Source organism: Vombatus ursinus, unplaced genomic scaffold (assembly GCF_900497805.2).
Source record: "Vombatus ursinus unplaced genomic scaffold, bare-nosed wombat genome assembly UNPS02000580.1, whole genome shotgun sequence".
NCBI classification, from domain to species: domain Eukaryota; kingdom Metazoa; phylum Chordata; class Mammalia; order Diprotodontia; family Vombatidae; genus Vombatus; species Vombatus ursinus.
The window spans coordinates 15,499,964-15,572,052 of record NW_020940358.1 but is presented as its reverse complement, the minus strand read 5'-3'; the positions used below and the strand labels follow the sequence as shown (position 1 = coordinate 15,572,052).

Below are 72,089 nucleotides of genomic sequence, written 5' to 3'. Positions count from 1 at the left end.
TATTTAAGGCCCCCCACAATCTAAATCTATTCTACCTTTCAAGCCCTAATTTACACTGTTCATTTTCATTACTCTCTTTACAACCATACTGCTATGTCTAAATATTGTCTTTCTTCTTCCTTTATGCATTCACATAGAGTGCTTCCCATCCCCCCCTCCCCATGTCTGGAATATACTTACTTCTTATCTGTACCTATTGAAATCTCTTCTCATCTTCAGGACCCAGCTTAGATATTACCTTCCCCATGGATCCTTCTCTTACCCTCCTGCCAAGTCATCTATGAAAGTGATCTCACTCTTCTCAATTTCCTAGAGCACTTCATCTGGCTCTCTTCTTTGCCCTATCACATTCTCATTGCATCACAATTATTTGAGTACTTGGCACAGCTCCCAAATTCAAATGTAGACTGCACACTAGGACTACATTATTTTTCATATTTGTATTCCCATTACCTAGGAGAGGGTCTTGAACATAGTAAATGCTTAACAAATCTCTGTTGACTTGAATGTGGCAATTCTTTGAAACATTACAACAAAGGAGAGGCAGAATGGTATATAGGAATGAATACTAGATTTGCAATCTGAGGTGTTTTGGTTTGGAAGTCCCTTTCATTGATCATAGATTAGACCTGAAAGGAACCTTAGAGATCTTCTAGTCAAACTCTCATTTTACATGGAACCCATTTCCTAGTCCTTCCCTATTCTCCTGACCCCCCCACCAAAATTCAACAACTCAAACCTTGGACTCACATGGATTAGGTCCAAACCTAAGGGTTGACCCCAAGAAGGTCATTGTTTCCCCTTTATTCAGTGCATTGCCTCCAATCCAAGAAATTCAAGAAAATCTCCAAAATAAAGCTAAAGTACAATTTGTATTTAGGTATCCCTAAATGTAGACAACAGGATCCCCAACTCCTACACTGTCACCATGTGTACAATAAGGATATTGGTTATGGTATAGCTTATTTCATCTAAATGCACGAGATGCTAAATGTAACCTAGGCTCATCTGAGCATGCCCAGTTCAGGTAACGTGGAAGCTCTCTTGAGGGGTCTTTGGTGCATGTCCAGATTGGAGCATGTCCTAACATGGAGCCATCTGCATTCTGCACCACGTGGGTGGGTGTAACCTCCTTCGATTGGTTGCCTTCATCTTGAAAACTGGCAAGACTGAGCTGGCCACTCTCTTTCTTGCTGCACTCTTTTGTGGCCACCCAGATGTCAAATCCAAAGAGTGAAGATCATAGCTCATCCAAAGCATAGGATCCATGGATTGAACCCGTGAGAGGGGAAGGATGTTCCTTCTCCTGTTCCCTCTCTTTTGTCCTGGCTCTGACAAATGGGCCTGAGTTTTTAAATTTTTATTTCTGTTCTGTGTTGTTTGTCTTCCTCAGTTTCAGGTGCTAGAGGTGATCTTCATGGACCAGAGTTTGAGCGATGGTGACCTTAGAGCTGGGATTACAGGCTAGATGGTGCAGCCAGTCAGCTAGCCTGGCATAGAAACTCTGAGAAGTCAATGTGCTTGGGACTGGAACCTGAGGGGGTTTGGGCCTCGGAACTAGGACTGTGCTCTACAGCAACAGAGTTAATCCTCTTCTCCCCAGAGACTGAGGTGGCATAGAGGAAGAGGATTAGGCCTCCCATGTGTTGGGAGGAGCAAATTTGTATATTTATGACTATACCTTTGGAAGTAAATATTCCTTTGTAAAAACGAATCTGATTGTAGGGGGCCACCCCTTACAACTGAGGAAACTTCATTGGTGAGGGGCGGAACCATTTGCAGAGAACCTAGACACCTCAAACCCCTTTGAGGGCACCAGGAGCCCTGGTGGTGGAGTGAAATCTAACCTACTTGGCCTTCCGTGCAGTGAGGCCATGGTAGTCGTGTTACATGAGAATTCACAAGAACCTGTGAAGAGACACACAAGCATAAAATACTCAGATAACCCATCGTCTCCACCTAGAAGGGCACTGAGTATATACTTGCTTGGCCACAGACTTGACCAAGTCATTTAACTCATTTGCTTCTGTTTCCTCAACTGTAAAATGGGGATAATAATAGCACCTACCTCCAAGGGTTGTTTTGAGGATCAAATGAGATAATTATAAAGCGCTTAGCACAGTGCCCAGCACATAGAAATTTCTATGTAAATGTTAGTTATTATTATTGTTTGTGGCATCATCTTGAACATAAGATCACTTAACATGCAATTTCCTCATCTGCATGCAAGGGGGATGGATCAGGGACCCACTAGATTACTTTATCTGTGAATTAAGGGATTAGATGATCTCTATGGTCCCTTTTAACTCCTAACCATATGATAGTATGAAATTTTGAAACCTTTTGTGGGGAAACTTTAGTTGGGAATTTTGCTCACTTTGCTTTTCCATTGGAGCACACCTCCTTCTTCACCATCAAATAAGAGGCAAGGCAAAAGTGTCATCAAAACTTCAATCTTGCATCTCCGTTTTCTATCTAAAAGCAAAGGAAGGACTGATACCTAAATCAAAAGACGAGCTTTCCATCGATCCCCCCCCAGCAATTTCATATCGTGCCACAAGGTGGCACTAGCAACAAATTCTGGCCCCAAAGTTGGCACAAGGAGTCCAAAGTTTCTCAGCCCAGTTTATTAGGTGCCTTTAAAAGTGCGATGTTTTTTCTGGTGTTGTCACTAAGCGCTTAATATGTTAACGGGAGGTGAATTTGAAGCTTTTCTCTAGTCTGATGGAAAACGTGCTATGGAAATAAATGTGCTTTTTCTTTTAATGAGATTAGAGATCTGTGTGGAGAATGTTTCAATCTGTCTGGATCAGGCCCTTTGTTTCTCTATTTAAAACTTAAATTCCAGGTTTTTTTTGTGTAAGTCAGTGTATGCTCAGGTCGCTAAAGTTTATGTTTGCTTATTTTTACACATACTGGAATTCCAGACACGTCTTTATGGAACAGGGCCACTAACGCTTGTGCATCAGGCCTCTCTCCTCAATGGACCCCAGCTTCCTGAGCTAGACAACATAATCAGGAAGGTTTCTTCTGCTCAAATTAGGCAAACCAGAGTGGGGGGGGAGGGCATGGAAGAGGGGTGACCTGTTCTTGGATAGGGACCTGAGAAAAGGTGATAAAGATGAGTGAGGAAGGGAGGGAAGAAGGAAGGAAGGGAGGGAAGAAGGAAGGAAAGAAGGAAGGAAGTAAAGAATAGGTAGAGGAAGAGAGGGAAGGAAGGGAGGGAGGGAAGGGGGGAAGAAGGAAGGCAAGATGGAAGGAAGAAAGGAAGGAAAGAATGGATAGAGGAAAGGAGAGAAGGAGGAAGAAAGAAGGGAAGGAAGGAAGGGAGGGAGGGAAGAAGGAAGGGAAAAAGGAAGGAAAGAAGGAAAGAAAAGATAGAGGAGAGAGGGAAGAAGGAAGGAAGGAATGGAGGGAGAGAGGAAGAAGGAAAGGATGGATAAAGGAAGAGAGGTAAGGAGGAAGGAAGGAGAGAAGGAAGGGAGGGAAGAAATGGATAAAGGAAGAGGGGGAAGGAGGAAGGAAGGAAGGAAGGAAGAAAGGAAGGAAGGAAAAAAGAAGAAAGTATAAAGCATTTATTAAGTGTCCGTTCTATGCCAGGCACTAAGCTAATTACCTTACAAATATCTCATGTGATGCTTACAATAACCCTGGAAGACAGATGCTTTTATGATCCCCATTTTACAGTTGAGCAAACTGAAGCCTACAGAAATAAAATGACTTGTCCAGGGTCACACAGCTAGTAAGTATCTGAAGTTGGATTTTAATTCAGGTCTTTCTGACTCAAGGCTCAGGGCTCTATCCAAGAGCCCTAGACTTGAAGTCAAGAGACCTATGTTTACGTATCAATTCTGCCACTTATCTGTGTTACTCCCATCAAGGCACTAAACTTATCTGAGTGTCAGTTCCTCATTTATAAATGAGGATAGTAATATTTGCACTGATTACCTCACATGTCAGATGAGGCTATGTCTAGAAACCACTTTGTAAGAGATTGTTGTTCAATCATTTTGGTCATGTCTGACTCTTCATGATGCCATTTGGGGTTTTCTTGGCAAAGATACTGGAGTGGTTTGCCATTTCCTTCTCCAGCTCATTTTATAGATGAGGAAACTGAGGCAAACAGGGTTAAGTGACTTGACCAGGGTCACACAGCTAGTAAGTATCTAAGGCCAGATTTGAATTTAGGTCCTCCTGACTCCAGGCCAAGTGTTCTATCCACTTTGCCGCCCAGCCGCCCTTTGTAAGTGATTAAGTACTTTGTAATATTAGTTATTGGGCAGCTAGGTGGTACTTGGCCTCAAGTCAGGAAAACCTGAGTTCAAATCTGGCCTCAGATACTTGCTAGCTGTGTGACCTTGGGCAAGTCACTTAACCTTGTTTACCTCAGTTTCCTCAGCTGTAAAATGAGCTGGAGAAGGAAATGGCAAACCACTTCAGTATCTTTGCCAAGAAACCCCCAAATGGGGTTATGAAGAGTCAGATACAACTGAAACAATTGAATAACAACAACACAGCAAAATTAGTTATTATCATGAAGCATTTCTATAATAATGAAAAGCAGTGTGATATAATGGGCAGAATATTGGACTGGGAATCAGGAGAGATCTGGGTTCAAATTTAGACTCTGGTACTTGTCAGACCTTAAGCAAATCATTTCCCCTTGCTGAGACTCAGTTTTCTCATCTATAAAATAGGATTAAAATTTGTGCTACCAGCCTCATAGGATGGTTGTGAGGAAAACATTCTGTAAACCTTGAAGTAGTAAAAATAGGTGACCTATTCCTGTTATTTTAGGGTTATTTCTTGGTTCAGATAAGACTATGTCTAGAAGGCACTTTGTAAGAGATTGTTGTTGTTCAATCATTTTAGTCACGTCCAACTCTTCATGATGCCATTTGGGGTTTTCTTGGCAAAGATACTGGAGTGGTTTGAATAACACTAGTAATTTTTGGTAATGTTATTGCTAGGAGGGCTATATTTTTGTATTCACCCTCTAGAAAAACCGTACCACAAAAGTATACAAGGAAAAGGCTCATCTGAGATCCTTGCTGCAAAATTTCTGGAGAGATAGTCAAAATGCCAGGGCTAAATTGGCTCACTGAAGTTAACAATATTTCAGATTTGTGCTAGGGTTCACTTACAATATACCCTGGGCCTATAGAGTCCGTCTAAAGAGGAAGAAAAGCACCAAGCTAGAGAATTTATAGCCTTAGGTCATAGCATTTTTGAAAGTGTCCCATTTTATTCCAATATCTCTGAGATCTCCTTGATATGGTTGCTCTCTCCAACTGAAGATCTAAACTTATCCATACCTGCTTCTGCTATATAAGCCCTGTCCATGACATCCTACAAATCTCCCATTGCAGGTACCACCAATGTGCAAGGACTTTGTTTTTGTTATCTTGACACAGAATGGAAACCAATGGCTTTTCATCCTTTATCTCTTTACCTAATCTCTTCTTCTTTGTTTTCCATTTATCTATTGGCATCCTTAATACCACTTCTCCAGAATAATTCCTAATCTCTCCATTGCCATTTGGGGGATCTTAAACTCCAGTTCTTCAGAGCTTCCATGATATATAGTATCACTGGAAGAATATTTGGTTTAGAAAGATAAGCCTTGGTTATATGAACAACTAGAGCTGTTAGGGTTATAACAGCTTAATCAATCAATCAACAAGCATGAAAACTAGCAGGTAGGATAGGATCAAGTGAGGGTTTTTCAAGCATGGAGGAAACTTGGACAACAAGGAAGGATCCAATAGATAGGGAATAAATGAATATTAGAGATAATGAGGAGATGGTTTAGGGGAAAATCTTTTGGAGAGGATGGGAGGGGATGAGATCAAGGATATATGTAGATGGATAGCCCTTGGCAAAGAGAAGAGCCACTTCTTCACCTATTAGAGATGATATCAAGGAGCTATGAGATGAGAAGGGGGAAAGAGGGAGCTCAAAGCAAATGGCCTCTATTTTTTCAGTAAAATATGGTCCTTAGCTGAAAGGTCAGGAGAGAAGGTGTTGAGGGAGGATAATGGAGAGAAGAGAAAGTTTGGAACCATTGATATAGTGACTGGGATAGGAAATCAACTAGAGAAGAATAAAAGATTGCCTTGTGGAAGTCCTGGAGTAGCTGAAATTAGATAACACAGTTTAGAGTGGATCAGTAACCACAACTGTACGCTGAGAATAAAGAATAATAAAGACAAATGGACCTAAGGGGCTAATGATATAAAGCAGATAAAAGAATCAGAAGATGGGAAACAGGGATAATTAAATTAATAATCTGTGACTTAAAACACACGTTACCTCTCTAGGGTGGGGGGGTAGGGAAGAAAAACACTTATGTGATAACTTTATTTATATTTGGAGGGAATAGCAAGTTGTACATGGTAGATTTGCAGTTTCACGTGTAATCGTCTTTTTTATTGTACTATGTTATGGAAATGCTTGTTTTGTTCCATGAATTGAAAATAAAATACATTTTTAAAAAAATAAATCTTTTTTTATTCAGGGATGGGGAAGGTAGATAAGGTAGATACTAAGAGGGTAATCAGTCAGGTAGGAAGAAGAGACATAAATGATAGGAAGAAGCTGGAGATGTACTTCAAGCCTGGCTTTCATAGAAGAGGGGAGAAATGGACTCTCTGGTCCCTTAAGCCTACCTGAAAATAAGAGTAAGAGCAGGCCCTACCATTCAAGAAACTATAATACTCTACTGGCTTTTTCATAAACTGAGATCTCAAAGAATGAGACTCCTCAGCCAAGAAACAAAACCAAACAAATAAATGTAGGAAGTATGCTCTGGCCTCACTCATCTTGAGACATACTGCCTAGGGGAGAGATCTCCCTTTCTGGGTTCTTGGAAGTTCCCCTGAGAGGTTGAGCTGTCTTTCTCTAATTCCATCTGCTCAAGCCCCTATTTTAGCTGCTCCCTCTCCTGACCTTTCAAAGCTCATAAGGCTGTAACCTCAAACTTCCTTCAGCTGAAATGAAAGAGCAAATGTTGGGGCAAAGGACTGAGACTCATATTCATGGGGCCACAGGGCAGGTTTGGAGGAAGAGGGCCTGAAACCCCTCCCCTTAAAGTATAGTCTCTCCCTGGATACCATCTGGCAGGAAATCAGACTAAAAGAAGGTCAATCCAAGGGAGAAGAGGCTGAGGCTCTGCTGGGCTAGACCTTTGGAATTCATCTCCAGTCAATCAAAAAAAACTCATCCTTACCATGTGGTTAGCAGACGGGAATCAGTTACAGAATGTCTCCACATGCCGAACAGTCTCCCCAAGGCACTTCCATTATACATCATCACAACTTCCCCAGAAGTAGGTTCCCTATCTTCATCTACAAAGGGAATTGCACTAGCAGCTACTCCCCACATGCTTATAAAAGCTAGATTCATTGGCCAGTCCCCCATTAAGTAAAAAAAGGTGAGAAAGGGAAGCGTGGACAAAATTTTGGTTGCCCTAACAGACAAATAGTAAAGGGAATTAATTAATCAATACTTTTATTCTCTAGAAGTTCTACCATAAATGAGCTAAAAACACAACATTTAAATGGATAGCCCATGAATGGGGCACTAAATTTCAGAATAGGCTAAATAGGGAAAAAATATTAAGGAGACAGAAAAAGTAAGTTAGTTATTCTTGAAAATGGTTCCATAGATGAATGTTGCTCAAGTTAAGAAGATGGAAGGAGGTTTTGGAGATGAAACCAGAAAGATTCTGAACCACTCTTTTATCTGCACTGGGGAAAAGTGAAAAATAAATAAATAAGAAGTAAGAGAAAAATAATAATTTAACTAAGTTCAAGAAACTTGTGATAGCTTAGAGAAATAGGAGGAAATAGGAGAGCCCATGAGAGGAAACTGGGATCAAATTAGTATAAGAAAAGCTAATTGTAGAAATCAAGTGCTGACTTAAAATAGAAGGGAAAATAAATACAAAATAATTAAATGGAAAATAAAAATGTAAAAATCAAAACCTTAAATGTGAATGGATTAAACTGTCAATAAAATGAGAGAATGAAAGAATTCATTTTTAAAAATCCAACAACTTGCTGCATGCAAGGAAAACACTTTAAAACTGCACTTCAAAATGAAAATGAGAGATTGAAATAAAATTTTTTATGCAGCAGACAATTCCAAAAAAGTAAGAGCTACAATGAAGACCTCAGACAAGGCAATAATAAAAATTCAAGATGTCAAGAGGGTAAGGCAGGGAAAATACATTATGCTTAAAGTCACCATAGACTATGAAACAATAAAAGTATATGTGCACCAAAAGGTATAACATCTAATCTCAAAAAAGAAAAGCTAACTAGTTAAAAAAAAAAACCTATAGAAAACACATCAGTTGTAAGAACATTCAATGTTCCTCTTTCAGAGTTAAATATATAATAGAAAGATAAACAAAAGGGAAACCATAGAATATTATGGACTATTGAAAAAAAGACATGCTTATGTTATATTCTGAGTGAAGATATTGAACAATAATATATTTTTGGCATCCTAGCCAAGAAACTACAGTTACCCCTTCTACACTGTGACTTTCCCTATTGTGGTTTTGATATATTGCAGGTTGGCATAAAAAATTAAATGGGAATTTTTTGAGAGTTTTGCAGAAGTCACAGACAACACGGTACATGCCACAGAAAAGTTTAGAAAATCAGAAATGTATAAATTATATGTACAGTATTGTATAACATCAACATATTTTATCTTTCAATATCATAATAATTGACTTCTTCTCTGGTGTGAAGAGAGGGCCAATTATTATGCAGATTTTCCAGATCGTGGGGGCACTGTGCCCCTAACCCTTGAGATGTGGGAGGGATAACTGTTAAGACCTACCCAAGCATCTTGCCATATGACCTGTTGCTATACTCCTGCTTACCTGGAACAATGACCCTCTGGACCAGAACCTGATCATTCCTGCCCTCCATCCCCTTGATAATACACTTAGCTTTGAAACTCTGCACCAGGGCCAATTTGTCCTGATAGGTGGGTGAATTAGGGAAAACTCGTCTAACTCATAATATCTAGCTGGTCTCAGACATGCTTCACAACCTATCTAGCCAGCCACCAGTAAATTAAGGCCTTTCAGGATATCCTACCCTGACATGGCACACATTCCCAGATTCCCCACCTTCTATCTCTTGCTCTGGGAACATTAATCCAATCCCTACTATCATGGCTACTGGCGTGACAACTAACTGCCCTATAGTTCCATTCTATGTCCCTGTGACTCCCCAGACTAAAACTTCCTTCTCTGACCATCAGTCTCCTAGTGTGTTATCTTCCTCTATTAAAATATAAACTCCTTGAAGGGAAAGACTATTTTACTTTTGTATCAGTAATCCAAGGACCTAGCATTGTGCCTGGAATACAGTAGGTACCTAATAAATGCTTCATCATTCATTCACTTTTTCATTCATCCCATGATGCCGTTATGAAATTGATCATGTGGCAGAGCACAAGGTAGTATAAAGATGGCACCTGTTATTTCACTGGCATAGGGAACCCTTAGGTGAGGAAACTCTCTCCTAATGGAGGTCAGTACCTTCTCTGCATCTTATAGTCAGAAGATCAAAATTTTAAAGTTGAAAGGAACCTTTAAAGTCATCTAGCCCAATTTTACAGTCACCTAGAACACTAAGAGTCTGAGTGATTTGCCCAAGGTCATACAGCCAATATGTATCATAGGTGGGACTTGAACCCAGGTCTTCTGCTTGGGCACAAAGAAATAATAAATAAATGCAAAAGGATAATCACATTGTAAACTGTAAGACAGTAAAAATAGTGCCTATTATTGGGAAAAGAAGCAAAAGATGTGAACCTATATGGAAATAAAGTAACGACATCTTGAAAAATAAACAGATCATAGAACAAATCATGGAAATAATTAATAACTATATAAAAGGGAATGACACAAGCTGACTACATACTAAAATTTTTAGAATATTGCTAAGGCAGTACTCAGAGGGAAAATTTTATAATTATAATAGCCAGCATTTATATAGCACTAATATTTACAAAGCTTTTTGAAGGTGTTACCTTATTTGATCCTCACAATAACCCTGTGAGCTAGCTTCTATTATTACCCCTATTTACAGATGAGGAAACTGAAATTGAGAGAGGTTAAGTGATTGCCAGGTTACATAGCTAGTCAATGTCCAAGACAGGATTTGAATTCAGGTCTTCTTGACTCCAAGACCAGCACTCTTATTCAGTATTCCAAGTAGCTGCCCTGAAAATATCAGAAAAAGAGAAAACCAATGAACTCAACATGCAATTAAAAAAAAAACCTAGAAAATCAACAAATAAACAAGCCTCCAAAAAGCATAAAAGTAGAAATCATAAAAATCAAAGGAGAAATAGAAGTGAAAACAAAAAAGACTTTAGAAGTGATAAACAAATATCAGTAGCTATTTCAAAAAAAAAAAAACTAACAAAATGGATGACCAATTGGGTAACTTGATCCAAAAAGAAAGGAAAATCAAATGGTCAAAATAAGAAATAAACAAGATAAATTCACATTGGAGATGCAATAAAACAAATGATCAAAAACTACTTCATCAAATTACATGACAAAACAAACAAAAAAAAACACCATGCAAACATAAAGGAAATGGATGATTACCTACAAAAATACATAAAATACTCAAATGAACAAAATACAAAATAAAGTCTTTCTTTAACAACTCAAATCACAGGAAGAGGAATAGAATAAACCATAAGTAAACTACTAAAGAAGAGAGGGAGAGAACACTGAACCAGATGGATTCATTAAAGCAACAATAACAACAATTGCTAACACAGCATCGTCGCCAACATAATAACTAGCATTTGCACAACACTTTAAGGTTTGCAAAGCACTTTAAGTTATTATTTCATTTGATCCTCACAATCTAGCTCACATTGTGAGCTAGATGTTGTTATTACTCTCATTTTCCAGATGAGGAAACTAAGATTGAGAGGTGAAATATCTTGCTCAGGCTCACACAGCTAGTAATCTGAGATGGGATTTGAAACCAGGTATTCCTGACCCCCAAATCCAGTTCTTTATTCACTGTGCCATTCTATCAAATATTCAAAGAAGAATCCATATGTACATTTAGAAATATATGAAAAAGGACACTAATCTCTTCCTATCCTTTGACCTAGGAATCACATTATTGGACATAAGAATGAAAGAAATGAAAGAAATTGTCCATAATAGAATATTCATAACAGCATTTCTTCTGGGAGTGAAAAGAAAAAAAAACCTTAGAAATAAAATGGGTGGCCATATATCGGGAGATGGCTGAACAAACTGTGGTAAATGAATGAATGTAAAGAAATACCATTGCCCAATTAGAAATGGTAGTTTGAGTAATTTAGAGAAATGTGGGAAGATCTGCCTGAAATGATGAGGAATATCAGAAGAGAACCCAGAGAACCACACACACCTAATGTTGAAAATGATAAATGATAACAATGCATTAAAAGTAATTGAGCTGATGGTGATGGTCTTGGACTCTGAGAACTGATCATTAGATAGACCTTTTTAGTAGAGAGGTGGGTCCTTGTAGATGCAGAAAGTGCCTCATGCATTGTGAGACAGGGTCAGTGGCAGCTGGTTTGCATGAACGTTTTTCTTTGTTAGGGGAAAGGGTTCACTGTAGGAGTTGGAAAGTCTTAAGTGAAATGTGATGCAAAAATAAAAGGCAGAAATAAAACTTGAAGGGAAAAAAAAAGCCTAAAGAAGCCACCAGTGTGGCTACCTCACCATCATCATCATCATCATTATTTTTTTTTTTTTGGCATCTTTAACTTTTATTCTTTAGTGCTGATCTAAATGGCATATTTCTCCTTCCACATATCAACGTCACTTTTAAAATGCAGTATGGCATCCTTTTTTAATGCATTGTCAGTATTACTCCAGATTACTTTGCAAGTTTAGTGTTAATGAAATTTCACAAGGTTAACTGAAGATTCGTAATCTGAGCAGTTATACTATATTAATTACGACTTGCAGTCAGTGGTTAAAGGAACAGATTGAGTTTACTATTTGAACTCTGCACCTGATACTGATCTTGGAAATAGAATTGTATACCTCATTATAGAGTAGATTAAAAAGTAATTTCTAGGGTGCTGGTGTCTTTGTGGTTAAAGTGATTAGAATCACATTTCTAGTCTTCTCCATGTCATTGGTATTTGGCACACTGGTGGAATAGTGTCTTTGTTTTCAAAAGAATAGAATTTTTCAAAGGAATTGTGCTTTTTATCTGCCCTTTAATATGTCTGTTTTGTTTTTTTACCATTACTTGAAAACCCAGAGTTCCATTTCATAGTCTACATTCCCTTAGTTTCTAATCCATATTTAAACCAAAAATGTTTGCATAGAAGGAAGTTGCTGTGATGTGCGTGCGTGTGTGTGTGTGTGTGTGTGTGTGTGTGCGTGTGTATGACAGAGAGAAAGAGAGAATTTAAAGTATACTCTCAATTGTGGAGGTAAGGATAGGAGTGTTGACATGACATTGCCAGGATGAAGCAGACAAAAGACCTTGAACAACTAGCATGAAGTCATTGGAAAGGGCCGGATGAGCTATCAGCTAGCTTGCCATTTTAACTAATTATTCTTACTAATTAGGTGCAAAACTTTGTTGTTTCTGCCTACTGAAAGACTGCAAGTGTTTTGCCCTGGGGCAAAACTCCATTTGTGGACTCTTGCTCTATGTCTGCCCCTTAAAGAATCCATTATTCATCTGTCTCTGTGTCTTCCCTCAACCAATGTAAGTCATAACCCTTCCATCAAGCTGATGATTTCCATGAGTTTTGGCAGAAAAAAAATTATCTCATTGCCAGCTCTCTGGTGATGAGCCTGTTTGGGACTAGTTGAGCTGGTCCTTGGTGGACAGACACAGGCCCACCATCACCAGGCCCACACAGGAAGCCCTTCCAACTTGGTGACAAAGCCTCTGGGAACTAGGCAGACCTCTGAGAACTTCCAAGGCATTAGGAGACATTTGAGAATGACCTTAATGAAAGCCATAGTTTCTTTTTTTAGATTTATTTTAATTTATCAATAATCACTTCTATAAGCTTTTGAGTTTTAAGTTTTTCTACCCCTCCGTCCCTGCCTCCCTCCCCAAGACGACACGCAATCTGATAGAGGCTATACATATTCATTCCTATTAAACGTATTTTCACATTAGTGATGTTGTAAGGAAGAATTAGAACCAATAGGAGGAACCACAAGAAAGAGAAAACAAAACAAAACAGAAGAAAAAAAATAGCAAATAGTATGCTTCGATCTGCATTCAAACTCCACAGTTCTTTCCTTGGATGTGGATAGTATTTTCCATCATAAGACCTTTGGAAATTTTTTAGATCCTTGCATTGCTGAGAAGGGCTAAGTCTATCAATACTAGTCATTGCTCAACATGGCTGTTACTATGTACAACGTTCTCCTGGTTCTGCTCACTTCACTCATTATCAGTCTATATGAGTCTTTTCAAAGGAGTTAGTTTCTAATGTCTTCATGTAAGAGAAACCCATTCCTCCAACTCAGTGAAAGAGAAGGTGATGGGGAAATAAAATAAAGCCACAAGGGTCTAGGGAACCAGCATGATATAGTAAAAAGAGAGCTGAACTTGTCATTGTGGGACTTGAGTTCACAGTCCTGACTCTTTCACTCACTATTTGTGTGATCCTGGGTAAGTCATGTAATCTCTGTGGGACTCAGTTTCCTCATCTTTAAAATGATGGAGCTGGATTAGATCAAAGGTGTCAGACTTAAATAGAAATGGAGGCAAGTAACCATATATAAGGACATATATCAACTTAGAAAACCATACATGTTTATATATCTTTTTTATTAACACATCCACACATTAAAATCTGATAGGAGTGAAATTTTGATCTGGTTTGAGCTGTATTTGGGAGTATTGTGAGTCACTTGTATGATACCTCTGGATTAGGAGATCCCTAAATTGCCTTCTAGTTCTAGATTTAAGATCCTATGATTAAGACCAAAGCCAGTCAATCAATAAACATTTATTTATTAAGTGCCAGATGTATACAAGGCCCCATATTCCTATAAAGAATTGCTCATAATAAAAATAAATGAGATCTGAAATGTTGTGAATAACCTTGTTTTCTAGAAAGGAAAATGAACCAACCAGCTCCCAAAGAGACACGATCAGGGAGTCTATTTCACATGAGTGTTTTGACTCATCCCAGGTCCAGATCTTCTGCACCCTACATGGAATTATTGAAATATACTCAAGCTAAGCCTAGACATTCAGGATGAGAAAAAGCTTGTCAAGAAAGACTGTTAAATTTGCCTTTCTTAAGCTTTTTCTTCAAGGCTTTAGGAAGTGTTTTCATAGTAACTATATATTTAGCCATATAGCTTACAAGAGAATACATGGCTGTTTTTAGTGAACCTCCTAGCTAACCTGTAAATAGCCTTCTGCCCTTTGATCCCAACCCTTTCTCCTCCCCACCCCCCTAAAAAAATTTAACTTTGTATGCGTTGAATTTTAAAAACTCACTGTACTTTTTTTTCCCCCACAACAAAGTGTCAGAAGCAAAGTAGATAGATATCCATTGACTGGGGAATGGTTGAACAAATTGTTATCTACTAACACAATGGAATGTTATTACATTATAAGAAATAATGACTATGAGGAATATGAGAAACCTGGTAAGCCTGATATGAATTGACATAGGGAAGAGGAAGCATAACCAGGAAGAAAATATATACAATTACCATAATGACATAAAAGACCCCAGCATTCTGATGAATGCAATTTTTAGTACAGATTAGAGGACTGACAATGAAACATCTTTCTCACTGGAGAGTTGGCAAACTATGGATATGGTTCTGTTTATACTATATATGGTTGCCATTTTAGTTTTGCTTATCTGATTCCCTTCCTTACTAGGAAAAGTTCTGCAGTTGAGGGTCTCTATTGATAAGTGATAGTAATGTAACAAAAAAAAAACTCAACCTCAAAACATCAATAAAACATTAAAAAACAAACAAATACTGCAATGTTTCTATTTGATGACTTCATCCATATGGTCCTAGGGTTCTATTCAATCCAGAGCTAAAAGTCAAACTTAACCAGATCCTCCCAGCCTAGGTAGAGTGGAAAGAGCTGGATTTGGAGTCAGGAGACACATTGATTTGAATTCTGATTGGGACACTTGCCATCTGTGATGGAGATCAAGTCAGTAGACATGACAGTGCTTGTAGAATGACTGCCTCTGGGATAAAAGACAAGCTCCCCAGAAGGGTGTTTAAAGTGCCCTATGCCTGTGGCTTTGACTCACGTTGCCTGATTTTTCACCATATTACCCTCCTTCATTCACTGTACGATGCAGCAAGATGACTTAATTGATGTTTCCCAAACTCAGCATTTCATTTCCCATCTTTTCAACATCCTTTGTGCAGGATATTTCTCACATCTGAAATAGACTTCCTTCTTGACCCTGGCTCTTAGAATCTTTAGGTTTCTTCAAGGCTCAACTCAGGTGCCATCTCCTTCAAGAATCCTTTTTGGATGTTCCCTTTTTTTTAGTCATCTCTCCCTCTTGAAATTAACTAGTATTGACTTACCTGGGCAGATGTTGTATCTCTTAATAACACATAAGCTCTTTGAGGGCAGGCATTATTGTGTGTGTGTGTGTGTGTGCCTAGCACAGGGCCCAACATATAGCAGGCACTTAATAAATGTTCATTGAATCCAGTTGAGAAGCACCTACCTATTTGTCAGTATCAAATAAGACTATATATATATATATATATATATATATATAATATATATATACAAACACATATACATACATATGTATGTGTGTGTATATATATATATATATACATAAATTTTAGTTAAATTTAAAGTGCCATATAAATATTAACTTTATCTTGAATTTGGATTTTTCTTTCTGTCTTTGAACTCCTTGAGAACACGGACTGTCTTTTGCCTTTGACTGCATCTCTTTGCTTAGTACAGTGCCTGGCATGTAGTGGGTGCTTAATAAATGCTTTTTTGGCTGTTTCACTTAATTTATCATTATTTCAGAGGAGAAGAGTTAGAGTCAGAAGTGACCTAAGAGATTATCTTGTATAGTTCCCTCATTATCTTTATAGATAAGGAAACCAGGTCCAAAATAAGGGAATGATTTACCTGAGGTCACACAGATAGTATGTAGTAGAACCTGGATATAAAACCAGATGCTCTGGTTATCCGGATATGCGGTGCCCTTTACTTGAGATAAAAAAATTATTTTTTTTCTCACAACCATCACCATGAAGCTGTATGATCATAAACCAAAAGAGAGAGACCCGTCAAATAAAAGTGATTTTCCTAAAGCATAATTCTGATCATGGTAACTGCTTCATCTTCCCTTCCTCCTTTTCCCCACCACATATACATACTCCACAAACTCCCATAGCTCCCTATTACTTCCAGGATCAAATATAAAGTCCTCTGCTTGATTGTTGAAGCCTTTGCCCACCTGGCCCTTTCCTACCTTTCTAGTCTTCTTATACTTGACACTCTGTTTACCTGGCTATACTGACATTTGTTTTTCCTCATACACAACACTCCATCTCCTGCCTCTGGGCCTCCCCCCTCCCCCACAGCTGGCTTTCTTCAAGTCTGAAATACTCTGCCTGCTCACCTCTGCTCTCCTGGCTTTCTTTAAGGCAGCTCTAAATGCCACTTTTTTTTTCCCAAATGGCCTTTCCTAGTCTCTCCCCCACTGCAATTTTTTTTCTATTGAAGATTGGTTTCCATTTACTCTGTACCCATCTTGTACATAGATAGTTATTTGCATGTTGATGATGTTGTCTCCCTCATTAGATGGCAAGTTCCTTGAGGGCAGGTTCTGCATTTTTGCCTTTCTTTGAACCCATAAATCCCATACTTAGTAAGTTCTTAGTAAAAGCAAGTTGACTAACTGATGAAGAGTGCCTGGGCTGTGTCCTTCAAACAGATGTGACAACAAAGTGTGAAAATGATGTGACTGACTCATCCCTTCCCAGTGGTACCTCACCCCTCACCACCTGCAACCAGGGATTTCTAAGCTCCACAACCCTCATGATCAATCATTTTGAAAGCAACTTGGGATATGGGACTGATTTGGGGGATAGGAACCAGAGGATATAATGTGATTATCAAAAGATATTTGAAAACTGAATCAATGCCCTCAATTTTTTTTGTTGCCCATGGCCAATTTAGAATGTGGCTCTTTCCCCTGGGAATTGAAGCTTAGCATTTCATGTGGGCTCAGCTATTTTCCAGTCTTAATAGTTTGGGATGTTATATTTTTTTTTGTCTCTTAGTGCTAGATAATTGGCTGCTTACAAGGTGCCTGAAGATGTATAGAGTGCATTTTTGACCATACAAGGGTCCCTCCTAAGACCATGTGAACTCTGTCCTCTCTCCTCTCAGCAAGCGTGTAGGTATGATGAAATATAAGGAAGCACCTGGGGGAGGGGGTGGCACAAGCTCCAGCAGAAAGGAGAAATCTGCAGAATAGCTGTCCCTTGCATGGTTATATAGCTGGGAGGGTTAAGGTCCTGAATAGAGAATAGCAAGCTAGGAAGCTCTCCCTGCCTTGTTGGCTTTCTCCATGAAGATCCTGGGGGACCAGCCAAAGGCAGCCGCTCTTGCCAACTGAGTTTGTTTAATAAGGCTAGCCCAGCTCCATTTGGAAACATTTTTCTGTGACCTGCCTCTCTGATAGAGCTCTTGGCCTCCTCTTCCACAATTGCTTAGAAGGACCGAGGAGAACCCAATTGCTCAGGCAACAGTATTTCTTCTTGTGCTGGCCCAGAGACAGAAACCACTGACTGTCTGACCCTCCTACCAAGGTGCTCTGGTCTGGCCTTTTAACTGTCCTTCCAATATAAGGACTTTCTCAATGGCAGGACATTGGGTATATTGAATTTTTAGTTCTAAGAGACTCACTAGGAGAGAAGTGACCATCTTCCTCCATAACACTGTTGCTCAAATCTGATTTAGAGGGTATCAAAAATAGGGTTAAGACAAACAGGCAATCGATGTTGCCAGAATGGTCTTCATCACCACCAAGTAAGTTATTAAGCACCTGCCGTGAGTAGGTCACAGTGTTATTATGGGGAGGGCAAAAAATATCCTGTCTAGTTGGGACACAGGACATAGAGACATAAAATTTTTATTAACAGTATTTTTTTGTGTTTTGGAGGCAATTGAAGTTAAGTGACTCGCCCAGGGTCACACAGCTAGTAAATGCCAGAGGCTGATATGAACTCAAGTCCTCCTGACTCCAAGTCTTGTGGGCTCTCCATTTTGCCACCTAGATGCCCCGGGACATTAAAAATTAATTAGTCATACTGAGGTGTAGAGGAAAGAGCCTGGGATCCAGAGTAAGAGCATGTAAGTTCAAATCTCCTTTCTCCTGCCTGTGTGACTTTTGGCACGTTCCTTGTCCTCTCTGGGTCTTAGATTGCCTTTTTTCTTTTCCTTTTTTTTTTTAAGGCAATTGGAGTTAAGTGGCTTGCCCAGGGTCACATAGCTAGTAAGTGTCACGTGTTTGATCTAAGGCCGGATTTGAACTCAGGTCCTCCTGACTTCAGGGCCGGTGCTCTATACTGTGCCACCTAGCTGCACTCTAGATTACCTCTCTTTAAAATGAGGGTTGTGAACACAATAATCTCTAAGGTCTCTCCTGGCTCTAACTCCAGTTGCTATGTTGGCATATGCTCTGTGCCAGACAAATTGCAGGGAGAGGAAGAGGAAGGCTGCTGCCTTCTTTCAGGGATTAGCCCCCATTTACACCCAATGTGTCTTGTATGGACATAGTTATTTGCCTGTGGTCTCTTTCGTTAGAACATGAGCCCCTAGAAGCCTATTGCTTACCCTCAGCCTGTCTAGCTCATCTACCAGAGTGAGGTGAGCCTCAGGTGAGAGTTGGGTGATGGAAGACACCAAGGTGGATGAGCAGCCCTCACACAAGAGGTGCTAGTCCTCTCTGAACACCCCATACACCCCATATTTCTCATATAGAGAAAATGCGTCTAGTTTGGCCGAAACATAAGGCTTGTGAAGGAGAGGGATGTTAAATAAGCCCACAAAGGCAGAATGAGAAGAGTTTTAAATCCCATGCTGTGAAATTTGTATTTATCTTAGAGGCAACAGGAAAGCACTAAAGGAAGGTTCTCAAGGAGGGGAGTGATTCTGTTCGTCTTGTATTTTATTTTGGCGACTGTGTGGAGGATGGACTGGAGAGGAAAGACACTGGAAGACTGGAATCCCAAAGTCCAGGTGGGAGGTGAATGGACTTGGGTAGCTGACCAGTAGAGAAAGGGAATGAAAATAAGCATTTATTAACCACCTACTATGTGCCAAGCACTGTGCATATAGTATCTATTTCAACTCTGGGAGATAGGTACTGTTATTATCCCCAATTTACAATTCAGGAAACTGAGGTAAACAGAGTATCTGAGGCTCTATCTGAGCTCAGGTTTTCCTGACTTCAGGTCCAACATTCTATCCACAGTGCCCTGAGTTGCCTCTAATTTCCAAATGAATGGAAAGAAGACAGACACATGATCTGTAGGAAAGCTTGAATCAACTGCACTGCTTAGAAAGTGGATTTTAAACAGCAACCTTGCTAAGGATCATTTACATGGGATTGTTGATGCTGGGTGAGCAGCTGTTCTTGTTTAGCTGTTTCAGTCACGTCCAACTCTTCATGATCCCATTGGGGGTTTTCTTAGCAGAGATACTAGAGTGATTTGCCATTTTCTTCTCTAGCTCATTTTACAGATGAGGAAACTGAGGCAAACAGGATTAAATGACTTGCCCAGGGTCACACAGCTAGTAAGTGTCTGAGAACTGATTTGAACTCAGGTCTTCCTGACTCCAGGACTGTCTCTCTATTCATTATACCATTTAGCTGCCCACAAGGGTGAGCAGCAGTAAAAACATGTTGTGTTTATTTCGAGGTCTGTGGAGAGGAGGGTCTGGAATTCACTCATCCACTCAGTACCTCTACAACCACAGGTAAATCCTTTCTCTCTGAACTTCAGTTTTCTCTTCTGTAAAACTCGAGGAATTGAACGAGAAGACCTCTAAGGTCCCTTCCAGTTCTGAGTCATGGTGTCCTGTGTTGGCATAGACAAAGCACCAAAGTCATGGTAGAGAAGAAGGGGATGGGTAGAGGGCAGATGTGCTGAGGAATGTCTCTTTTTTATAACAGAGCTTTTAAAAATTAATTTGCAAAGTTTAAAAAGTATGAACAATGCAGATTCCTTGACTGTTTGAATATACACTCAAGCCAGTTTTCTCTTTTCTTAGTTCTTACCACTTTTGCACTTGGCATTAAAATTCAGCTGGCCCATCTGTTATTTCAGACATGATCATATTTGTTACTGTGATTCTTGCAGATGGAGGCAGCTGGGAGAAACATGGTCCCCTCATTCCTATGCAAGCTTATCTACCTGTGCAGAGCCACTCTGGCCTTGGCATCATGGGGAAATGGATCATGAGGAAGCATTTAATTCATCCAATAAACATTTATTAAGAGCCCCTCCTAAATGCCCTGTTGTAATTTTACACACAGAAGCCTTGAATTCTCTTCCCAGGACTACACTTGAAAATCAAAATTATTTGCAATGAAAAAAGCTCCTTTTCTTTAGAGACCTATCCCTAGAGATCCTTCCTTCAATGTCAGGAACTCAGCCTAATGGTGTTTTGGTGGGGATTATGGGTCAGAAATGGGTTGGACTAAATAATACAACAATGAGATTCTATGATCAAGCTAACCCACAAATTCATCTAAAGGCCATGGTGTTTGCCAGAGCCATATCTAGGATTTTTTTCATCTGGAATGAAAACAGTTGTCAGGTAGAGAACAAAAGTCATGGTGCAGGTGACAGTGGGACTATGGGCCTATTGATGCGAGGACCCTCACTTCCCCACCCCCACCCCCATTGTGAGGAGGAGGAGGTAAACCCTAAGAAAGTAAAGTCTTTGATAGTGACAGGATCTAGGAGATGGCAACCTGTAGCCCCTGCTGGCCCCCAGGAGCCCTGCTCACCCTGGGCCAGCGATGATTCAGGTATTTGCAATTGCACAGCTCCAAGGACCATGTGTGCCCAGATGATATGTTGGGAATGAGAGCTGTGAAGGTTATCCTGGTAGCAGCTAAGACTTTCAGAAAAAAAGACAACGATCATCAACTCTTGATCACTATTCTGCCAAAACAGTATAGTAGAAGGAGCCCAATTTAGGAGCCCGAGAATGGCAGTTACCCTAACAGATGGTGCAGAGGCAGGATGAGCAGGGTGGACCTAGGAACCACAGGAGCCAGGCTCACTTTCTGCTCCCCTGTGGCTTTGGTTGGGGTGGGGGGAGGAGAGAGGGAAGGAAGAGTTAGGAGTGTGAAAAAGGAAGATAATACCGTTCTCCAATTCACCTTTGTAGGAAGAAATTTGGGTAAAAAAATCAAAATTTGAGAGGCATAAAGGACCTTAGAAATTCATTCATTCATTCAACAAGCAATTATTAAGTGCTTACTATATACTAGGTATGTTGCTAGGCCCTGAGAACACCAGACTAAAAGAGAACAGAACCTGCTCTCAAGGAGTTTACATTCTACAGGTTGAGGGAGGTGGAAATATACAATTACATGCATGACTAAGTAAAGATTGTTTTTCTTCTTAAAACATTTATTGAGCTTCTTTTCTTTTTCTGTTTTTTTTTTTTTTGAGGATAAAGGTCAATCTCCAATGAATCCTCATTCCTTCTGCCCCCTCCATAGAACTCTCCCTTCAGACAAATAAATACAGTCCAGCAAAGCAGATTCACACATTGGCCATCATGAAAATGTACGCGTCAGTCTACACCTACAGGCCACCTCTCCCAGGCTGAGAGGAAGTAGGTGTGCTGTTGCACCATTAGTCAGTAGTGGGTTGGAGCCTGCTGGAAAGGAGGCAAGCATTTATTCCTCAGAAATAGACAATGGCTGCATATCAGGTCTTGATTTATTTCTTTGTTGATTGTCTAGACTTAAGAAAGTGATGGAGAAAATGTTAAGAATGCAAATTAAACTTAAAAGTGTGCCAGGCTGTGTTTTTTTTTTTCTTTTTCTGGAGAGCTGGTTGGTTGTTAAACATTTACGAGATACCAGTCCTCTGGAGGCATGTTTGGTCACTGCATTGATCAGAGTTCTGAAGGCTTTCATTTTGGTTTTTCCTTTATATTATTGCTATTATTGTGTATGCTGTTCTGGTTCTGCTTACGTTGCTTGGCATCAGTTCATATAAGGTGATATCATCATAGCCTCCAGGCTGGAAAGGACTTCAGAGGATATCTAGTCCATTTTACAGATGATGAAACTGAGGTCCAAGAAGGTTAAATGACTTGTCCAAGGTCACACAGGCACTAAATGTTAGAGGTGGGATTTGAATCCATGTCTTCTGACTCCATTTAATCTTCATTGCAAGATAGTTTGAGGAAGCAGGGAGCACTAATAATAGAGATTAGGAAAGGCTTCCTGTAGGAGGTGGCATATGAGTTGGGTCTTGAAGAAAGTTAAGTATTTTAAGAGGCAAAGGGAAAGAGGGTTGGGAGATATGCATTCTAGGCATGGGAAGAGCCTATATATAATAGGCAAGGAGGCTAGATAGCATGTTGAGCTCTGGGAGCAACAAATAGGCCACTTTGCCTGGAATACAGAGTACATGAAAAACAGTAATGTAAAAAAAGTCTGGTTAGATTGAGGAATTTGCATTTTATCCTATAGGCAGTGGGGAGCCACTGAAGTTTCTTGAGCAGAGGATTGACAACATCTGTTTTTTGGAAAAATTATTTTCAAAGCTTAGCTTAGGAAGTTAGATTGGAAAGGAGAGAGACTAGAAACAGGGGACCAATCTGGTTACTGATAGTTCAGATAACAGGTAAAGAAAACCCTAGTAACACTTTCTTATAAGAGCAAAACGATTTACCTTTGGATATATAGCCAGTCATCGACTGAGCCAGGACTAGAACCTAGGTCTTCTGACTCCTAGTACTGTCCTTGTTCCTGGGTAGAATCTATATGCCTGTTCATTTAATAATCCTTGCTCCTGGGCAGAATCTACATGTCTACTTGTTTAATCATGATTAATACACAGGGAAGAAGGAAGGGAAGGAAATAAGCTCCTAAGTACCTACTATGTACCAGGCACTGGGCTCTACAAATATCTCATTTGATCCTCACAACAACCTCCTGTGTAGGTGCTATTATGATTCCTATTTTACAGTTGAAGAAACTGAGGCAAACAAAGGTGAAGTGACTTGCCCAAAGTCACACAGCTAGTAAGTATCCAAGTTTGGATTTGAACTCAGGTCTCCCTGGCTCCAACTCTAGCACTCTACCCACTGCGCCACCTAGTGGTCACAGGTTACTTTACTGTGGTGTAAAGAGAACAGGATTTGGATTCTAATAACTTAGGCTCAAATTCTAGCTCTGCTACATTTTAGCCATATGACTTTGGGCAAATCACATCTTTTCTAAGCCTCAGTTTTCGCATGTTGGACCCAATTCCCTAAAGATCTTTCCAACCTCTTGATCCTATTAATTAGTTTATTGGATCCTTTCTAATGTGATAGCTAGGTGAGAGCAGTTTTGATTGATGGGGGGAAGGCAGAAGTAGAAGAAAGATAAAGAACCATGGTTCTTCTCCAACCCTGGTTGGAGGGGAGGAGGGGGTGGTCGGTGGTCTTGGATAGACATTGGGAGATTGGCATGGCGTTGAACAGTAAATTCCCATTTATTAAGTGTTTGGGGAGGAGGGTATTCTGATGAAAGAGGCCTAGGGGTACCAAAGACAAACTTTGCTTCCTTTACATTTCTTTCTGTCGAGGGTTTACAGATCTAAGAGTAGAAAAAAATGACAGCAACATCTCTGCTGGACCAGGTCCAGGGCTTTGGGGAAAAGCATACTTAACTGTTACTTTTCAGGAGAAACTGTGGAATGAACCTTTTAATGGACAGTCTCCACACTGCTTCACTCAAAAGATGCTTTCCCTTGGGTCCCTCAGAGTGGAGGCCAGAGCTCCAATAGCGAGGAACCTGTCTGGGTGGTTAGGTTTCTTTCTTTTCCTGCTGTTAGGGCAAAGTTGATGGATGAATGAAGAAGAGTCCAGACAGCACAAAGGGGAGGAATAGAAGCTTCAGCCTGGCAAGGACAGACAGGGCACGCCAAGGCCTGGCAGCCCGCAGGGCACTAATTTGGCCTGACTGGTTTTATTTGGCCCTCATTACCTTCCTATTTGGGGCCCCCAGTAACATACCAGCCAAGCTCTAAAGATAGAGCAATTATTCTAGGAGACAATGCCCTACAGCCTAAACTAAGCTACCTTTCCAATCTTCTTACACCTTCCTTCCTTCCAAATACTCTATGATCTAGTGACACAGGCTTCCTCGCTTTATCTTGCACAAGACACTCCATTTCCTGACTCTGGTCATTTTCACTGGCTGTCCATTCCCTGTGCCTGGAATTCTCTCCCTCCTCATCACGACCTCCTGGTTCCCCTGGCTTCAAGGTCCAGCTAAAATGTTACCTTCCACAAGAAGTTTTTCCTGATCCCACTTTAATACTAAAACTTTCTCTCTGTTGATTGTCTCCAATTTACCCTGCATGTATCTTGTTTGCATGTTGTCTCCCCCATCAGACTGTGAGCTCCCGGAACACAGGGGCTGTCTTTTTACTTTCTTTGTATCTTCAGTAGCTAGCACAGTGCCTGGTTACACAGTAGGTGCTTAATAAATGCTTACTGACTTGCTGACACATCACATGGAATCCTGCTTAACTTTGGCTTAACCCAAAGGCCCTTCCCATGCTACAATATTATTTTTAAAGACTGGGACCACTTCCTATCCTAGTTCATCCTGGACTAAGTACCCACCAAGTGCATGCTGCTGCAGTAAGCACTTTGCAGTTTACAAAGAACTGAACCAGGAATCAGGAGACCTGCATTTTAATCTCAGGACCCTCCCCCCACTTACTAGCTATGTGACTTTGGGCTAATCTCTTCATCTCTCTGAGTCTATTTCCTTAGCCTCCAAGATGCTGATCTCATCTAGCTCCATCTTCTCTCTTCTGTCCTTACCTCCTCCTCATCTACTCCCAGGGCTTTTGCAAAGATTAAATGACATATGAGACCTTGTCTTATAGTCTCTGAGCTCCAGTTTCCTCATCTGTAAAATGGGTAGAATAGACACATGACCTATCTCACTGTTTTGTGAGGATCAAATGACACAGTAGGTAAAGCTCCCTGAAAACTTCAAAGTGCTATATACACATTACAGGCAGCTAGGTGGCGCCACAGTGCACAGAGCTCTAGGCCTGGAATCAGGTGCCTCTTCTGGAGTTCAAATATGGCCTCAGACACTTACCAGTTGTGTGACCTTGGGCAAGTCACTTAGTTTGCCTCAGTTTTCTCATCTGTAAAATGAGCTGGAGAATGACAAACCATGCTAGTATCTTTGCCAAGAAAACCCCAAATGAGGTCACAGAGAGTTGGATATGACTGAACAAATATACACATCATTATTATTATCATTATCATCACCATCATTATTTACATGGAAGTGCTTTGAGAATTCTGAGGGTCATACACATATAAAGTGTTTTCCTGTTATTCTCTATTCCCTACCGCCTAGAAGGTTTAGTGGTGAAAGATAAGGATAATCAGTCAGTCAGTCAATAAGCATTTATTAAATGCCTACCATGTGCCCGGCACTGTGCTAAGATCTAGAGGAAACAAAAAAAACAGCAAAATACAGTCCATGCTCTCAAGGAACTCACAATCTAATGGGGGAGACAACTGCCGATAGCCAGGTACAAACAGGATACATACAGGATAAACTATAGATAATTAACAGAGGGAAAGCACCAGATCTTTGATTTCATTGGTATATGAGAAGTCCTCAGTGAGAAAACTCTCTCTACCAATGCAGCTCCTCCCCTTCTCTGGGGGCTGGCTCTTTATCCACAACATCACAGAATAGTAGCACTACTGCATACCCACTATGTGCCTTGCACTGTGATATACTTGATGGCTCTACGATCTCACCGACAAGAGTCCTTGTACCAGCTCTGCCAGCTGTAACCCACCCACTCCTTATCTTGGGAGCCTTGTCCATGTTTTCCCAAAATCATCTACTGAGGCTTCATCTATTGTTTGGGGACCTTCTTCCAGATGTGTTGACATTATGTGGCATACCCACTCTCTTTTACCACTTGCTCTCCATACATGACTGACCCATGTCCTTTGCTGGTTATACATCCATTTGGTGACATCTTTTATGCTGACTCTGTAGTGCAATTCTTCACTGGTAGTATTCTTGGGCCTCTTCATGCCTTCCATTTAGACTGACTTGACCTTTCTTGGCACTGGAGAATGCACTGCACAGATGTAAAGCAGGGTACAGACACAGGGTGTACATGGTCTGAGAGTTCTTCCTTCAAAGCTCTCCTTTTTAAGGCTCATCTAGGAGTAGAGGTGACCCAGAGATCTCAAAGGTCCTAAGAAATTGCTGGGAAGGCATCCAGTACAGTCTAGCAGGTATGGATTGGGTTTGTTTATCACCCTAGGACCAACCCATATAAGTTCAAAGAGGCTCCTCTCCAATGAGTTGGCCAAGAAACAAGTGATTTTTTTTTTCCTACCCGTAGCAGTTCTGGAAGACTGAGCACTAAGGGACAGAGGAGGAAGTGCTTATGCTGGAGGGAATAACCATATCAATGCAATTGCGGATGATTCAAAGCCCGAAGCATCATCAGTAACTTATATTTACAGCATACCCAAGTTAATGAATTTTCAAAGACAATAAAATACATGACTAGCAAACAACACTGAACACACTTGAATTTTTCCTCAATTTTCTGATAACCGTTCAGGATGCTGGGTCATGGGTCACTGTTACAGACTGTATGGATGCAGTCAAAAATCAGGATTATTTGAACTTTCTGGTAGATGTTCAGATTGTGCAAAGACAAGTGCTGACTATGTAGCATGTCTAAATCTGAGCTGCAGCCAATGTCATGATGACTACAGAGTTTCTTTGCTGACTGCTTGGGATGGATGTTGTTCAACACATGGTCAGGTAACTCACTGAGTTTTCTTTAGGGAGCTCCCTCCTCCTTGAGGTGACTATTGTGGTGATTCATAATTACCCTGGCTGGCAAATGTCTAGATTGAGTGTATCCTGCAGCATTTCTGATCAAAGCAAATCATTGTGGTTAAGGGATTATCAAACTGATGTGGCCATTAAACAGTTTTCAATTTAGATGGGCCATGTAGATTACCTGGAGGAGGTACCTGTGGAAATAGAATGGGACTTAGAAGACCTGAGTGCTATTCTGGTACTGCCACTTGCTGTGGGATGTTAGGTAAGTCACTGGGCAGCACAGCAGATAGAAAGCTGGGCTGGGAGTCAGGAAGACTTGAGTTCAAATGTGACCTCAGTTACTGTGTTAACCATAGGCAAGACTTTGCCTCAGTTTCCTCAACTGTAAAATTGAGTAACACCAACTCCCACAATTGCTAAGAGGATCAAATGGTATAAAGTACCTAGCACCTAGTAGACATCTAATAAATGCTCTTTTCCTTTATTCTCTGGGCTTCACTTTTCTCACATGCAAAATGGGAAATGAACTAGAGCTGGAAGGGTCCTCAGAGGTCCTCCCATGCAAAGCCCTTATTCTGTGGGTGAGCTTTGATCCAGTATTTGAATTCAGGTCCCATGACTCTGGAGCATCGAGGTGGCAGCTGTGGATAGAGAGTACTGGGCCTAGAGTCTGGAAGACTTTCCCTGAGTACCAATCTGGTCTCAAACACTTGTGACCCTGGGCAAGTCACTTAACCCTATTTGCCTCAGTTTCCTCATCTGTAAAATGCACTGAAGAATGAAGTTCCATTAAGTCCTATGATTTCAAGTTCAGTTGGAAAATTCAAGGATTCTTTATATTTCATGGCATTGATCTCTAGTTTTCTTCCAACTCTGATATTGTGTGATTACATTAAAAATACAAAAGCTAGGCATAGACTGTGCCTAACGGCAGGCTGGGTTTATTGGGTTGGTTTCTTGTCTGTTCCTTACAGTATGTGTGAACTTGAGCAAATCACTTCCAGTTCCTGGGCCGCATTTTCCCCCTCTGTAAAATGAGACAATGGTGCATCTAATCATGTGACCTGTAAAGTTTCTTCCTCTTTTTATTCTATGATCCTCTGAATGGCAGTTTTCTTAAAAACAAAATAAATAAAAATCACTTTTCTAAGGAGGTGTAAGAATAGGTTGAGCTCTAGGGCAGCTCACAGAAATTTTGTACCACCCTAGCTCAATCATTGAAAAATCAATGTCAAAAAAAAAAAAAAAAGAAAAAAGAAAGAAGGAAAGAAAGAAAGAAAAAGAAAAGAAAAGAAAAATAAGGGGCAGCTAGGCGGCGCAGTGAATAGAGCTCTGGCCTTGGAGTCAGGAGGACCTGAGTTCAAATGTAGCCTCAGACACTTAACACTAGCTATGTGACCCTGGGCAAGTCACTTAACCCCAATTGCCTCACCAAAAAGCAAAAAACAAAACAAAACAAAACAAAAAAAACGTCAGATTCCCTAACTTTCTGCCCAATTTCCTCCTCTGTCTGGGGCGGGGGAGAGGGGGCGGAGAGGCTGAAAAGGGAGGGAAGGTGTCTGTGCCTCTCTTTTTCATCAGTCCCTTTGTTGTCTATACATCCTGCACCCCCTTCACATCTTTTCCCCCTCCCCGTTGTCTAGTCATGGGGTCAAGTCCCAGGCTATATTACCCCAGACACCTCACTACTTTTTCTTTCTCTCAACCCTACTTCCTGGGGTACAGGCCCTCATTGTATCCAAACATCAGAATTAAAAGTACATCGAAAAGACGAATTACAAAGTACCCCTCTTCTACCGCATCCCCCCACCCCTCCCCGTATTAAAGAGTTTTTCTCAAGCAAGCTCCAAGGGCACAAACTTTTTTGTTTTGTTTTGCTTTGCAAACGTTCATGTCTTAGGCAAATGACCCCGGCTGCCCAGAGCAAATCAACTCAGAGCCCGCGCGTCTCCGGCCCTAGGCTCTTTTGCATGTCTGGGAGCTGGCAAGAGCCGGGGCATCAGCCGAGGCGCCTGGGACTTGTAGTCGGCTGCGAGAGTTGGCTTGTCCGGCTCGCCGACGGTGCTCCCTGAGCCAGGCGCTTGGCGGTCCGCGTCCGCTCGGCCTGGGGTAGCGAAGCGGGGTTATGGAGAGGTTGGTGGTCCGGGAATCTCACCATGTCACCTACAGGCCCGCGCCTACGCCCGGGTTTCGCGCTGATTGTAGCAGGCAAAGCATTTGCAAATTACCTCATCCATATCCCTGACGCAGAACATAACTCGCATTTCAAAAGCAATTTAAGGTTTACATAGTCCTTACCGTGACATAGTCAATGCAAACTCTTCCTTCCTTCCTTCCTTCCTTCCTTCCTTCCTTCCTTCCTTCCTCTTTCCTTCTTATATTGAGCATTAGGGCTGTGTATGTGTATCACCTCTCTCTCTTTCTGTATCTATCTGTGTATGTGTATCACCTTCCTTTCTCTTCTTTCTGCATTAGAGCCATGTATGTCTATATTCTTTTTCTTTTGTTCTTATATCATTAGAACATCTCTTTCTCTTTCTTTCTTTCTTTCTTCCTTCCTTCTTCCCTTCCTTCTTTCCCTTCCTTCCTTTCTTCTTTCCTTCCTTCCTTCCTTCCTTCCTTCCTTCCTTCCTTCCTTCCTTCCTTCCTTCCTTCCTTCTTTTTTCTTCTATCATGAGTATCTTTCATCTGTGTATGTCGGATAAGGCTCTTCATTTTAACTTGGACTAAGAAGACCCGAGTTCCAGGCCTATTTCTGCTACTTGTAATCCGCTAGTTATACAAGATGTTCCAAAAATGCACTAAGACTTTTGGGTCACCCTCTGTGCTTCAGTTTCCTTCTCTGTAAAACGAAGGTGTCTGACTGAGGAGAAGATCTCTGACGCCCCTTACAATGCTAAATTCTGACTCCAAATTTGGGAAATCCCTTCCTTTGGGAAGGGGGGTCTCTTCCACTTCCCCGCAGACTTTTATTTTTCATTCATCACTTGCACCGGATCCGGACCTGCAAAAATCTCGCCTTTACCTTGTGTCCTAGAGAGCCGGGTTCTCTGGACCGGCTTAGGTTGGGTTGGACAGGACAGGGAGGGCAGGGCAGGGCTGGGCTGGGTCAGGGACTACGTTTCCCAGCGATCGCCGCGCCCAGGGGCGGGCTGGAGGCGGGACGAGGGCGGGTCCGAGGGCGGGAGGGGGGCGGTGCTGCCTACAAAGAGCCGGGGCTGCAGCCGGGGTGGAGATTCCCCAGCGGCTCGAGGTCTGTGTGGGAGGGTTGCGCCGGTGCCTGGGGCTTCTGTCGTCTCTTCCTTGCTGTGCACGCCTGGGGCCCCTTGCACCACCTGCTTCTCACCTCCCTGATGCGCTGAACTTGGAGCAAACAGTCTGATTTTCCCTGCATCTTGAACAGGAAGGAGACCCACTTCGGGGGATCACTTTTTTTGGGGGAAGGGGGTGGTGGGCGCGCACGCCTCGCCCGAGCGCGGCTTCCCTGGGGCCCCCGGGCTCCGTCTGCCCGCGCGGCCCCGGCGCGGATGCTCCTGCAACAGGCGCCGTGCTCGCTGAGCAGCGGGCGGCCCCCCGCCGGCACCATGCACACCCTCCAGAAGGATACCACGTTCACCAAGATCTTCGTCGGGGGGCTGCCCTACCACACCACTGACTCCTCCTTAAGGAAGTACTTCGAGGGCTTCGGGGACATCGAGGAGGCTGTGGTCATCACCGACCGCCAGACGGGCAAATCCCGGGGCTATGGCTTTGTAAGTGACCCCGCACCCCGGCTGGGCACCAAGTTCTCCCCTCCCTCCCCCACCCCCCGCCTCCTTTGGAAGCCGAAAACTTTAGGGGTTGGAAGTGATCAAGCTGTCTGCTGGTTCTCCCCATCCCGACCTCCCCGGTCGCACGTGTCTTTCCTCTAGGGTTGAACTCTAGAAGGTTTTTAAATAAGTTAATTAATACATTTGTATTCTCTGCCATTTGCCAGGGTGTTGGGATCCTCGTCATAGTACCTGTCATCAGAACTGGGCCTCCCAGTCTCTCTCTCTCCTCCTACTTTACTCCCCCACCCCCCTTCCCCCCTTCTTCTCCCCTTCTCTTCCCTCCCCCACCATCTTATCTGCAACCTTTCAGCTGGAGTTGCTGTTTGCGTCTGTGTAAACTAGCGAGCCGTTCAGTCCTCCATCTCTGAACTCGGCTCAGACTCCAGCTTTTCAACCGTCCCCTCCTCCCACTCCCCCCGCCCCCCATGGTGCCTGTTTCCCACTGAGCACATGCATAGCCCAACCACTAGGCACACTGAGACCCTCCCTGTGGCTCCTTATCCGGAGAGCACAGCTCTGGGTTTGAGTATCTTCCCTGGTTCCCTGCACCTGCAGGTGGCTCACAGCACACTTTCATTTCAGAACTCAAGACTTGGAGGAGAAAGTTTAAAAAAAAAAAAGTTTATGTGTAGTCTCCCCTAATTCTTCAAGAGGCCCTTGGAGAGAAAGGGGAGAGTTGTCACCTCTATGTTGTCTACTCCAGTGTTGTCTCCTAGAGAACCTGAAAATGAAAGGACTCCGTGTTCAAGTTTATCCCTGATTCCTAAGCTTGCCTCCTAAGTGTTGTGTGACCTCATGTTTTGCTAGCAAGCCTGTGCCTCCCAGTGGGAGAAGGTAGGGAGACTTGGTGGGATGGAGTAGCCTCTGCCTTGAGTCTGGAGCCCTCTGCTTGACCGACTTCTCACTTGTTATTTGTGATGTGAAAGTTCCAGATCTACCTAAAAGTCTTGCCCCACTGGTGCTTTTTGCTAGATAACCAGCAAAGGTGCTTTGTTGCCATTGTTGTTATCCCTCTTTGAGTGAGGGTTTTTGTTTTTGTTTTTTGCACTGTGGGCTATGCTCAGTGGCGGTGAGGAAGGTCAGAGGAGCTGTCCCAGTGGGCATTGGGTAAAGCTGATGTGGAAGGGAAAAACACCCTGAGTTCCCTTTGGAGTGAGCTTCCTCCTTCCTTGCTTACTCATTCCACTTGAGAGTGAGTATTAAGATGGGAAGACTAAGTTTATAGTACAGAAAGACCCTCTGGGGGAAGGACCCTTGAGAACTCATGTGCTTCATTCTAGGTTACAATGGCAGACCGGGCTGCAGCAGAGAGAGCTTGTAAAGACCCCAACCCCATCATAGATGGCCGGAAAGCAAATGTTAATTTGGCGTACCTGGGAGCCAAGCCAAGGAGTATTCACACCGGTGAGAGCAACAACCTTGGTTTGTTTTTTTCCTCCATCTTTTCTCTCCTCACATTACTATATTCAGCATGCTTGTCGATGGTGGAGTACAAAATGCATGTTCATCAGCCCTGCCTCATCCTGTCGTTGAACAAGCTGTTGTTGGTTATTAAGTATTCCCCAAAGTCAGAGAGGCCAGTCATCACTTTGGCATTGGTGCTCAGGTCAGAGTTAGGAATTCAGTTTGAAAGAGGTGAGCCGCACATCTAGGAAGGGCCCACTGGGGCCAGAACAAAACTTGAACCAGAGATACAATGGCAGTTCTTTTAGGGGAGCAGCATGAAAGAAGGCTGAATGAGGAGTCCAGAGATCTAAATTCTGTAGGTCAGTTCTCTGGGTCTTAGTTTCCCTAACAATTAAAAAGGGAAAAATAATTCCCCTGCCAGCTCCATGGGGCAGAATGTGGTATAGAAATGTGAGTGATTGCTGTTATTGTCCTCCAGAGCTGTGTCACTTCCTCTAGAAAACCAAAAGAGAAAGGAGAGAGAATTTTTATACCTACCTCTGCAACTAAATAGTGAGTGTGGCCAGCTCTGCCTAGAGAATTGTGACTGGATTGGGACCTTCTCTGGATCCCTTTTTTGAGCTGAGAGATGCATGTTAAAAAATGACTCAGGCATATGACAGCTTACACTTTAATCTAGTGGGTATGTATACATGTGCAAACAACCCATTAATCGCCCTCATTATTTCCTCTTACACTTCCAACATTTTGTTTTTTTAGGTTTTACAGTTGGTGTTCAGCAGTTGCACCCTGCTTTTATCCAGAGGTCTTATGGGTAAGTGAATATGGTTTTTAATGAGGTTGGGGGGGATGGGAGGAGAGAATAATTCTTGGAGGATAGGAACAAGTCCATTGGCTTCTTGTTTTTTTTTTTGTTTGTTTGTTTGTTTGTTTTAAAGAAGGCAGCAATCCATTTGTCCTAAAATTCTCCAGCCTAAATAGTACATTTGTATTCTGGCTTTACTGTGATTCGAAAGCCATGTACTCTCATTTGATTCATAAACTACCTTATTCTCTCTACAAAAGAAATAAGACCATTTTCTCAAGGATTCAGAAACTTGAAACTATGAGAAGTAGGGAGGAAAAACCCAGGCAGAGCCCAAGGCCATGAAAATAGAGTCCTTCATGGTCAGAAGTGCCACTTGCATGTGTGACCGAAGGCTGGCCACACCCCCAGAGTCATTTTAGGGCAGCCCAGCACAGGTTCTCATGCTCAGGGAGATGACAGACTCCACGTAAAGCCAAGGCTGATAGCAAATGAAAGAAACATTAGGTCAAAAATTGATTTTGGCCAGATGTTATACAGAGACCGAATCCCTAGTGCAAGGGGGCCTATTGTCTTCCCCCTTTCAATAGCGGATCTCATCCCTGCTCAGCCCTCATTCTGTACATCTAATAGGGTCTGGCAGCTGTTCGGAAAAAAGGACGAGTGTACTTCAAGAGAATAATAGACCCTGTCATACCACTTTCATTCAAGTGCCCAATGATTGATGTAGGTCTCTTTGTACCATTGCAGAAAGAGAATATTGATAGGGGTTTTCTTTTTTGAGGGATGTTGGTTGGGGGGGGTGTCAAGGCTTACAGAGCAGGATAGGCCCTTTTTTTGGTGAGCACTAGGTTACCTTTCTCTAATTGAGTCCCTGTATCATCTCCTTGGAAAAATAGTTGACATTCCAGTTCTGTTGAATCGGGGGTGCTCATATTAGGTCATATTGGGAAGAAGAGTTCATCAAGTTTAGTTGGTACCTGAACTGAGACCTCTTTCATAGCTTCTGCTTGAAGACTTTTTGTAACAGGGAGCTCATTACATCTTCCTTCTAGAGCATAGTATTATATGCTGCCCCAGGGCATGTATGCCATATGTTATATACCACCCCTGGCATATAATACTTACAACGGTCTAGAAAGGAAATAGGTTGGATGGAGGGGACTGGGGGTCAAGACAATGCTAGATTGTGGAAGGAGGCCTAGACCTTCGATCAGGATTTCAGTCTGGCCCAACTGGTGAGTCACTTAATCTCTAAACCTCAGTTTCCTGATCTGTAAAGTAGGGGACAATAATTCTTTCCCTACCTATCTCCCAGGGCTATTATGAGGATTAAAAGAGGGGAAGGATGTGAAAGTGCTGGTCCAGTGTGAGGGATTGTTATTATGAATTGGAGGGGAGGCTGAGGGAGCCACCAAATGCTTTTCATTATATGTAATCCAGGCAGAAAGCCCTTTCTTTGCTCCTCTGTGTTTCTGATCATGGCAGCCTAGGCTCACAGTTCTGTCCTTAGGTAACCAAGGGTAGAAAAAGTAGGTGACAGATTTAACCCTGTGTACTTGTACAGGTGACTGTTGATAGGTTTTTGTTTCTGTCCTCCGGCACCGGCATTTTGTTACTAATTCATAGGCAGTTGCTGTTTGCTGCATATGACAACGTGGACTCTAAATTATATATTAGTTGCCAAGGGACAATAAGGAGAGGAGTGAATTTGAAGAGGAGGATTGAGCATCTAGTAGGTAGGTGGATGGGGAATCAGCTGGCTCTGTATTTGCAAGGATCAGTAAACTCAGGAACTGGGCTGCCTTCTGCTCTGGTGGTTTTCTCAGTCGCTGAAAGTACAGTCAGCTAGAGGGGGGAGAGGGAGAGTGTGTGTGTCTGTCCGTGTGACCCTGAGCTGCTAATAGCTCCAGGCTCGGTTTCCTAGGCAAGCGGTCAGGTGTTTGCTTGCTGAGCCTGAAGAGTTCGGCCGTCAGCGCCCTTTTTGTCTTTGCCCAAACAATTGGGGAAAGGGAAGCAGTCTGACTCAGCTTTGCTTTTGTCTGCCTGGAAAAGCCAAACACAGAACGAGGAGGTCTGATAATTTGGTGATTGGTGTGGGGGTGAGGAGTGGCTTGGCATCGGGGCAGTCTGGGCTGCCCTGCCGGCAAGTGAATCAGCCGCCCCCAGCTGCCCCTTGCACCGGGTTCCTCTCCGATAAACTTTTCAGGCTCTCTCCTGAGTTAAGTAGAACACATTAATAATACTTTTCAGAGAATCCTCGGATTTTTTTTTAAAAGACTCTAGTGCTGTTTTTTTTGTTGTACGGGTGTGGGTCAGTTCATTTCATGAACATTTATTAAGCATCTATTATATGTGTATATAGGGTGCACATATATGGGGGGTACATATGTAAAAATATATATGTCGTATGTTTGTACATACACAAATTAGTGTTCAAAGACAAAACAAACAAAAAACAAAACTTCTACTCTCAATGAGCTTCTTATGGGGTAGGGAATAACCATCTATATGGTGCCTACTATGTGCCAGGCACTGTACTAAGTGCTTTTTGCAAATATTATCTCATTTGCTCCTCATACCAACCCTGGGAGGTAGATGCTATTATTTTCTCCATTTTATAGTTGAGGAAACTGAGGCAAACAGATATTAAGTGACTTGCTCAGGGTCACACTGTTAGTGAGTATCTGAGGCAGGGTTTGAACTCAGGTCTTTCTAACCCTGGTCCAGTGTTTTATCCACTGAGACACCAGATCCCTCTAATAAAGAGATGTAACTTTAGAGAGTCAGTATAGTATGGAAGAAATGATGGTGGCTTTGGAGTCAGAGGATCTGGAAATAAATGTAGTCAAAGTAACATAAGAAAATTGGAGGAAAGAGGGAGCAGTAACAAGTAGAATCAGAGAAGGCTTCTCGGAAGAGGGTGGCATTTGAGTAGAACTCAAGGAAAAGTCAGTTTCTGAAAGTTGGCAATGAGAGGGTACATTTCTAGGCACTGGGGACAGCTTTTATCAAGCTGTGGAGGCAGGAGATGGTGTCATGAGTTCAGTGACTAGCTAGTAGTCCAGTTTGCCTCAGAGTCTGCAAAGGGAAAGAATGTGAAATAAGGTTGGAGCTAGGTAAAAGTTTATACTTATGCATATACACGCTGCCTTTCCCCCCAAATAGGATGTTAGCTCCATGAGGACAGGGACTATTTCATTTTTGTTTTTATAACTCCCATGCTTCACATAGATGCTTGTTGATCGATTGATTCTACAGGTCCTTTTAAAAATTAAATTTTCTTTTTTTCAGTTAACTAGAATTCCCCTTCTTACCCTTTCCCCTTCCCCACCTCCCCCATTGAAAAAGAAAGAAAAGCAAAGCCCTTCTAACAGATATGTCTAGTTAAGCAGTATATACTCCCCCCCATTGTCCAAAAAATATGTCTCTCCCTGCACTCTGAGTCAGTTGCCTCTGATAGGAAGTGCTTTAAGCCCGTGTGTGTAAGCACACAAGCTGCCCATCTGTTATCTTTTATTCTCACTTCATGACCAGCCTGCCTCCTTTTCTGATCATATATTTCTTGAATGATATTTCTTTTTTTTCTGACTTTATATTTTTAACTTTATTAATTTATTTTGATTTATCAACAATCATTTCCATAAGCTTTTGAGTTTTACATTTTTCTTACCCTCCCTCCCTCCCCCCCTCCCCAAAACGGCTCGCAATCTGATATAGGCTATACATATACATTCCTGTTGAACATATTTTCACGTTAGTCATGTTGTAAGTAAGAATTAGAACCAATAGGAGGAACCACCAGAAAGAGAAAACAAAATAAAACAGAAGAAAAAAATAGCAAATAGTATGCTTCGATCTGCATTCGAACTCCATAGTTCGTTCTTTGGATGTGGATAGCATTTTCCATCATGAGGCCTTTGGAGGTGTCTTAGATCCTTGCATTGCTGAGAAGGGTTAAGTCTATTAGTCTTCACATAAAATGGCTGTTACTGTGTACAACGTTCTCCCAGTTCTTGAATGATATTTCTTATACCACTTGTTCATAAGTCATTGTATTATGGCTATAGGTAGTTATAATAAAAAAATACATAAGTACATCAAGGAGGTATAAACCTTGGCAAAGTGTTATTATCTAGAGTAGGGATTCTTAACCTGGATTCAGAGGGTCCATGAACTTGAATGGGGGTTGGGTTGAGAATTACATCTTTATTTTCACTGATCTCTAACTGAAATGGAAACTGAGACACATGCATTTATTAAGCACTTACTATGTGCCAGGCACAAAGTGCTAGGGATAAAGAAACATTGCAAAAATAAAGCTAAGCCCTACCCTCCAGGAGCTTACAATCTAATGAGGGAAGACAACACATACAAAAGGGAGCTGGGGGTCAGGGGAGGAACTGAGGAGGCAAAAGTACCTGGTGAATTTTGAAGTATGGAAAGTCATAATGAAGGTTGGCTGGCATGTGCCCCAGGAGGAACACACCAATGGGAGAAGGGGGCTGGCAGAGCTGAAAGGATTCCAGGGTGAAAAAGCTTAAGGGACTGATGGATTTCCAGAGTGAGATTGTAGATGAAGCATGGTGTCCAGAATGAAGGGCAATGAAGATTGCTTGTCCTTGGACCCTCCCTAAAAAAGGAGGCCTTAGGAGGAGCTTGTCTGTGGGAGAGGGGGGCTGCAGGCATAGCAGAAGAAAATGTAGCATTCAATTATGATTTCTTTTAAAATTTCTTTTAAATTTAAATTAAATTTCGTTAATTTAAATTAAATTTAAAAATTAAATTTCTTTTAAAAAGAAAAACAGTTCTTTAAAAAAAATTCTTTTAAAAAAATCACAAATATTTATAGATAAGTTTTACCAGATGCATTCTCTCCTCCCCTGCAAAGGTTAAGAATTCTTCCTCTGTTAAAGGCATCAAGGAAGGTTTACTGTAGAAGGTGATAAAAGTTGGGTAGGAATTAATAGGATAGGTGATCTCTTTACAACAGAAAAAAAAATCTGTTTAACATGTAAATCACAACCATTTTGATCAACAGCTGCATGGTACAGTGGAAAATGTGCTGGCTTTGGAGTTGAGGCCCTGGGTTCAAATTTTACCTCTGACAGTAATTGTGTGACCTCCTAGTTGCTTTGCCTCCCTGGGTTTCGGATTCCTCAATTGTAAAATGAAAAAGGTGATAGTCTGTAAGATCCTTTTCAGTTCCAGATCTATGATTCTGTGATCATAAAAGATTCAGCCATGGTTAAGAAGACCTTGCAAAGTATTAAGGGCTTGTTGTTGTTGTTGTTGTTGATTTGTTTTTAAAGCTAGAAGGGACCTTTAGAGATTATGTAATCAAACTCCCTCATTTTATAGACCAGGAGACTCAATCCCAGAGAGGTTAGTGTCTCGCCCCAGGTCACATGGATAATCTACCAAGCTCTAAGTTGGCTTTTTATTTTTTTACTTTTTAAAGAGATCTGTAGAATATAACTGCTAGTGATACTTAATCGCAGATATTTCTGGGGTGAAAGCCTAGGAGTTTTGAACATCCCTGAGCAGAATAGCTGAAGTGGGGCTGGTTCTAAGACCACAGAGAATGTAGGATACTGGCTAGCAGAGTTCCTCTTTGCCATTTCCATGGAATGAAAAAATCAGAAAGTCCAAGGCTCCCTGAGTGGGGTAATCACTCAGGCAAGGGCTGCACTTGGCTTAGGCCTAGCCCAGGGGTGTCAGCAGTCAGCGACAGAGGAGACATCTAGAGCATGAGGTCTGTTTTTGGCCTGGAAGCTCCTGGAAATACCTTTGTGGGTGTTTTCTCCAAAAAGTGCCATCCTGCACCTGAGGGTCCGGGAAGCCTTTCTCAGCTCTGAAGCCAGCAGTGATCCCCCTGGGTCTTGTGTTGAGGGGCCGGGAGGTGGGGGGAGAGGGGTGGAGGAAGCAGGATATGGAGCTGCTTTTAGGAGCCGAGGGCCTTTCCTTCCTCCTTGCTGCTTCTCCTTAGAAGCTGCTCGCTTGGAGTAGAAAGGAGAAAAATAAAGATAGAAGGAAATCAACTTTTATCTCTCTTTTGTGGTGACACTTTCTCAAACAGTCACATGGGTTGTTTTTACTTTCAGGATGCCTTTGACAAGTGGCATCCTTGTACCCTCTTTCCCCGCCTCTTCTCCTCCCACCCCAGCCCCCCCAGTTTCCTGTTGTACAGCTTATTCGAAGCAAAGGTGGGGGTCCAGGGGCACAGCCCTTCTCCATCAGGAGCCACCCTTGGGGGCAGCCTCACCCTGCACCTGTTGTTTGCTAGGCCCAGTAACAGAAGAGAGGGTTTCCCTCCCCCCCTTTCTTTTGCAGTTATTTTCAGCAGTATTTTCCAAGGGCTTGTTCCCAAGCCTAGGCCCCTCCCATTCTCCTACTGGCTTACACGCTTGCCATTTAGAAATATTTCCTCTTATGCTGGGTGTGAAAGAACACCCAGGCCTGAAGCTCCAAGAGGCTCTCTTTCCAGCCTAGCCCTAGACACGCAAAGTATGGAGTTTTATTTAGATGTTCTGCCTACAGGGTGTTGGAGGGAGCCACTTTGCGTTCAGGCACCATTGGGCCCTGGCAACAGATGGCAAACCCGTTAACCATACCGCCTTGTTCCCATCAGACCCCAGAGAGTAAAATCTTGGCACAGGCCACTTGGAGCTCACTCGTCACAGCTGAAGCTGTGGGTGATGGGTGGACGGCACCGTGAGGGGTGAAGGGATCAGAGCCAGAGAGGATCTGAGGACAAAGTAAGCATCTGAAAATGGGCATTTTAGAGCTGGAAGGATGTCTTTGCAATTAGGGGTAGGGTTAGTTACAGGTTAAGATATCACGGGGAAGCTTTCCCAGGTAATTAGGGAATAGGTCATTGGGAAGATATAGGATATCCTAGAATTTTGAGCTGGTTGGGACCTTAGAGATCTGGTAGCTGAGGGCCTCTGGTTCTAAATGTATTGTTTTCTGGGTTGTTGTTGTTTTTAACTACAACATTACCATGAACCATTATGGCTCATCCATTTTATTGATTGTTGCCTCTGATGTGATGCCTGGCACCTGGTGGGGAGGGGGTCCTTTACTTAGCACTATGGTTCTCCTAGGGCAGCTGGCCCCCACCTGACCCTGTCCATGAGTTGCATCTCTGCCATGAGGTAGGAGGAACTTCTCAGTCCCTGGCAGGATCAGTGGGGACAGCTTCCAAACCTTTGCCAATTTAAGGCAGACCTAGAAATCTGTTTAGGCAGATGAAGATGTTTCCATTCAGCCCCTTACTGGCTATCTGTACCCCCCCCCCCCCAAATACATGACCACATAGGTGTACACACACACACACACACACACACACATGCGTGCACGTGTGTGTGTATGTGTGTGTATTCCATAACATTTGTTTAATGGATGAATGAAAAAGCATTGCTATGTGCCATGCACTGAGTCAGGAAGACCTGAATTGAAATCCAAACTCAGACAGTAGCTGTGTGACCCTACACAAGTCACTTAACTTCTGTTTGCCTCAGTTTCTTCAACTATAAATTGAGGACAATAATAGCACCTGCCTCCCATGGTTGTTGTGAGGGTCAAGAGTGAGAATATTTGTAAAAAGCACTTAGCACTGCCTAGCTTTCTAATGGCAACAACACAGAAAGGGAAATGGTGGCCAGGAAGAGGCCCTTTGGTCCAAAAAAGATACAGAGAAGGGGAGTGAGACCTTAGGGGAGAAGACTAATATATCCTGCCCAAGGACAAGGCAAAATTGATTTGATCATGATTGCTAAAGTGAGGAGTTGTGGGGAATGGCAGAGAAAATGGGAAGGAATTTCTGTCGTATGAGAAGGCTAGAGAGTAGGAATGAAGTGAAGCTTGGCTGGGACTTTGTCTGAAAGGAGAGGAAGCCACCAGTGAGGAGAGCCAGGGGCTTTGGGGATGAAGTGTGGCCCTCTTATTGCTTGTCAGAACCTTTCACAGACGTTTGGTCTGTGACTTACAGTAAACCTTCCCCCCAAAACAAAAAATAATAACAATTACAATAAATATTTATAAATAACAAATAAGAAATCTGTGAGTCTTACATTAAATCTGTTAGGGAGGGTAGGATTTAGGGTTGTCCCCATTTCACAGAGTATACTATACATCCATATGTACATACGTAATACATATCTGTCTAGGTAGAGATATACATAAGTGAATAGATGGATGGATAGCTATAGATATAGGCAGCTAAATGGTGTAGTGGCTGGAGTACTGGGCCTGAAATCAGGAAGATCTCAGTTCAAATCTCACCTCAGACACTTACTAGCTTTGTGATCTTGGGCAAATCATTTCACCTCTGTTTGCCTCAGTTTCCTCAACTGTAAAATGGAGATAATAAGAGCACCTATCTCCCAGGGTTGTTAGGAGTGTCAAATGAGATAATATTTGTAAAGTGCTTAGCATAGCGCCTAGCACACAGATGTGTGTTCTGTTCCCTTCCAATAACCAGTAAGTATTTATTGGTGGGAAACAGGCTGGTGTAGTAGAAAAGCACTGGATTTGGAGTCAAAGGACCTGGGTTCAAGTCCTGACTGAGGCACAGTGATGATGCTGCTGTTATTATTATTGAGTAGTATTATTTATTTGTTCTTATTTAATGTGGGAGGTGGGCTGGGGGTACAGAAGAAACATCGTAATAGCTCACATTTCTGTTTTTTAAAGGTTGACAAAGAGTTTTCCCAATTGCAATTCTGAGGGGTGGTGTAAGTCCAGGAGGGGTACCCACATTTTACAGATGAGGCATTTGAATAATAGAGATGTTAAAAGGCCTTTGCCCAGAGTCATGAGTTTTATAATTATTGCAGCTGAGATTCAAACTTAAGTCTTCTGATTCTAGGTCCAGGATTCTCTCTATGGTACCAAATTTTCTCTCTAAGTCTTGACCATTACGAACTTAAAATTAACTGGGAGAGGTGAGATGGGCTGCCATTTTTTGAGAATGTTGTCTTTGAGGACGGACTGCACGAACTCTGACATTGTTATCAACTCTAAGGTTCTGTGACTCATGACCCAATACCAAACAGTACAAAATAGGGTATGTCAAGTCAACAGGCATTTATCAGGTGCCGTCTGTGTGCCAGGCACTGTGCTAAGCCTGAAAAGTGCTTTGCAAACATCAAAGGGCTATGTAAATGCTAGCTATGAGTGTTACTAAATCCTTTACCTATATCTATTTATCATCATCTATCAGAGCAGTGGGCATTCAGAGGGAGTTACTGAGAAATGGAAGAACAGAGAGGTTAAAACATCTTGACCTATTCCTACAGTTGATTTAGGAAGGGGATTTGTTACTTCACCTTGCCTGGGATAGCTGTCTTCAAGTATTTAAAAGGCCGTCATGTTCCCCCAGCTCCACCTCCCAACCTTCCACCTCTCCAGTTTTCCCTTCTCCAAGCTCAACATTCTCACTTCCTTCAACATCACCTCATAAGACATGATCTTGAGGCCTTTCACCATCCTCTTCCTGGATGCTCTTCAGTCCATTCATTGTCTTTACTAAAATGGAGCTCAGTACTCCCAAAGGGGTCTGACCAGGCCACCTCCCTGATCCTGGTCCTTATCCCGTTCTAAATGCAGCCCAATGTTGAGTTAGCTTTACTGCTGCTATATCCACTGTTGACTCATGTAGAGCTTTGCACGGCACTCCACTCCAAGGTAGTTTTAGATGAACCATTTAGCTACATACACACCTCAGTCCTGTCTGTGAGATTGATTTTTGAAACTAAGTATGACTTTACATTTGTCTCTATTAAATTTCATCACAGAGTCCAAGCTTATCAAGACCTTCTTGACTCCTGGCATCCAGTGTGTTAGGTAGTATTGTTTTAAGTTCATGTCCTCTACAATTCTGATAAGTATATAAGCGTACCATTTGTGGCTTAATCTAAGTCATCAGTAAAAATATTAAAAGGCATAGATTTCTGGGACACAGTACTGGAAACTTCCTTCAAAGCTGACTTTTTGTTTGTTTGTTTGGACTGTTTTCAGTGGTATCAGGAACCTCCCGATGAGGAAATTCTCTTGTTTTTTGGTTTTCGTTCAGTCATTTCAATCGTGTCTGACTCTTTGTGACCCCATTAAGGGTTTTCTTGGCAGAGATGCTGGAGTGGGTTGTTATTTCCTTCTCCAGTTAATTTTACAGATGAGGAAACTGAGGCAAACAGGGTTAAGTGACTTGCTCAGGTTATACAGCTAGTATCTGAGGCCAGATTTGAAATCAGAAAGAGGAGTCTTCCTGACTCCAGGCCTGGTACTCCATCCACTGCACCACCTTTTAACAGTGCTAATAGGCACCTATTCTGTGATTTAGTTTTCAGTTTCTTAGAGAACTGAGAGGTTAAATAATTCATCCACGCTCACATAGCCAGGATATGTCAGAGGTAGGATCTGAACCCAAGTCTTTCTGTCTCGGAGGCCAGCTGTTTATGTACTACACCATATTGCCTTTCTTTTCAAGGTTTTATCGCGCAATTAATGACAGCTTTGCTGGGGGTGGGGGGGTCCTGTCATAAGGCCAGTTTGGAGTCTACGTAACTGTACTATAATTTAACTCACATCTCCCCATTTTCTACAACAATAACTTTGTTAGATCTTTGAAATCTAGGAAAACTCTGATGTTTTCCCTTGATGGATTGGGCCAGTCAAGTAACCATGTCAGAAATGGAAATGACCTTTTCTTGATCAAGTCGTGTTGACTCTTTGTGACATATCTAGGCATGGGAGAGTGGGTGGGAGATGGGGTAGAACTGACCTGGAAGGTTCTGGGCATCTTTGGTGGTGGTAGTGGGGGTAGGAGTATTTATAGAGACTGTACCTATTGTTGGCATTCAGAGAAGGGGTAATGAGGAAATTGAGGCACAGAGGGGTTGTAACTTCCTCAAGATTAACAACAAATTTAATAAGTACTTTCTGTACCAAGTACTAGGGATACAAAGAAAGATGAAAGCAATCCCTTTCCTCAAAGAGCTCACACTCTAATGAAGGGCACAACTTAAATAGTAAGTTACTGATGGAACCCAAATCAGGCCATGCAGCCCTGACGTGGCCCTTGGGTTCCTCAGACCCGGACCCAGGACTATAGTTTCTGTTTCTCCTTGGTCTTCAGAACACTTCACCTCTGCTTGCCCAGACGGCCATCCAGCAGCTCACGTCCCCAGGGGCTTTAGAAAAGTGAAATGAGTTCATCTGACTGTGTATATATGCGTAAGGCTGTTTTGCATTTTAAGAGACGAGTGTTATTCTTGCTTTGACCAAGCTATTTTTTGCTCAGTGTTGCACTTCTCGTTCATTGTGATACTGTCATGGACTCTTCCTCTGGAGTCCTAGCTGAAGTCTCGGGTCTGTCTGATTCCTCTGGTTTAATAGCAGCAATGATCTCTCACCTTTGTCTAGAACCTTACGATTTATAAACTCAGTTAAGATCTATTACCCCATTTATTCCTTCTTTCAAAAAGATGGATGTTAGCCTCATCTGGTGAGAGGAAACTGAGATCCAGAGAGTTTGTGACTTGCCTGAGGTCACACGATTAGTTGGGGTTTCTAACCGCTAAGGCATTGCTCTTTTCATCGTATGACACTTCTTTGATCCCAGTCATTTTATCGGGCTTTTTCTTAGCCAAAAGATCAGGTTTCTACATCTGTCTTTGGTATGGATTAGTGGGAGGGAAGAGGAAACACAGACGGGGAGGAAATACACTGATGTAGGGTTTATTTATTTTATGTTTTTTTTTTTGGGGGGGGGAGTACAAAGGTAAACCCAAGATGCTTTTCTCTGTGCTTTGTTTGAATTGAGTAAGGTATCTAGTTGTCACGAAAAGAAAATGGCGTTGCTTTGCTCTCCATCAGTGGCCTTGGTGAGGTGACTTCCCCAGAAGACTCTGGCCCTACACATTCAGGAAGAAGTGAGGATTTGAACCTCCAACATCTTTTCCGTTGTATTGTACTCAGTTTCCAGGGTGATGGACTATGTAGCTCTCGTTGCCTGGAGAACAAGGGAGGAGGGCAGGGTTAGCTCTGTTTGTGTTTGGGCCGTGTGGCTCACAGGATCATGCCCCTTCTCATGACATCGTTCAGGTCAGACTGCTAGCAAGATAATTCCATAACCTGCCTGTGGTTCAATGTGGCTTCCTAAATTTTCTTAGCCGTAAGTGATCCTCATGACCAGAGGAATGCAGAAGATTCCTTTAGAAACCCCCCAGTGCTTTCCTAAGGTCCAACAAAAGACGGTCGAGTACATAAGGCTTACTTTTTTCTACTTGTCTGAGTGAGTTTGAGTAGCTTCTGTGGATTATTGATGCCGGGCCCTTCTCCCTGTTAATTTACAGCACCATCTGCTCACTTAAACATCTGTCCTCTGCCCATCTGTGTTGGTTTCTCCCCTAAGGGGGATGACTTCCTTCTAATAAGTAGTGTTGTAGAGCAATCTGCCGACTCTGTTTGGACCCAGATCAACACATTCCTTAAGCCTGCCCTTAACTTGGCAAAGGAGAAATAAAAAGTTTTCTCTAGAGAGTGACCAAGAACACAGAGAAATCTCCTAATTGGCAAATAAGTTCTCAACCAAAACTTCTGGCAGGTTACTTGGTAGGTCACAGCAATGATGGGGAAGAGATTGGATTTGTAGGTAACTTTTAGTTTGGGGAGAGGGGGGCCTTATTAGAAAAATTAATTTTGCTGAATTATTAGGTTGATTTCTGAGTTGTCCTTGCCCCTTTCTTGGGGCCTAACGCAGTGACTTTGGGAGAATGATTTACTTGGACTTGTCCTTTTTTAGGCCCCAGAGAATAGATAGACAGCTATGGTAGTCCTAGGGTAGGGGTCAGGACCTCTGGGTCCCCACCCTGGCCCTGTTGTTTTGTGCCAGTGGCCTCATGTTCAAGCCTCTGTTTCTTCATCATGAAAGGTGTTGGATTAAATAATCTCTGAGGTCCTTTCTAGCTCTAAATCCTATGATCCTTTAAATTCCTTGGTCCATCCCATAGCCATGACCTGAGTCCTGAATGACTCATGCTGAGACTATACTGACCTGTCAGGGATTCAGAGGGAATGTGTGGGGCTTTTTGGTTAACTCCTTAGATTTCCTTAAACCACTTTGTGGGATCCAAATGTCAGTTGTCATAGATTTGCACTGTTGGAGGGTACCTTAGAAACATCATGGTGAAGTGAAGGGGCACAGCATTTGGAATCAGAAGACCTGGGTTTGAATCTCATCTGTTATAGTAGGACCTTGGGGTTTAGTCATTTCCCTTTTGGGCCTTAGAGTGTTCATTTGTAAAATGAAGGATTAGGTTAGACATAATCTTTTTACAAAACTTGTGATCGAGTCCAATGTACCCCTACCCTTTTACTGTATAGAAGGGAAAATGGAATCCAGAGTTCTTTATTGCCATAGCAGTAGAGTCCTATTTGGCCCTCCCCTCCCCCCAACCCCACATTTTCCAGGTCGCCTGCTAGCTTATAATGCTCGAACATTCTGGTGATGGGCTGTTTGTCCAAGGGTTTGACTGAAGCTTGGCTCAGAGGGTGATTTTCTCCATTGGTTCAGAGTTGGGGCTTCTGATCCACCCAGATGCCTCTGCCTAAAGAAGAGAGAAGTCATGTTCTGTAGCCCAAGCCTGATGGGTAGGGAATGTAGAGCTGAATTGTTATGCATTATTCAGGCACTGTGGAAGTCTGTCATCATATCCGGATCATTACGTAGCAACCTAGATGTCACCGGAGGTGGAAAGTGCCAAACCACCAACACGTTCCTCCAGCCTGAGCAGGGAGAATGTGAAGTATTTGGAATCACACTTATTTACTTAAAGCAGTCTCTTTTGAGCAGCGCCACTCTGGAAGCCAAGTTCCTCTGACGGGCGTCCTGGGTGTGCATGCCTTTGCCAATGAACATAAAGGACTTTGTTTCTCTGTCTCCCGAATGGAGGTCACTGCCAGGGGGTGGCATTTGTCTCTTGGGTGTTGTGCCATTTCCAAGAGGCCTTTGCATCTGAGTGCTTGAAAGATCGGAAAATGGACATTTCTGGGCTCAACATCTCTAGAGTAGGCGGTATACAGAGCAACCAGAACTCATCTCATGCTCCCCATTTCACAAATGCCAGTCATTCCCATGACTTGGGGAGGGCTTTTATTAATTTATTAAAAGGGTGTCCAAGTATCCAGAAGTTTTGAACCCAGGTGGTTAGAAGTTTTTTTTTTTCTTTGAACCAATTGGATTCATGTGGTAGGAATTTCCCTTCCTTCTTTCAAATAAAGGCCTTTTTTTCCCCTCCATTGTGTGATTGTGTTCTTGTTCTCTCTCTCTTGACCCTCTCTTTCTCTTCCCTTTTTCCTCTCCCTTTCCTCTTCCTCTTCCTTCTCCTTCTCTCTTTCTCTCTCTCAATCTCTCCCTGTCTTTCCCTCTACCTTCTTCTCTTTCTTTTACCCTCTATCTCTCCCTCTCCCGTTCCTTCCCCCTCCTTCCTTCCCCTTTTATCTCTCTTCCTTTCTCTTTTCTTCTCTTCACTTTCCTCCCATGGGTTTAGTGATTTAGTCGTCATCTTTGTGCAGATGACTCACTGATCCATATATTCAGTTCTAATCTCTCTCCTGACTTCCAGGCCCTCATCAATAACTGCTTGTTGGCTATTTTCAGATGGATGTTTTGTAGGCATCTCAGTCTCCTGAAGATCAAGCTACAGGAACTAGGGATGTTTAACCTGGGGAAAAGAAGCCGACATTGGTGTGGGGGTTGGGAATGGGGGGAGGGGGATTTGATGATAGATGAATTCAGGACTTTGAAGGACTGTCATGTTGATCTTTTTAGCCTCAGAAAACAAAACAAGGATCAGTGGGGTGGAGGTTACAAAGAGCGTAATTTGATCTTGATGTCAGGAAAAACTTCCTCACAAGTGGAGCCTTTCCAAAGTGGCATGAGTCCCCGTGGGAGATGGTGGATTCCCCTTCATTGTAGGCCTTTTAGCAGAAATTGGATGAATGCTTATTGGCTATGTTATATTGAATATTACTTTGGGATATAGGTTGAACTAGTTGATTGCTGAGGTCCCTTTAAATTTTTAAAATTCTGTGATACTTGAAACAAATCTCATTATCTTACATTTCCTAAATCCAACCTTCCTACAAATGTTTTTCTTTCAGTTGAGAACACCACAGTCATTCTACTTATCCAGGTTCAAAACCTTGAAGTCATTCCTGATTTCTTTTCTGTCCTTCACTGCCCCCTCCCCGATATTCAGTCTGTTACCAAGCCTCATTAATTCTGTCTTCATAACATCTTTCGAATCTGCTCCCTTCTCTGTATTTGCATCTTTATCACCTCTCACCTGAGCTATTACATTAGCATCCTGGTAGGACTCTTGGTGTCTAATGCGTCTCCTCTCTTGTCCATCTTCTATACAGCTGTCCAAAAAAAAATAAATCTTGAAGTATTGGCATGAACGTGTCATCATGGTGCTCATGAACCTTTAGAAGTTTCCTGCCCCTTGACTACAGTACAAACGCCTCGCCCTGGCAACAAAGCCCCCCATGGTATTGCTACCACCTACCTGTCAGGCCTATTTCATGTTATTATTCTCTTGTATACATTTGACATCCAGCAGAAGAGGCCTGCTCGATGTTCCCTAAACTTGACATTTCATCTCTCTGTGATTTTGCCAAGAATCCCTAGTTTCATTCAAGGCCCATCTCACATGTTACCTCCTATGGGAAACCTTTTCTGATCTCCCTAATACTTAGTGCTCTGTCTCTCCTCAAATTTTCCTATATCTTTTCAATCATATTAAGAACCTACTATGTGCCAGGCACTGGGGATGCAAGTAAAAGGAACGAAACAACCACTTCCACCTTGCTGCTAGTCCCCAGCTTCTCCCATTCTCTGGCTAAATCTGTCCTCCAAGAAACTATCTTGCTTTTGTGTGAGGGCATTATTCTAAGTCATCAGTTCTCCTCTTATACTTTACTGTCTGACTTCTGATGCAAAATAGCATCCCCCAAATGCTCAGGTACTGTGGATGATGGTCCATGAGTCCTAGCCTCTCTCCTTCCCCTTTTTTGGAAAAAAGCTTCTTGGTTTTAGACAACAGTGCAACTGACTGGAAGGGTTAGGTACAATCTTTATGAGTTTAATCAGGAGTGTGCATGTATGATCTTCAAGTCTGTGAAAAAAGGTAGAGCTCTCTTTAATTGCCATCCATAGGAAATGAAATCTATAGCTACTCTGGTATTAACCAGGAAAGGGAAAGGTGTGTATGATATAGAACCATAGAATTTCTGAGTTAGAAGTGACCTTGTAGAGCACTTGACACATGAGAAAACTGAGATCTAGAAAGAGGTGGCTATTAATTAACTGGTGAATTAGAGGTGGAGCTAAGCCTAAAATCCAGGTCTTTGGACTCCTAGTTCCCACTGTCCAAGATGGAAAGGAAAGCCCCGTATGTACTGGAAAGAGGGCTGTGCTTGGTCAGTGAGATGTGGATTCAAGCCCTATCTCTGTTGCTACTTAGCTCCATGATCTTGGACAAGTCTTAACCTTTCTTATCCCCCTTTTCCAGGTGAGGAAACTGATACTGAACATGTACTTCCTGCTTCACAGGGTTGTCTCTTGGAGCGTCCTTTGTAAACTGTAAAGTCCTGTATCAGCGTGATCAGTTGTTCCTCATTACTTTTGTGATGGGATCTGAGTAACCCTGTGCTTCTGGGTAGCCTCTGTTCTGAGGCTGTGATTCCCAGGCTCTGCTCGGGGAGTCAGGTCCAGACGTTTGTTGTTCGTGGTCCCCAGTGGGAGCCCTCTGAGTTCCGATCGGGTTTGATGTATGTCCCAGCCAAAGCTTAATCATTGGGAATCCCCCAAGCTGCCCTTCCCCACTGCTGTTCACACACAGACTCACATTGCCTAATTACTCTTCTTTCCCCTGACAGAGCAATCTTTTGGCTTTTAATCAAATCTGCAAATACTGAATCATCTGCTTGGGTAAGCCCTGGTTCTACAAAGAGGTCTAAGATAAAGTTGGCCCTCATGGATTGTAGTCTAGTTGGAGAAACAAACCCTATCCAACAAATACTATAGAAATTAATGGTAATACCCCTGATTTCTGTAGTGTTTTTAAAAGGTCTATAAAATGGCATTTCTTTGCAACAACTCTTAAGTTAAAAGAGTATAAATTATTACTACCTTAAATGTAAGGTATTATGTTTAACAGACGTAGAAGTTTGGGGAGGTTCAGAGAAGTTGAGTAATTTGGCCAAAGTTTTGTTGCTGTTGTTGTTGTTGTTTTTAATAGTACTTTTTAATTGCCAAGGTGCTTTTTCTGCACAACAACCCTGTAAGCAAAGTTCTACAGATCATTTTAGAGGTTGGGATACTGCTCAGGGAGGGAAGTGATGTGCCCAGGATCATCTAGCTAGAAGACGACAGAGCAATGATTTGAACTGGTCTTAGGACTCCAAAGTCATTGCTTTTCCCACAGCATTACAAGTAGGGCCAGGACTTATGCTCAGTGTAGAATATGCTAAAAGTGAAGCAAGTTACAGACTATGAGTGGTAGCAAGTTCAGAGGAGGGAAGAGAATCTTATGAGCTCAGGAAGTCAAGGAAAACAATATGGAAGAGTCAGGAGTTGAACTCTGGACCTTCAAGAATGGGTAGGGTTCAGATAAGCAGAAAGGACATGTTCAGGGGGAATTAATTGTGTAAAGTGGGGCACTGAGAGGGTGGATGCAGAAGATGTGTTTGAGATACTGTGGGAGCATCGAGGTGGTGCAATGGATAGAGCACTAGCCCTGGGGTCAGGAAGATCTGAGTTCAAATCCAGCCTCAAACATTTACTAGCTGTGTGACTTTGGGCAAGTCACTCAACCCCAATTGCTTCTCCCAAAAAAGTCCAATCTGACTGTGTGTGTGTGTGGTGGTTAAATTTGTGTTAAATTTGTGGAGGAAGAAGGGCAGATATTGGAGGACCCTGAATGCCAGGCTAAGGAATTTATGCTCTACTAAGCAGGGAATCAATGAAATTAATGCCTAATCTGTAGTGTGACTCTAGTTTAGGTTCCAAAGAATTTAATTTAATTTTTGGAGGGGGCTAGGCAGTGGGGTTTAGTGACTTGCCCAGGGTCACACAGCTAGTAAGTGTCAAGTGTCTGGTCCGAGATCTGATTTGAATTCAGGTCTTCCTGATTCCAGGGCCGGTGCTCTATCCACTGCGCCACCTAGCTGCCTCAGGATTAAATTTTATTGTGGGTCAGAGGAACAATGGTCACTTATAAATGTAGAGTAATTGAATTCCTTTGGAATAATTCTGTCAGCATCTCTAAGCTTGGTTTTGGGAAAAATGCTACACTTTGTAGAATGTCTGGAGAGGACTGGATTTGAGTCCTGCTTCTGGCACTTGGCCTAGTTTCCAGAACTATACAATGTGGGTGATACTACAAGTGGTCATCCACTCTCTGCCTGAAGACCTCCAATTAAAGGGAACCCAGCATTTCTCAGGGGGCATCCTCAAGCAGACGCTGGACCACTACGTGTCAGCTGTGTTATGGGAGAGATTCCTTCTAGATACGGATTGGACTGGCTGGTTGCTGAATCTCAAATTCTGCAGCCCATAGTATCTGTTGTGTAAGGGGGTTGTGAGGGTCAGAGAGACTGTACAAAAAACATTTTGTAAAGCCTAAAGCACTATGTAATTGTCAATCCTTTTTAACTTGGTGGCCCTGACTTTTCATTTCTTACCCATTTGGATGACTGCATATCTCAGCACACAGTTCAATTTGTTCTTGATCTTAGGTGAATTGATACTGGCATTGAATAGATGTTGGAATCTTATATTAGGGAATACTGTTGACAGGAAAGAATATCGGCTGATTCCTCCACTGATAGCCAGTAGATTATGTCTTAAAATTTTATCACTGCCTTTTGTTTTTACATCAGTCATTGCCAAATACTCTTACACACACACACACACACACACACACTCAGTGAGACTTCCCTTGTCATAAAGAAAATCAGCTAACAAGACCAGTGAGCACAATGACCCTGACATATGGTATACCCACTTGTAATTTGTTGAACTCCCTACCAAAAGAAGAGTGGTACATTTCCTCATCTCTTCTTTGGGACTAAGACAGGCTGTTAAAGTTCTACTTTGTTTTAGTGGGTTTTTGTAGTGTGTTTTTTTTTCGGGGGGAGTATTATCATGGTCATTGTATGAAATACCTTTTCACAGTGGATGGAGAGCTAACCTCTGAACCAGGAAGACCCTGGGTTCAAGTCTTGCTTCAGGCATGGACTGGCTATATGATCGTGGGCAAGGATTTACCCTCCTACTGACTGCCCTGAACAGCTCTCTAAGATATCTGTAGCCTACCGAGGGTTGGACATCTTCATTAGTAGAGGTATTTTCCTTACCGGGAGTTCCTTGAATTATTGAAATTACAGGACCAGATTTGGGAAACAATTGTCTATATAATTTTCTTATTTTCACTTCACCCTAGCAGATAACTTCTTCACTTTGGTTGTGCCCATATTTCTCTGATGCTTGGTTGAGATTTCAGGGGACAAGGAACTTTGTAGCCTGGACTCTGAAGTAGGAACTGCCCATCACAGGGTGTCTGGTAGGCCCCGGCCGCACATGAGCCATATAGCGCTCAGTCCAAAGTGACTGAAACCAAACTGGTCTAGGGACAGGCAGAATTAAAGCTGTATTTAAAAATAAATGATTCTAGATTACTTTCAAATATATAACATCTAAGCTAAAGGCTAAACACAGTGTTATTGAATGGAAGTTGTAGAGGACCTGCTTTAATAAATTATTTCATTAACTTCCAAAGAGCCATGATTTTAGTGCTACCTCTCCAATGCCTATCGAAGTCTTTCTGCACTGTTTCATGACTTGCCATTGTCAAAGTAAATCGTCAGCGGAGGGCTGAGGGTCCAGTGAGGAGCCCCTCCCATTTTGCTAGGCCTTCTCGCCAGATCTAGTAGCGTTTTCTCGGCCCTCGTACTTTGTGGCCTCTCCACAGCCTTTTGACTCGACCTGTATAGTGTCTCCTCTCTAGGTTTCTATGACACTGCTCTCTCCTGGTTCTCCTCCAACCTGACTTCTCCTTCTCACTCTTTGCTGGATCGTCTTTCAGGTCACGCCTGCTAACTGTGGGTATCTCCTAAGACTCTGTTCTTCTTCTCCTGTTATCTCACTGGGTGATCTCATCCCCAGCCATGGGTTCACATGATCATCTCCCTGGAGATTATTCCCAGATCTCTACACCCAGCCCTAACCTCTCTTCTGGGCTTATCCTGCATCACCAAGTGCCTCTTGGACATCTCAAACTGAATGCTGTGTAGACATCTCAAACTCGACGTGTCCAGAACAGAACTCAGTATCTTTTCTCCCAAATGCTCCCCTGTTACTGTTGGGGAGCCACCATCCTCCCAGTCCCTCAGGCTTGCAGTGTTAATGAGGTTCTCAACTCCTCACTTTCACTTACCTTATTTATCCAGCCTGTTGTCAAACCTTGTTTCCACCTTTACAACTTCTCTCGTATATGTCTTCTCTCCAGTCACACAGCCACTGTCCTGTTTCAGGCTCTCATCCCCTCACATCTGTCCTGTTAAATAGCTATCTGATTGGTCTCAAGCTTCTCCCTATTCCAGTTCATCTTTCACTCAGGTGCCAAAGATACCTTCTTAAACTTCAGGTCTCATCACGTCACCTCTCTACTCATTAAACACCATTGGCTCCCTATTACCTGGAGAATCAAATAAAAAAATTGCTGTTTGGCTTTGAAAGCCCTTCCTACCTTTCCAATTCACTTCCCTCCATGCAGCAACACTGGCCTTTTTCCTGTTCTTGCACATGACATTCCATCTGCCATTTCTGTCCCTTGCCCTGGCTTTTCTCCAGGCTTAGAATGATCTCCCTTCTTATCTGTACCTTCAAAGTCCCAGAGCTTCCTTCAAGACTCTTGCCTTCTGCAGGAGGCCTTTCTCAGTCCCCCTATGTTAGTACCTTCCCTCTGAGGATACTTTCCATGTACTCTGTGTGTGTATCTATATCTATGTCTGTCTTTCTGTCTGTCATCTATCTATCTGTCTTTCTATCTATCTATCTATCTATCTAGAATGCACATAGTGTTCTATGTGCACATAGCTGTTTGCTTATTGTCTGTCCCACTAGAATTTGAGTTCCTTGAGACCAGGGGCTCTTTGTGGGTCTTTTTTGTTTTCCTTTTTGCCTTTTTTTGTATCCCCAGTGCTTAGAACAGTATCTAGTACATAGTAAGCATTTCATAAATATTTGCTGTTTAATTGACAGGTCTTTGCATGATATCTACAGTCCATCCCTGGAGTCCCATACTTTCTGACTTAATGGGATTTGCCAGAATTTGGGCTTGCTGGCATAGCCCAGGATGCAGAAGGAAAAGTTAGGGTCACTTCCATTGACTGGGATCTTAATGAATGGCTATGAATAATTTGTAAATCTTCCATTAAGCTTTTCCTCCTCATTGAGGCTCAGAAGTGACACTGAGTTCTTGAAGGCTGTACCAGCAGAGGAAGCTTTGGCTGAAAAGATTTCAAGGAGGGCTCCTGGACTGAGCTGTATGTCTGTCATCAGACGACTAGCCTTGTTGAGTTCAGAAAGAGTCATCAGGTAGGCCGCAGGCTGATTTTTTCAGGCACAGTAGGTCATAAAGTCCATCACCTAATAGGTTGAAAGAAGAGTTGCAGTCTGCCTAACTGGTTGAAGGGGTACACACACTTAGAAAATCCTGAACCCTTGTAATATTTAAGTTTAGTTTATAATTAGTGTGATAGATTGAGTGGTGCTGCCTAGGCCTAGATCTTGAAAACAGCTTGTTTCTTTAGGTAGACTAAACATTTCCCTTGCAATTTTGCTGACACCACGAATTTACCAAGAAAGGGTTTGTTAAAGAGTGTAGAGGTAAATATCAGCTCAGCCCTCTGTGAATCGCTAGGTCTAAATGGTGTTGGAGTGCCCAGTTCAGGCTTTGGGGATTATGTGTTGGGTGAGGATTATAAGGACCTGGGTCCATTTCCCCCAGGACAAAACCTATATCATCCTTTGCCTCTCAAGTTTTAGGGAAAAATTAAAGGGGGGGTAATATAGGACTTACATCATAAAAACTTTAAAGAGAAGTATTGGGTAGCTTGACACAGTTGAGTCAGATCATGGTGTTTCTTCTCTGCTTGGAGATTATGGGTCAGGACCCCAGTAGTTTGGGGGAGTCACAAAGCCCACTGCGGGGTTAGTGGTAATGAAGATGACGCAACATTATGAGTAATGGTTCAGACATTGGATGACAATTTAGATCCAAAAACATCTAAACAGATTAGAAAAAAGGAACAAATCCAACAAGAAGAAATTTAAGAAATATACAGGATGTCCCAAAAGTCTTAGTGCGGTTTGGAACTGTTAAAGCTTAAAACTGCACTAAGACTTGTGGAATACCCTGTATAGTTCTGTACTTGGCTTCTGAAAAATCACCTTCACATTTACAAAGTGGTGGAGGCAAAACAGTGAATGGAAAAAAAAAATGACTGGGGGTTTCAGCAAGCTCAGTATGAGTCACCAGTGTGACATGGCCAGCGAGAAAGCCAATGTCATATGATGCTACATAAAGAGAGTTGCATAGTGTACGCAGGACGAAAGGTGACAGCCCTATTGTAGTCTGCCTTTGGCAGACAGTATCTGGAATATCGGGTTTGTTCTGCACCCCCAGGTGTCATGGGGGACAAAAGAGCTCTGGGTTTGGTTTCAATTCTGGGCTTAGTTGCTTAACCTCAGTTTCCTCCTTTGTACAGTAAGGGAGGCAGACTAGATGTGAGAGGTTCATTCCTGCTTTAAATTTATGACCTAAGTAAAAAGCCCCCACAGGAGAGTGACCAAGATGGCAAGGGGCCCCTAGGTCACGCAGCGTGGGGATGAATAGAAGGGAGTGGGAATGTTTAACCTGGGACCGAGAAGGGCTTCTGGTGCTAGTAGTGGGAGGGGGCCAGCCTGGGGATAGCTGTTCTAAGATGGATGAAAGAAAGAGTAGTAATAGTAACAAGCACTTCCATAATGCTTTAAGACCATCAGAAGGCTTGACGTACAATATCCCATTTGGTCATTGAACTAGCCCTTTGAGCATCACTACTACTGGTACTATTGATTGTCATTTTATAGAAGAAAGAGAGGCCCAGAGTATCTGAAAAGTATGGAAGAAGGTTTAGACTCATGTGATCATAGAATTTAGAACTAGAAGCAACATTAGATAGATAATCTGGTCCAAACACCATTTTATAGGTTGGAAAACTGAGGCCCATTGCGGGAAAATGACCTTGTCCTGGATCACACAGGAAACAAGGAGCATATCTAGGTTCTCTATCCAGAACCGGATCTCTTTCCGCTACACTCCCTTGTTCTGCTTGTCTGCATAAGCCAAGGCCCGACTAAAAGTGGTGGGTGGAGGTTTCAGAGGAGGTAGATTTCGATTGCATGTGAAGAAAAACTTGCTAGGGGGCCGTCTGAAAGTAGAAGGGGTTGCTTTGGGAGGCTATTTGATCACTTGTTAGGGATGTTGTTATAGTATAGACTTTTGGAACACGCAACCGAAAAATATTTTTACTTAACATCTTTTTTCAATCAACAGAAACCCACCTTTGCGCTTCTCCCTTTCCCTCTCCACCCTCCCCAGCTGGAGAACAAAAGGAAAAATAAAACTTCCGCTTTACACTACATAAATGTGGCATGTTGTTAATAGCAACAATAAGGAGCCCCAGATTTAAAGTCACAGGTCCTGTCTCAACTCTTCTTTTTGCTACCACGTGACCTTAGAATGTCATCTCACTTTTCTGGGCCTCAGTTTCTTCATCTTTAAAATGGGTCATTTGGACCAGATGGCCTTTATGATCTCTAACAAGCTCTGAACAATGATCCCAGTACTGGTTTCCTTCCAAGCTCAGCTTAAACCCCAACTTCCACATGAGACCTCTCCTGATCTCCCAGCTGCCAGTACACCCCCCCTCCATTTACCATGTGTCTATGTGTTTGTTTTGCATCTACTTATATGTACATGTTGTTTTCCCTTTTTGGCTCGTAGGAGGCAAGGATGATTTAATTTTTTGTCTTTGTCTCTCCAACACTTGACACTTAGTAGGTACTTAAATGCTTACTGATTGATTATTTATAACATTATTATTAGCTAGAGCCAATTGCCTTCTTTTTCCCCAAGGAAACCTGTTCTTTTCCAGGTATGATGGGGTCCCTTGAGACTTTCTCTGTCTGGTACATGACCTGGTATCGTGGGACTTTTGCCTAATTGGCCTTGGGGAGCTTGGCCCACACCATCACATGCTGGTGAAATGGGAAGAACTGGGCAGAGAATCCATAGCTTAAAGTTTGCCCTCTCTGTCAGGGTGTCCTACCCTCCACCCAGTACCTCTCCCCCACAGTGACCAGAGCAGATAAGCTTCTAGTTTCTTCCCAGAACCAAAGGAGGGTGGCCTGATTAGAAAGTAACCCAGGCACATGCCCCAGCAGGCCATGGGGAGGCTGGGATATCGTGTTGTTGTTTGTTTGTTTGTTTAAACCCCATTTGAGGCTAGGCTGGAGTGGTAAATATTGACAGAAATTAGCTGCTGCAGGGATAGACTTGTGGTCTGGTAGAGGCCCAGGGAAAAACTTGCCCTCTCTGCCCAGAGGTACTGAGGGACCATAGTTGCTCTGCCCTGTTGTAAGCAGTGGATGGAAACCAGATGCCACCATCTCACTGGAGGGCAATGGAAGGGGAAGGTTTGTGGTACATAGTGAGAGGAAATAAGGTAGGAGGCTGTATAGGGAAGGGCAAGGGAGACCCTAAACCTGGGCCTGCTGTCCAAGTAACCCGCAGGTATTTTCCATTACCCTCAAATCATAAGGGGATTTTCTATGAACTTTATACAAGAAACCTTACTTGTTGGAGCTGGAGGGGACCTTGAGATCATCCGGTCTAACCCCCCGAGATCCAGAGGGGAGTGGATACAAGAAAAGTTGATAGCGTCTTTGGCCACCAACACTATAGCTTCTCCCCTGTTATTGCACTGAATCTTCTTGAACTTTTGAGGGAATTGCCACGGAGGGTGTGGGGAGAATGACAGCTGCATTTCATACTCTCCTAGACTTCTAGTTTCCTTCTTGTGGAGGTCCTGGGAAGTAGGACCCTCACCTAGAAAAGAGGGGATTGGGGTTGACCAAGAGACAGAGAACTGGAGTTCTCTTTGCATGGGCTGGAGAGGTGACCTGTGGTATGGTGTAAGATTCTAAAGTCAGAGGACTTGGGTTCAAATCCCAACTCTGAACCTTGTCATCTGCACAAGCCCTCTAAACCTCCCCAGCCCCTACTTTCTTCATTTGTAAAATGAAGAGGTCAGCCTAACCAGCTTCTGAGGTTTCTTCTGGAATCTCTGATCCTATGATCCAAGGAAGGAGAGCCTCTGAATTCTACACACACACCCAGAGGCGGGGAAGTGCAATTCTTACAGCTCATTCCTGCCTTCCAGCATGACTTCTCCTCCAAAAGGTGAGAGTCCCTTATTGTTTCTTTGGTCTGGTAGGACTGGCCAGAGAGAGGGTGAATGCCTCTCCTTCTTTCCCTCCCCAGCTTGGGTTCTTGGGGCCTGAAAGATAAACATCATCAAAGGTCACCACTGCAGAATATAATGCAAGTCACTGCCTGTTCCCAAAGGCTTGGATGTGTTGACATGGTAACAGCGGGAGGAATATTACGCTGAACAAAGCAAACAGAATGAATGCTGTGTTTTACCTAGCACCAGCAGCGTTAGGAGAGGTATGGAGACAGGCAAGGGAATTTAAAGGAAGAATCCAGGCTCTGGGTCCAGTACTTGCTCATCAGGACCCAGGAGCTATTTGTAGCAAACTGGAGCCTAAATGAAGCCCTAAGTCAGATCAGGGACAGACAAGCAAATGTGGACAAAATAAAATTTGACCTGAACCTTAGCCTAAAGTTTGTGTCCCATAGAGTTTTTTGGCCCAAAGAGCTTTTGATCTTTTTCCCCCCTTTGACCCATAGTGTTATTACTTTTTTAAGGTTTCCCATCATGCTTTATAATTTTCTAAGTGCCTTCATGGACATTATAAATCCCATCTTTATAGAGCATTACATTTTTCTCCAAAGTACCTTTAATCAGTTATCTCATGGTGAGGATCAGATAGGACCATAGAGCTAGAGTCATCTGGCCCAACCCCTTTATTTTCCAAATGAGGAAACTGAGGCCCAGAGAAATTAAATGTTGCATAATCCAAGGTCATCCAGGTAAAAAAACCTTCAGAGGTGAGATTTGAACTCAGGCACTTTGACTGCAGAGCCACTGCTGTTTGCATTGTACCATGATATGAAGGAGCTAAGTGGCTCACTGGACAGAGAGCACTGGACCTGGAGCCAGGATGACCTGAGTTCAAATCCAGCCTCAGACACTAGCTGTAAGTGTGACCCTGGGCAGATTATTTCACTGCTGTCTGCTTCAGTTGCCTCACTGTAAAATGGGGATAATAATATAGCACTTATCTCCCAGGGTTGTTGTGAGGATTAATTGAGATAATATTTGTAAAGAGCTTACTTAGCCCAGGGTCTGGAACATAGTTGCTGTTGGTGTTTGTCCTTCATTGTCATGACATCGGGAAGGTGATAGTGTTATATAAATGCCTGTTTCCTCCCCTGTATCAAACAACCACTTGAGGTAGGCAAGGCAAGAGTATTTTCCTATTTTATTGATAGGGACACCAAGACTGAAAGGGTACGTTGCCCAGAGTTACACAGGAAGCTGGGGCCTGATGATGTACTTAAGTTCTTGGTCAATTCGGTTGACTGTAAGTTGCAGAATAATTTTGGCATTGGTGAGAGCGCTTCCTGGGCATAATTGCCTGCACCAGCAAAAGCACAAGTGGGGAACAACAACAATTTGTTTTGTTGAATTGATTTAGGGGCAGAACTGAGACCAGAACTCAGGTCTCTCAACACCTAGTCTAGTGTTCTTTCTACTCCAGTCAATCAGCAAGCCTCTCTTAAGAGTCTGCTCTGTGTCAGGCTCTCTACTATGCTCTGTCAGGTTCTCTCCCTCTCTGTCTCTGTCTCTCTCTCCCCCTTCATCTCTCTCTTTCTCTCTCTCTCTTTCTCTGTCTCTGTCTCTCTCTCTCCCCATCCCCCCCTCTCCCCATTCTTTCTCTCTTTCTCTCTCTCCCCATCCTCTCTCTCTTTCCCTCTCTCTTCCATCCTCTTTCTCTTTCTGTCTCTCTTCCATCCTCTCTCTCTCTCATTCTCTCTCTCTCCCACCCTTTTTTTCTCATTCAGTCCTTTCCTGATTTCCAGCAAGACTGAAGAGTAAAGCCCATTCCCCGACAAGAAAGACACTGACCAAGGAGAAAAGAATGGCTGGCTCAGCCTCCAAGAGGAATCTAAGTTCATCATCCGTCTTTTGTTCTCACTTAGACACTGTGGCTTAGCTTCTCTTTTCCTAAGTGTCCCGTTTAGTCATTCATTGATTCACTCATTTAACGTATTTTTTTTATAATACTTTCCCTAGACCTCTCCTTTGCACTTATCTCACACTCCCTTTATCATTAGTTTTTTGTTTTGTTTTGATTTTTTTTTTGAGGCAATCGGGGTAAAGTAACTTGCCCAAGTGCACATAGCTACTAAGTGTCTGAGGTTGGATTTGAACTCACATCTTCCTGACTCCAGGGCTGTGCCACCTAGCTGCTGCTATCATTAGGATTTGTATCATTATATTTTGTATGTCTTCCTCTCTTACCACCCCCCTCTTTTGATTGTACGATTGCATTTCATATAATTTCCCCTGTATTGGCCACACACACAGTGAATAACTTGGTAGACATTCACTTATTCAGTAAGTATTTATTAAGTCAAAGGCCCTGTGGTCAATACAGATCTATATACACACATATACTCATTCCCAGCCCTCGAGAAGCTTACAATCTGGTCAGGGATGGGAGGAATAAGCTGCCATGGAAGAATTAAAATGTATCACTGGAAAGGTTGCAGACACAGGAGGTACCAGGAAGCAACATGAGCTGAGTGCCAAACAATTGATAGGAGCAGAAAAAAAGGAATCGATTACTCTAAGTGCCAGATGATTGATACAGACATCACTGCAGGATAGGTTTGTGGGGGAAGCTTCATGAAGGATAAAGATAAAGAGGTTTGTTCATAGTCATGTGGTTGCAAAGGGTCAAAGCTGGGACTCGCGGTCCTGTAATGATGCCGCCTAGCTAGAACGGTCTCGGGTCTTAGAGGGCTCGCACCACAGTAGCCACTATCATTCTGTGAATTTAACTGAGGGGGTCCCCTCTTCCTTTCAGCTTTCTAACTGTTTCTTTTCCCCTTTTCCCCTCTTTCTTTGGCTCCATAGGCTCACCCCACACTATATTTACCCGCAAGCGATTGTCCAGCCCAGCGTGGTGATCCCCGCTCCTGTCCAGTCGATTGCGTCCCCGTACATAGACTACGCTACAGCAAGCCAGGCCTATACCCAGTATACCACAGCTGCCTATGACCAGTACCCTTACGCCTCCTCTCCTGCTGCTGGTTTCGTGGGATACGGCTACACCAGCGCTGTGCAGGCTCCACTCGCTGCCACCAACCCAGCCGCCACCACCACCTTTGTGCAGTATCAGCCCCCACAGCTGCAGCCTGACCGGATGCAGTGAGGAGACCTGAGGAAGGACAGTCTGACCTCTGGAGGATACAGCCAGACGCTCCAATAGTGATGATACAAAATAAAACCAAAACACAAAAAAACCAGCAAAAAACATAACAAACAAACAAAAAAACCAACCTACCAGAAAATAGACAAATACCCCACCAGAAAAACTTTTTAGGTGCATATGAATACCTAAGCTATTTATATAGTATTAAGGGTAGGCAAAAACCCTTTCAAATCTTTACTTTGTTCATGGAAGAAGAGAGAGTTCTGGTTTTTTTTTTTTTTTTTTTTTGTTAATCAGCACAAGTGATGTCTTGATGATGGCCTAATAATGATGGGAAAATCTAATTGAAAACCATACAATTACTTGCACAATTTCGTGGTCTGCTTCCAATATGTCTCATCTTCCAACATCTTTCTTCTCTCTTCCTTCCCACCACTCCTGACATGTCCACGTGCAAGCCTGCTCTTTACCATGAGGTACAAAAAGATACTTGGCCAAACAATGCAACAATCTTCTCTCTTCCCCGCCCCCCTTTCTGGTTGTACAAAAACTTTGTAATAATACTCAGATGCCTTACTGAAAAAAAAAAAGAACTATTTTTTGAATATTTATTGCGATTTTATTCGCATGAGCTGTGAATTGCAGACAGAAGGTTGGTAATAAGTATCTGCCTGGTTTAATTCTCATTTACTAAATTATTGTATGTAGGTAAGTTTCTAAGAAAATGACTGAATCATTTCAACATACAAAAGGGAATATTGTCCTCAGTGGAAAGTAAAATATTCCTACAGTCAACAATGCACTGTAATATTTTTCTTATTTTAATTGTTACACTGTTCAGATCTCAAAATTTAAGTATGTTTTTTAAATGGGAAAAAAATGCTACTTGCTCCTCCCTTATCACCCCAGGAATACAGAACATATTGTATACTTTAGAAGCTCTCTTGTTATTGCTGCAACCTATGGAGAGAAAATGATGACAGTATTTATGTAAAATAAAGGAAGTCTGCAGGATGGGAGCCAGCAGAACCAGGGAGAATGCCAGGAACTGATCAATGGTGTTAACCTATCGGAACAAAAGGAAAAAGGACATTTTATGCCTGTGGTACGACAGCTGTCTAAATAAAGAAAACAGTCTATATAAGTTAAGTGGATTTTTACCAAGAAAGCAATAAACTGTTTAAGATTGTTCTTCTATGTGATAATTGTATATCATTCACCCCTCTCACACTCCCCAGAAGGGGACATAAAAGTAAGCCAATGATGATGGAATGGAGTGGGATCTACTCTTACTTAGGAATCAGAGTGGGGAATCCTCAATAGAGAGAGCCAGGAAGGTTCATATGATCTAATATTAGCAGGGTAATTTCTCCAGGATTGGTTAGCCTAGCTATTCCTCCACCCTCTAGTTAAAAGTCCTGCTGCCTTTAGCCATCGTCTACACCCACACTGTCCATAATTTTAGGATATGATGAAGTGAGACAGAGGGCCTTACCATTAGGGTTCCACAACCCCAAATCCCTTGGATGTTAGAACTGGAAGAGAGCTGGAAAGAAAATGACCTAGTTCAACCTTATTTTTCAGAGGTAGAAACTGAAATCCTCAAAAAAAAGCATTGCATTCAAGGAGGCCATCCCTAGTTTCTGGTTTGTCCCAGCACTGGGTTGTGAGGCTGAATATCACCCATCACATGTAGCAGGGTCCCTCGAATATTCGGGACCTTTTGCCCAGGCCTGTTTGGATTTCATTGTCCCTTTGAGCTTGTTTGAGTTTGGCATTTTTGGTTTCTGGGTTTTAAGAGCTGTTTCTGAAGATGTAGCCAAGTTATATAAATACTTAACACTCTCTCCTTCGTTCCTCCAACAAAGCAGTCAGGGCTGGGCTACCTGTGGGTGAGCCAGCTTTCACAAGCCTCAGGGACCTGCTGGGCTGTAATACATAGTGTTAAGGAGATTGGAGGACAGTAGAAAATTGTGTTGCTATTGATAAGCTTAGGGTCTACTAAAGAACTCTTTTTGCAGCAGGGAGGTCTGGTGGAGGTGCTTTTGGATTTTTGCTTGAAGCTCGGAGTGAAGAAAAGGTCAGATCTCCAGTGACCTGTAATGGATTGCATTTTAGTTATTTAAACACTGCCTTCTTGCATTTCACCAGTAAAACGTGGAGAGCTTTAACTTGAACTGAATTTCTAAAATGGGCTAGTGTGGTCAAGAAAACTTGGTAGTTTTTCAGCCTTGCAAAAAAGCCACTCACAAGAGCCAAGGAGTGAGACTGTGTGGTGTAACTAGGTGTTTGAGCTTAGGCAAATCACTTTTCTTCTCATCGCCTGATGCCCAGGCCCAAATCCCCATTGTCCCAGAGGCCATCATCTTGTGCCAGAGGGTAGCCTCCACTGGAGGGCTTAGCACCTTCCCCCAATAACCCCAACCTGTACTCCACTACCTGTTCCTCATCATGAGCTCTCCATCTCATTAGGGACAGCTGGGTGGTACAGTGGATAGAGCGCTGGGCCTGACGTCAGGAAGCCCTGAGTTCAAATCTGGCCTCTGACGCTTACTAGCTGTGTGACCCTGGGCAAATCATTTGTCCTTTGTTTGCCTCTGATTCCTGATCTGTAAAATGGGGATAATAGCCCGTATCTCCCAGGGTGGTTGTGAGAATCAAATGAGATAATAATTGTAAAGTGCTTGGTACATAGTAAGTACTATATAAATGTTAATTATTATCATCCTAATGGTGGTCGCTAAAGACTGCTAGGCCTTGCTGTCAGTCCTGGGGCTTCATCCTAAGAGTCACCAGGCCTTTTCCTCTGTCCTGCAATGAACTCACTTATACATGTTGTCTCTTCCAATTAGAACATGAGATCTTTGAGAACAGGGATTTCTTGCTTTTCTGTTTGTATGTTCTCAGTGCTTAACATAGTGCTTGACACTTGGTAGGTGTTTATTGCAGATTATTCTATTTTGAGTCTCAGTTTACTCCTCTGTAAAATACTTCACATTCTGGTAAGTGAATTTTTAAAAAATATGAAGAATGCAAATTACTTTTCAAAATGGTGGCCACCTCCCCAATGACAAGCCTTTCTTCACTTAGCCAGGCTGGTCTCACACCTTTTCTGATTTGCAGGGGCCTGCTAGAGCTACCAGGGGTGGGGAACCTGCAGCCTCGAGGCCACATGGGGCTCTCCAGGTCCTCAAGTGTGGCCCTTTGACTGAATCCCAACTTCACAGGGAATTCCCCACCTCTGGAGCCTTAGGATCTGACAGTGTAGTCTTCCCAGCTCGGAGACCACTTCTACTATATGGCAAAGCAAAGCAGAACGATTTTAGTTCATTTGAGAGGAATGCTTTATGGAGAACTTGTAACATGTTGAAAATGCAGGAATAGCAAAATAACATATAACATATAATGCATGCAACATGCTATGAATTATATAATATATTGAATTATAATATTTGTTATATAATGAAATAATATACAATTATATTCTAATAATATAGTATTAATATAAACAATGTTATCTATATTATACTACACATATAATATGTCACGCATGTTATGTATCACATGTATGAATATATATGTATTTTGTGTGTATAACATGTTATATACAATAGATAGTTGTGTGTATAATGTGCATATTTTGTATGCACAATGGTATATACCACACATGTATATATCATATACACACATGTATTTTACATGTGTATAATACATGTATAAGATATATAATATCATATACATGTATAATATAGTATGTGCATAATTTTTCTCTCTTTCTACATCACATTTGTTTTCCTCTTAACAATTCCACTGGAATGCCATTCTATTCCATTCCACGAAGACCAAGTACCTGATAGATATACAGCAGATATACTGAGATTTAGAACAGGGGAATCCAGATTTTTTGATAGTAGGGCCCCATGATCAGGAATCCTTATATGTTCAGAGGAAGGAGGCAGGGAAGGGAAGGGAATGAGCACTTGTTAAGCACTTACTGTATGCTAGCCTGCTATAGCCCCTACTATATTGTGTTGTCTTTACAAATTTTTTATAATGAGGAGGCATGAATTCAGTTCTGTAAATGATTATGTTTAATTTCATTGGCCTAAGCCCGCAAACATGATAGCTGGTAATAATAACAGTAACTAGCATTTTTATGGTATTTTAAGGTTTGCAAAGCACCTTACAAATATCATTTCATTTTATCTCTACAACAGCCCTGGGAGTATGTATGTATTATTATCCCCAGTTTACAGATGAGGAAACAGAGGCAGGCAGAGATAAGCAAGTATTTGAACTCCAATCTTCCTCAGTCCAGGGCTCATGCTCTTCTATACCTCCTAGCTGCCTGTTAGCAAAGAGGACGTTCTATAAGGATGTAGAAGGTAGAGAGGCAACGAGGCCTTCCCCTTCCATTATCTATATGCCCAATACTGTAATTGGGGGAATGTTTTTTTTCTTTCTGCTAGAAATCTCAGGCCTGCCGCACCCCAGGGTCAGTTGCACTGCATTTGGCCCTTCACTGACCCTACCCTAACTAAAGGATTTTACAGTGGCACAGTCAAAAGAACCTTAGATTAGCTGTAGGAGGATCTGGAGTTCAAATTCTGTCTCGAACACTGACTATTTATATGGCCATAGATAAGTCATAAAAACACTCTGGACCTCAGTCTCACCATCTTTAAAGAGAAGGGCTTGAAATAGATGCTGTCTAAGGTCCTTCCTGGCTCAGAATGTCTGGCCCTGTGGTTTCAGCTAGAGATACCAAATACCATAATGAAATCCAAAGAGTCATAGGACTCAAGGGAGGTAAAGCTCACCTTTGGCCTTCAGGGTTAAGTAAGGAGAGGACTTCATAGAACAGGTGGGATTCCAGATGGGCCTTAAAGTGAGGGTGGGATTTTGATGGGGCATGTAGGAAGAGAAGGTATTCCAGGCAGAGGGAGCAAAGGGAACAAAATGGTAGAAGCAGGAAAACACAAAATTGGTGAGAGAAGAAGCAGAACAATTTGGCTGGAGCAGTTTTATGGAAGATAAGACAGTCAAGAAAGACTAGGTTGAGGGGCGGGGGTGCAGACTGTGGAGAGTTTTGCGTTCCAGGCTAAGGAATTTGGACTTTGTTCAATAGGCAATTGGGACACATGGAAGGCATTTGAGCAGGAGAGTAGCAGAATGAAAAGTCTATTCCAGGAAACTCAATATGATGACATAGGATTGTAGATCTTAAAAGGACCTTGGAAACCTTCCAAGCCAAGCCCCTCATTTTACAGGTGAGGAAATGGAGACTCGGGAATAAGTGGCTTGCCAAAGCGTCACAAGAAGGATTGGAACACCCAGGTTTTGTGACCCCAGATCTGGTACACTTTCCTCTATACATCCTTAGCTGTATAGGATAGCTAAGAGAGGAAAGAGAGATTGGAGACAAAGATCAGGTAACAAGCCATTGCATACCTTACTGTCAAAGCTCCTTCCTTTTTGTTGACAAGCGATTAAATGGGAGATTGTGCTTTTTTCAAGGCAGTTTGTTGGGAAGTATTTGTCGTGTTGAAACAAGATCTATGAATAAATTTTAAAAATAAATGAAAGGGTATTTTTAAAAAAGAGGTCATTTCAACAGTCTAGGTACAGGAAAGGACTGAGCTAGGATGATGGCAGTGGGATGGTTGGTAAAAAGCCAGTTTGTCTTTGGACACCAGTTTCCTCATCCATAAAATCAGGACCGTAGGCAAATTATCTGTATGACCTCTTCCTGCTCTGATTCTATGTTCTTGTTACTAATGGGAGAGACCTTGCAAAGGAAGGCTAGATAGGACTTGGTGAATGATGATGTGAGACTTCAGTGTCTTAAACCTTGATGGCCAGGAGAATGATGTCCTCATGAACCAAAACAGAGACGTTGGGAAGAGGACCAGCCAAGCTACTCAGAAACTTGAAGGACTTGCTGAAGATCCGACAAGTTGAGGGACAGAGGTCCAGAGCTCAGGTTTCTTGTCCCAAAGGCCAGTCTGTTTCCATCACACATACCCAACATAGCATTTTCACCTGACTTAAGCCTTTTGAGTAGGGCCCACTTCCTAAATGTTTTTTCACTCAAGTTCTGTTTTGCTGTGCCCATGAGAAGACTAAAGCAGGACCCCAGCATGCGTACCTATGCTTTAAAGGGGGCCCAGACAGCTAGCCTTTGGTAGTGTGCACCATAGGGCTGATACAAGAGAAGAGATGAACCCTTGTACATGTTTCTCTGAAGGACTCTCTGCTGAAATGTGTTCAGCATCACTCATCCCTTTGCTTTCCCAGTTGCTTCTATTTTTATATACGGAAAATTCCTATTTCCGACATATAGGGAATATCCCAGCATCTGACGGAGAGTGGTTTCAGATTTCCAAAGTCTGAATCTAGACACCAGTCTCTCTAGGGCTTTACTTCTCATTACAGAGAGCCCCCCCCCCCATCTCCTTGTGCTTCTAAATTTGAAAACACGGATGGAGGTCAACAAGGTTAACCAACAGCTCCTGACCCAGCCATTAAAAAAAAAACATTTGTTGTCCTGATAAAGTATCGGTGGGTGAAGGGAGTGGTTTAGGGTGATACTCATGAGCTCCAGTCACTCTGATGTGACTTATCTTGTTAAGACACTTGTGGGGACTGAATATTTCCTGTTGGAAACCTCAGGGTGTGTTACTATCAGCCTAGCAACACCAAGAAGACGTAGAGAAAGTATTAGCTCTAAGAACTTTAATAGGTTTTTAAAATTCCCCTGAGACAAAAGCAAGATTTCTGTGCTTTAGGGTTCTAGTGAATACCGGGCAAAAGTATTCACCAGATCATTTAGGTCAACTGAAAAAATCAAAACATTCCATCTGCTATTGAGTCAAAGGGGCCTGGACAGTAGCTTTTGAGGTTAACACCTGTCTGGCCTTTGAAGAAAACTTCAATAATTAGTCTTTTTAGACAAAAGAAAACACATTTTGTTTGACCTTACCCTTGACCAAGTGAATTCTCATCAAGCATCAAGAATTTAGTTTAATTGATCTGTGAGACTGCTCACGGTCTGAGTTATAGTCACTCAGTCTCTGGACCACTGGGGACATCGTACAGGAACGGATGCATAGGTTTCAGATAGATGTCCATGCATGCAGGTTGGCCAATTTAATCCAATGAATGTTTATTAAGTATCCACAAAGTCCAAGGCCATAAGGGATGCAAAGACAAAAACAAAATAGTCTACCCTCAAGGTGCTTACATTCCATGAGACCTGTCCCTGCCATGTCCACTCCTAGGTAGGCTGGCTAGGCAATCAATGAACGAGTCATCCAACTACCCAGCATAGTTTATTTGTGGAGTGCCTCTAAAACCCTTCTCTAATGACTCATGGCTCATTTCGTTGTAGAGAATGCCTTGACTTTTCAAAGGCCATTACAGTGAAGTGTACCCCTTGCCAAGTCCCAAACAAGTTGCTAGTCATTCAATAAATAATTATTAAGCACCTACTATGTGCCAGACACTGTGCTAAATACTGGAGATACAAATATTAAAAAGACAGGCCTTGCCTTCAAGAAGCTTACATTCTAATGGGGAAAGATAGCACATAAAAAGTGGGTAGGGAGGAAGGCACCCCGGTTCTGGGACATGATGGAAAATAGAAAGGAATACAACCAGATAGGAAGTGAAGAGATGGGTGGCCTTGGAACCTTCCTTAAATGGAGGCTTGGGGAGGAACTCTAAACTTCTCTCCAACCAGAAGGACAGGGAGCACTAATAAGATCTGAGTACCAGGGTTGATTTGATCTCGGACCATGAGGTTCCTAGATGTGCTAAATGTGAATGAAAAGGCTAATCACCAGTTTGATCTCAGGATGGTCAATTTTTCTGCCCTAGCAACTCAGGAAGGCTGTCTGCTAAGGAATAAAGGGGTCACCCTTTGTGCTGATAGACAATGAACCCACTGATGAAATTGTGGACCCTTGGAGTATTGAAGCAAGTAGCATCTCTCATGAGACCAGCCTAGGCTTGGTGTTGTGAATACAAAGGAATAAAAGGTTCCATCTCTGATCCCGTGGAGGTCACACTAACAACACAGCAACAATACAGGAGAGTCACAAGGCAGCATATGATTCTGGTGCCTGATTGAGCAGTAGAAAGTGCAGCATCCTAGGATTTCAGAGATGGAAGGAACCTCACGGTCACCTCATCCACAACATTCTTGACAAGTGAAGACCTCTCATGAAGGGGAACCCATCCATCGCTCCACTTTTTGGATAGCTCCGCTTGTGAGAAGGTTTTTTGGTTTTGTTTTCATTCCCCTCTCAAAGTAATATGTAGAACTGGAGTTCAGAGAAGGGATTGAGCCACACATGGTCTGGAGTGCCTCAGGCAAGGTTTCATGAATGGGTTAGGATTTGAACTGGGCTTTGAAGAGCAGATAGAGGTTGAATTTGGAGAAAAGAGAGGCTAGATGGAGCTGTAGATAGAGCACCAGTCCTGGAGTCAGGAAGACCCAAGTTCAAATCTGGCCTCAGAAACTTATTAGCTATGTGAGCTGGGGCAAGTCACTTTACCCTGTTTGCCTCAGTTTCCTCATCTGTAAAGTGAGTTGGAGAAGGAAATGGCAAACCACTCCAGTATATCTACCAAGAAACTCCCAAATCGGGGTCACAACCAAAAATGACTCAACAGCAACAACTCCAAGTTGCAAAAATAAGCAAAGCCAAAGACACAGGGATGCAGGAGGGAAAAAGAAAAAGGAAGGATGAATAGAAGAGTAGAAGAGGAATGAAAAATGTGTAAGAATGGCAAAAACTACAGTGGTCAGGACACCTGAAATAGCTGACTGGCCCTAACTCAACCATCCACTTCTCTGGGCTAGAACGCTCATTTTTGACACTAAGCCTTTTTCTGTTTTCTGTTAGTACCAGGTAGAATGGGCAGAGTAGGCAGAACTGGCAGGAAGAAAACTGGGAAGGCAGATCTAACTTTGGCAAAAATTCTCATCCTACAGGAAATGGTGAAGATTAGGTATAAATCCTGCCAGCTTCCCAGGTCAGGGGAAGGTCAACATTGGAAATGGGTGGCCTGAGGCTGGGGTGGGAGGTTGGGGGTTGGGGGGTGGGAATAAATGCCTGTCCTAGTCGAGTAGATCCTTGTACATAGGACCCTGGGAGAGAAATTCCAATTGAGCAACCCTGCTACCAACTCCTCTATAGGACTTCTGCCTTAAAAAGAAGGAATTATTACTATTTTTTTTTATCCCTCAGCCAGTGGAGGGGTTTGGTGCCAGACTGGTGAGAAGGAACTGAGAACAAAGGCTTCTTGGTGAACCCCTTGCTTCTGTCTCCAGATATACTGTATCTTTTTCATGGAGGTCCCTTTCTCAGCTTTCTTTACTTTGGAAAGTTCCCTACTGGAATAGCTTAGAATGGGAGAGAAGGGAATATTGAGCTATATCCTCAATCATCCAGGTAATCGCAGGTTCAAAGAATTCGAGGCTGGAAGAGGCCTTGGAGACCATTTAGCCCAATCCCTTCATTATACAAATGAAGATACCAAATGAAGCCAAATGAAGCTGGTCAGTGGCAGAACCCAAACTTTAAATCCAGTGCTCTTTTAACCAAACTGCCTCCCCTCTGTGTTATTTACTTCCAGAGGGACAATTAGGTAGAGGGGGAGGAGGCACCCAAATTATTTTTTTAACCTTTTCTCCCCACATTAAAAAAAAAGAGTGTGCTAATTGTCCCCTTTTCCAATCCCTTACCCGGCTCCCCCCACCCCCAACTCTGGGGCCTTTTCTGTCTTTATTTCATGGCCCAATTGAATCCTGCTGAGGCAGGAGTTTCTTTGTTTCCCAAATAAATAAATAAGTAAAGAGCCCTAATCCCAGATTCAGAAGCATCCTGAAAAGAGTTGGAACAACAAAGTCAACTGATGGTGGAGAATGGACTTCATGCATCAGCCCCCAGCCGGCCCCTGGGTACCCCGTGCCCCACCAGATAGTTCCTCGGGAACCTCCTGCTCTTACTGATAGCAGCTCTGCTGCTATCTACTCCCCCTTGACCTTAAAATGGCTGTGGCATCTGCCTGGTAACCATAGAGCCAGTGGAAAAACTCTGAAGGCAGAGAAGAAAAATAAAAACAAATCTCTACCCCCCCCCAACTCCCAACA

General features: G+C 42.6%; 1 protein-coding gene across 1 annotated transcript; it reads left to right on the top strand.

The window, feature by feature from the left end:
- The first annotated feature begins 30,673 nt into the window (after positions 1-30,673).
- RBM38 (RNA binding motif protein 38) lies at positions 30,674-63,125 on the top strand. The gene is made up of 4 exons (XM_027848736.1): positions 30,674-30,914; positions 32,255-32,378; positions 33,141-33,195; positions 61,633-63,125. The coding sequence occupies exons 1-4, from the start codon at positions 30,690-30,692 to the stop codon at positions 61,928-61,930; spliced, it is 702 nt and encodes a 233-aa protein (XP_027704537.1). The 5' UTR covers positions 30,674-30,689; the 3' UTR covers positions 61,931-63,125.
- The last annotated feature ends 8,964 nt before the right edge of the window (positions 63,126-72,089 follow it).

Bases quoted from the DNA above. Each gene is read 5' to 3' on its own strand.
- RBM38 (XM_027848736.1), top strand. From the start codon at position 30,690: ATGCTCCTGCAACAGGCGCCGTGCTCGCTGAGCAGCGGGCGGCCCCCC. The intron at 30,915-32,254 runs GTAAGTGACCCC...GCTTCATTCTAG, and splicing joins AATCCCGGGGCTATGGCTTT to GTTACAATGGCAGACCGGGC. The intron at 33,196-61,632 runs GTAAGTGAATAT...TTGGCTCCATAG, and splicing joins TTTATCCAGAGGTCTTATGG to GCTCACCCCACACTATATTT.